General features: G+C 38.4%; 1 long non-coding RNA gene across 1 annotated transcript; it reads left to right on the top strand.

Moving 5' to 3' along the window:
- Positions 1–45,658: 45,658 nt before the first annotated feature.
- On the top strand, positions 45,659–62,758 carry LOC309625359. The gene is made up of 2 exons (XR_014242479.1): positions 45,659–61,377; positions 61,741–62,758. It is a non-coding gene; the product is annotated as an uncharacterized lncRNA (long non-coding RNA).
- Positions 62,759–72,089: the final 9,331 nt, after the last annotated feature.

The raw sequence follows: 72,089 nt of genomic DNA, 5'->3' as shown, positions 1-72,089 counted from the left end.
GTCCGAGTGGTTAGTAGTAATAGAAGAGGTAGAAGATGCATTTACTTATAGGCAACAATTTGTAAAAGGCATAAAGATGGGAAAATGCACATCCAAGAATAACAAGTTGGCTGGATCCTGGTTGACACATGGAGAAATGGGAGATACATAAGTGGAAATTTGGGATCAAAGCATGTCAAGCCTTGGATGCAAAATCATTTGGTAGGGGGGTAATTTACTTCATTCATTTCTTCCCATTTACTAATTCATATTCACTAACTCACTACTGTGAACCAGCCCTTGTGCTGGGTGCTAGAGAGAGACCTGAAAGAGACATGGTTCCTTCTCTCAAGCAATTAACTACCACATGTGATAGTATCTTGTGTTGTCCTTGTGTTTGTACCTAAGTTCTGCAAATGAAGTATGAATGAGATGTGTTAGGATCACAGAGAAAGGAGTATCCAGATTGCCTGGGATGTTCATGAAAGGTCAAAAAGAGACGATGGTACCAAGAAGGAATGAAATGAGCTATAGCAGTTACCAGAGGTATAGGCAGAGCATTCCAGACAAAGAAAGTATACAATCAAAGGCACAGAGATGAGAAAGAACATGGCCTATGTATTCATTTATTCACTTATACTGCAGTTTTTTATTGAGTACTGACTATGTAGTAGCCACAGTACTAGCCATGTTGGGGGAACTACCGACCTTTCAATACAGAGCATGGTGTCCCTTCAGACTTAGCTTCATGATAGCAAGAATTATGTCTGTCTTATTCATTGTTGCATCAAATACTTAATATTTATTAAATAAATATATGTGGAAGCATGGTAATGGATATCCACAGAAAAGAGGACAACTACAAGATGATAAAGAAGTTCATGAGAGAGATGTTTTGAGAATTATTAATATATTATGTTAATTAAAGCTGGGAATATGGACAAAATTCACTGGAGATATATATATGGAAGATTAGAGGGTAGGGACTTCCCCTGGTGGTCCAGTGGTTAAGACTCCACCTTCCAATGCAGGGGGTGAGGGTTCGATCCCTGGTTGCGGAGCTAAGATCCCATATGCCTAGCAGCCAAAAAACCAAAAGATAAAACAGAAGCAATATTGAAACAAATTCAATAAAGACTTTAAAAGTGGTCCACATCAAAAAAAAAAAAAAAAAGAAAAGAAACAAGTAAACCACATTAGAACATTATCACCAAAGCTTTAGGGATGTGTGAAGCTTCAAGGAGGGAGAAGATTCTTCCATCAAATGCAGCATAGCAGTTCAGAGAAGACCTGAAAAGTATTGTAGAATTCTAGGATAAAACAAAGTTCTCACCCTCAAGAGACTCGCAGCCTGGTAAGGAACACCACTCTCAACAGAGACATACTTAGAATTCCCCCGACATGCCTAGCTCTTGGTGCATGGTGGGTACCCGGTATAAAATAAATAAGTGTAAATGTAAAATACATAAATGTAAATGCACGTGCCATGCATTCTTTCACTTCTGTTTCTTTGAGTTGGGTTTGACAGCTAGAAGGTCATTGTTGGCCCAGATAAGAAAAGCTCTCTGTAGTAATAGAGGCAGAAGTCCAATACCAGGAACTGAGGACTAAATGGGAGGTGAGGAAGTAAAGAAAATGAGCAAAGACAACTTATACTATTGTGGAAGGATCATGTTTTTAAGAGATATAATTGATTTTCCTGATGGCACTTACTCGAAAATTAAAATCGGAATGTCCCATGATTTTGCAATGAGGGAAGATTCTCCATATTTCTCCTACCACAAAAGGACATAAAAGATAAGTAGTCAGTTTGCTAGAACTCAGTAGCCTGAAACTCCTCAAGGACAAGAACCAAGTTTTATTTATTGTTGCATTTCTGGCAGTTCTCAGCTCAGAGCGTAGTGAATATAAGGTGATCAGTTAATATTTATTGAATAAATTAATGTATAAAAAACACATAAAGGATGTGTTGGCTAATTCTGCTTATCCAGAGGATAACCAAGGGGAGAGGAATACATAACAGTATAGTAACAGTAAAAGATGGAAAGTGGAGAAAATGTATCATTGTGCCACATTTCATACTTAGCCCTTATGAAGATATATAAATCGATGGTGACAAGTGACTAAATGAATGAGCAAAGAAATGAATTAAGCACTAGGTAGAAAAGAAAATATTCAACATATGTACACCCATCTGATTTATTAAGCTATTTTAATGGTCAAAGGATCTTGCTGGTGGTTGGTGTGCTTATTTAGTCCACGTGTGTTTATTAGCATGTGGCCAACATCCATTTGCCAAGCATATCGGGGTAAATTTAGCAGAATTGACTCTAAGCCATCTTTGAAGATAAAACACACAAATGTGCCTGGAAGGAGAAGAAACAGGTCACTTTTCCTACCTTACATTCCCTTACCCAAAGGAAATTGACTGCCAAAGAGTGCCGTCTCTCTACTTATTTTCATTATTCAAAAGAGAGTGGGAAACATGGTGCCCTCCCCTTGTCACCATTCGGCAGACACAATCAATAACTGCAGTCATTGCTCTGTGGAGGTGGGAACAGATTGCCATGATTCCTTAACTTAGGTGGAAAGCAGTGCATGCATCGTGTAATTTGCTTTGTACGTTGTTAAAGTGATTGACACTGTGGGTTACATCATGTCATTTTCCCTTTTTTTGTGTGTAAGCGTGCATAATTCTAGACCTTTTTGTTTGCCAGCTTTCAAGCATGGGGCATTGTCACTCACCTTGAATTCTCTTTTCTAAGCTCCTCCTCCTAAAAAAATGGCAACACCTGTCTCCCCATGGCTGCATCAGCATTTTGGCTTTGCAGATGAGAATGCACTGAAATCAGTATCAAAAGAAAGGAATTAACCTTATTTTTTTTTAAATGGCAAAATCTGTCATATGGACTATAGCCAGTGATAGAAACTTCTTCTATACTGTCCTTTTTATTCATCATAGCAGCCAACACTCTACCCTGAGACCAGAACACGAGCAACAAACAGCTAATCCTGTAAAGAATCAAAATCATTTGGGGAGTAGAAAAGCATTTTTTTCCCATACAAATATCCATTTTATGGTCTAAAATATCATTAAAATTTTAGGTTGCTGTATTCAGAAGGTCAGGAAATACATTCTCAGTTGAAGTTAATTATTATTAATTGGTAACTGGCTGAAGCTGGGTCTACAGTCACTGGTGATACATATCAAAGCCTGTGGAACTCTTCTTACTGACGATCACTCTGCACCTTGTGCCACCTTGGTGCAAAATGTACAAATCTAGGCATTTGTATCTCCAATGGGCTACTTTCCCAGAAGAGGCAGGATAGCTATTACTATTACCTGATATGTTTCCTGTCTGACTGAAATACCCAGTTATGGCTGTCCCAGTAGATACAGAAATTCTAGGAAATACCTGTTTTCAGAACAGGGTTAGTTATTCCGTCAATAGCTTGACAAGGGCAGAGTAACTGATTATTAAGAGAGAGACTTCCAGAGAAATGACCAAAGAATTCCAAGCTGGGACACTGGGTCACTTTCTTTATTTTAGAGTGCTGGGAAAAAGAAAAAAATAGAACAAAAATAAATGTATGTAAGGATACTTTAGTAAGTGTAAAACAGAAAGGACACCTCTTTGTATCCGGAGTAGCTTCCTTTGAACTCTTGGGCATTTCCAGGGGATTTTAAAAACAAAGTCTACTTGAAGAAAATTATAGCACATAATTTTATTTTCCCTTTATTTGTATAAAAATCTATTTTATGTCTCCCTTTTTATTACTCAGTATATCCAGTGGTTTCAGGAAGATGGGATATTATTTTCCCACAAATATTTACCTGTTTCCATTTTCACACATAATTTAAATTCTTTGCTCCAGTAGCTAAAGCTGGTCACCATGCAGATTAGGGCAAGAGGGGAGGAAATAAGACAGAACTATTAACAGGGAACTTTGGTTTTCTGAGAGTAGAGAGTCATGAGCTCTGACTGTCTTTCAAGGTGAGCAAAAGTTGTCCTGCCTTAAATGAGGCATGATGCCAAGCACACAATTACATTCTTTGTCCCCTGTTATGGGAACACCCCTTATTTTTTATTTTTTTATATTATTCATCTTTATGTCCACAGAGCTTAAGACAGGACCTCGCAGGGTTTTCATCTGCACACCTCTGGAAGCCACTCTTTATTTAATTAATTTATTTTTTTGGCTGCGTTGGGTCTTTGCTGCTGCACGCGGGCTCTCTAGTTGTGGCGAGCGGAGGCTACTCTTCCTTGCGGCTTGCGGGCTTCTCATTGCGGTGGCTTCTCTTGTTGCGGAGCACGGGCTCAGTTGCTCCGCGGCATGTGGGATCTTCCCAGCCCAGGGCTTGAACCCGTGTCCCCTGCATTGGCAGGTGGATTCTTAACCACTGCGCCACCAGGGAAGTCCCTACATTCCTTATTTTTAAGGTAGATTGTGTAGAATGCTCCAATAGGAATTCCAATGCTTTTCTCTATTTTAGTTCAACCTACTTTTTGGATTAAAAGTTGATTCCAGACCCCTAAATGTTTCTGAAGTCCAAGGAACCATTTGTTTCTTTGATTCTTACTGTTTCCAGCCTTCCTCCCTGAAAGAGCCTTAGTGAGTTCCCATGTTTTGCCTTGGTTAACTTTTCCTCTTACCTCCCATTTGCCCTCTCCAATCCAACTTCTTTAAAAAATAAATGTGCTGTCAGAAACTATAGCTTTGCATCACTGGGGCCTCATTGCATTCAAGAGGCAATGACTGATTGCTACATTCTAATCCCAATTTAGGGCAACTCATTCTACAATTTTATGACTTGGTGACAGTATCTCATGAATAACAATGAAAGAATAACCTATCACTGCAGACTCCCTTACAAAGTGGTGATATGTAAATGCAAAGATAATTGCCATTTAAAAATAAAGGCTTTTTTTTTTTTAAACACAGCCTGTTGAAAATAAAAACTAGTCAAAATATATGCATTCTACTGCTGGCATTTTAAAAAGTTGGCTTCAGTTTTATTAATGCAAATAGGATTTGACCTTAGCATACGATTACTTAGAGAGTTTCATTGATCTATGGAGAAAAATAAAAGTAGCAGGATTCCTACTTAAAAATTGACAATATGCATTAGATGTAAAAAGATATCTAATAAAGGAGATTGGTACATATGCAATTAGAGATTCTAGGATCAATTGTGCTTTTAATTACTCAGCAAATCAAGAACCTGATCTCAATTATCCAAACCATGTAGGCAAGTCTTAATTCTTATGGCAAAAACGATCTGGGTAGTTGGAATAATTACGAATCACAGATGATCCCAAACCCTTATGGCAACAATTCATTAACATCTCCTTCCTTAGAGAAATGGTTTTATAAGAGCTACAAATCATTACTAAACTGTCTGGCTTATGTCTCCTCTCCTTTGATTATCCCACTACAATCTCTGGGGAAGGCCATGCAAAGCATTGAAAAAGCCCAGAGCAAGGAAAGAAGAAAGGGACGGAATCTCAAGGAGAAGCCATAGATCTCCAAACAGACTCAGTTTACAGTACAGGACTACCAGTGGTGAACCTGTCCTGCAGAAGAGCTCAAAGTAGGATTGGCATCATTCCATGTCAAAGAGCAGTGAGCAGTTAACCTATAGGAGAAGGTGTGTGCAGAGCCAGGTGGCGAGGCCCCAAACTACAAACATGAATAATTTCTAGTTTGGTAACCATGAAGAGGGAATATGTTTTAAACATTCTTTTTTCCTTATTTTCTGCCCTCTGTCGATTAGCCTCAGTAATACCAGCATCTAGGATTCTTTGTTATACTCAAGTTAGGGAAAATTGCAACACTTTTACTTTACCATTCTCCTCATTGTTGTTTTTTACCAGTATAGCTGATGCCTTATCAGTCACAACCTGGGCTGAGCTATAACCTATTACAGACCAGGTTTCCAACTCGAGTCACTTCTAACTTCAGATTCACTGAGTTTCTTTGATTAATCATTCCTATTATCTTCAAAATTTCATTTTACAAGATCTAGATAAACGTCTTCCAGGTCGTGTGTTCATGCTCTTCATTCAATAAGAATCTAGAAGACTCAAAGCAGGTTTCATCATTCCCTCTCTCTCCCTCTCCCTCTCTCTCTTTTTCAGCAGTCTGTTAAAATCTATATTGTTTATGCACTTGGCAGTCATTTTCATCAGGATGTTACAAATACATTTCCCAAAATGGAGAAATGAGATCGTGCTTAGGGATGCCAAGGAGGACACCGACTCATAGACAACTGACCAGGAGGGGCTTTCCTCTCTCGGAGGCACTCTCTTCAGCCAAGCACGCAGCTTGTAGGAGAGGCAGGTGTAGAGAGTACACGTGGAAAAGCAAGGGAGGAAGGAGTATAGACCCAACTACTGAGACAACCAGCTAGTCGATCTGGGCAACCAATATGTAACAAATACAACAATCTCATTGTCGATGCATTCTGAAATTTTACAAAACATAGTGCCTTCTTTCCCTTCTTCCTTCCTACCTCCTTTCATTCCTTCTGTCCTTCACTCCTTTCTTCCACAAGTACTTCCTTTTTTTTATATATAAATTTATTTAATTTATTTTTGGCTGCATTGGGACTTTGTTGCTGCATGTGGGCTTTCTCTAGTTGCAGTGAGCGGGGGCCATTCTTCCTTGCGGTGCACGGGCTTCTCATTGTGGTGGCTTCTCTTGTTGCTGAGCACAGGCTCTAGGTGCACAGGCCTCAGTAGTTGTGGCTCACGGGCTCTAGAATGCAGGCTCAGTAGTTGTGGCACACGGGCTTAGTTGCTCCACAGCATGTGGGATCTTCCCGGACCAGGGTTCAAACCCATGCCCCCTGCATTGGCAGGTGGATTCTTAACCACTGCGCCACCAGGAAAGCCCCACAGGTAATTTTTGAGTACTATCCTAAACACTATGAGCAGTGCTGATAAAATAGTAGGTAAGATTGACTTAGGCGTTGATCCAGTGCTTTCAGTCCAATAGGAAAGTCACGCAATTACAAAAGTTGAAACAAGAAAAACAAAGTAAAACTGGTACATCCAGACATCAGATGTAACTCATTTAGTCTAGGGTCTGGGTGGTCTAAAGTCTTCTTTAGTCAAGGAAGCCTTCCCTATGGAAGTGACTTTCAGAGTGTGACCTAAAGGATGCATAAGAGTTAACTGGATGAATGGCACAACAGGAAGGCCGTGAGGAAGTAGGAAATGGTCTTACAGGTAAAGAAAAATGGATGCAGAGAGGAATTAGCACGACTCCTTTGAGGAACAGAAATGAGCTTTGTTGAACTGTGGCAGAGAGTGCAAAGGAAGGAAATGAGGAGTGATAAGACTATAGATGAAGGTAGGAACCAGGTCATGAATATACTTGTCCTCTGTGTGTTGATGGTACAAAACCTCAGGCCATAAAATTCAGACATGAAAGGTATCTAACTCTATTTTACTTTAACTCAGCCTACTTTTTTTTTTTTTAACATCTTGAGCACTACAGTAAAGATTGACTAGCTGTTTACCAAGTCTATTTCTCCTTCCTCCTAGACATGTGACTAGACAATGTTTTCCAATCTTCTTTGCAATTAGCTGTGGCCATGTGTCTGAGTTCTGGCCCACAGAATGAGAGAAGGTTCTTCCAGTCTCACCCAATTGAAACCTCTCATGTGGTCCTCTACTCACTCTTCCACTGTCAAACTGCTGGTATTGATGCCCAAGGTGACCTTGGAAGTTACGTAGAAAGAACATCACTCCCCCACCACGCACAATACACTCTCACATTGAGTGGATGTTATAAAGAATGTTTCTATTGTACTAAGCCTTTGTGATGTTGGGTGTTTATCTATTATACCAATGAGTCTCAAAATGTGGTTCTGAGAGCAGCAGCATTAGTTCCACCTAGTTTATTTTACATAAATTTATTTATATAAAAAATATAGAAATGAAAGAAATGCAAAGAAATGCAAATTATTGAGCCCCATCCCAGATTTACCTACATACTGAATTAGACACTCTAGAGAGGGGGGCAAGCAATCTGTGGGGTATGTGTGTGTATATATGTATTTGGACACACTGCGTGGCTTGTGGAATTTTAGTTCCCCAACCAGAGATCGAACCTGGGCTCTCAGCAGTGAGTGTGGAGTCTTAACCACTGGACCCCCAGAGAATTCCCCAATCTGTGGTTTATGTATAAGCCCACCAGGTGATTCTGATATGAGCTAAAGTTTGAGAACACTCTTTATATGATTTTCCATTACCCTAACCCATCCCACCTGGTGACAGAAATGAAGCTCATTTAATTCAGGGAGGTCACAACCGATTCAGCATTTCCTTAAGCAGTTCAACCTACATACATTGCCAAGGGATAAGATTGGTCCATCTGGACCTTAGTTGTTATCTTTTATTAACCTGTGGTATCCTTTGCAATTTCTATTTTTTCTTTCCTCCCTCCCTCCCCCTTCCTCCCTCCCTCCCCCTTCCTTCCTTCCTCCCTCCCTCCCTCCCTCCCTCTCTCTCTCGCTCTTTCTTTCTTTCTTTCCTTGATTGGCTCTGGTTGTTTTCCCATGATGACTGGTACTTTGTCTTCCTTATGCCAACCCATTCAGGTCAGGTCTCCAGCCACTTTTGAATCAGCCTTTACACATAAGAAGGCCTTCATGCTAACCTCAGGGAAACCCAAATTCCCATGTAGCTGTCTCTACTCCACGTTTCCCCCACTATGCCAGATAGGAGATCTCTTTAAGGTTTTCAGATTCCTCAGGCTGTCCCCAGGGTGTTAAATCCAGGTGTTCTGTTACTCTAAGTTTTGTTCTCCTCCAGCCAGATTTATCTAGTAGAGGGGCCGTAGTAGGACCTTGTCTTAGGGGCAAATAACATAATCTAAATACATGGCTTCCTTTTTAAATGTCTCAGCAAATTTTCCTTCTCTGGCCTGTTATGGGGCTAGGAAAACAGACTCTTAAATATGGTGATGGTTTCATGCATTTTGCTAAATCTATTCTTTACAATATAAAATTTGTGTCTTAGGTGTTTCGCTTTTTTTAATATTTGTAGTTTTTTATATTTTTAAATATTCATTGTTTTTTATATTTGTTGTTTTTTTATATTTGTTCTTGTTTCTATCTGACACACCCATGATTCTCTCAACTTTCTCCTAAGAAAGTTATTCTCATGAATTTTCAATCAGATTTCATAGTTTAAAAAGCTTAGACACATTTGTGAATGTGCCTTATTTCAATAATCTTTTTAATTTCTCCATGATTTCTACTGAGTTTTCTACAAGTAAAATAATTTTTTTTTCCTGCATATACATCTATTAATGGACACTTACCTGGGAACTTTTCTATTTTTCTGTTGTCATTTTCTTGAGGTAAGAACACAACATGAGAGCTATACCTTTAATGAATTTTTAAAGCTACAATTCATTACTGGTAACAATAGGTACAACATCCAGAACTTATTCATCTTCCTTAACTGAAATTTTATGCCCATTGATTACTAATTCCCTATTTCCCCCCTTAGCCCTGACTCTTTGAGTCTATGAATTTGACTATTTTTAATACCTCTTATAAGTGGAATCATATAGTATTTGTCATTCTGTCATTATTTCACTTAGCATAAAGTCTTCAAGTTTCATCCATGTTGTTGCTGTTTCAGAGTTTCCTTCTTTTCTAAGGCTCAATAATATTCCGTCTTATGTGTACACTAACTTTTTACCCATTCACTCACTAGTGGACAGTTAGGTAGTTTCCACATCTTGGCTATTATGAGTAGTGTTGCAATGAACTTGGGAGTACAGTTATCTCTTTAAGATACTTATTTGATTTCCTTTGAGAAAACACCCAGAAGTGGAATTGGTAGCATATGGTAGTTCTATTTTTAATTTTTAAAGGAAACTCCATACTGTTTTCCATAAAGGCTATACCAATTTGTAGTCCCATCAACAGTGTGCAAGATTTTTAATCGCTCCACATCCTTACCGACAACTGTCTTTTTAATAACAGCCTTTTAACAGATATGAGGTGATACCTCACTGTTGTTTTGATTTGCATTTCCCTGATGATTAGTGATGTTTAACACCTTTTCATATACCTGTTGGCCATTTGTGTGTCTTCTTCTGAGAAATAGCTCCTCCCAGGTCCCGTGGCAGGTGGGGCTGATTTGGGGAGCATAGCCAGGCTGCTGGAGCTGAGTCCATAGAAGTGGGGATGCTTTTGGTCTGTAGCTGGGACTGTGTTCAGCAAACCTGCCACCAGGATGTAGCCCTGCTTTCTCAAAGCAGCTCTTCTCAATCTTGGACTTAATTGGGATTTCACAACCTCCCACCTGGATCCCAAAGCTCCCACAAAGGCACTTTTGTTCATGGATGGCTGCCAGATAGTTGTTCGAAGGGAGAATGTAAGCTGGGAACCTCTTATTTCACCATCTTTGCTGACATCACCCTCTCCCAATGTCATTTTTTATAGAAATAGGGAAAAAAAATTCTACAATTCATATGGAAACAAAAAGGCCACGTATAGCCAAATTAATCCTGTGTCTTAGTCTTAATGAAGTAAAGACAAGCAATAAACTAGAACATATTTGAAATATATACAACCCAGATTATTTTCTATCTATCTATCTGCCTATCTATATACCTTACTAACCAGTAGAAAAAAATTTAAATGTATTTATTTATTTTTATATATGTGTATCAGTATATATCTTACTAATCAGTAGGAAGAACAAACATACCAATAGAAAAGTGAAGGGAAAAGCAGAAACAGCCATGTACAGAGAAGAAAACACATACGGCTAATCAATGTGCTCAGCCACATTAGTACTTTGTAGAAGGAAACCAAGACCATAAAGATAAGCAAATCACACACAAGATATGATTTGATTCCATTTAATTGTTAAAAACAAAAAAAGTCAAGCAATTCCAGAACAGAGATCAACAGGATTTCTTCTACAGAGCTCATTGAAGGGTAAATTGGTACAACCATGCTTCAAATACTTTAGCATTATCTATTACCATTGGATGTCTCACAAAGTTGCTGCGTCCCAGCAATTCCCCTCCTACTTACCCAAGAGTGTTCAAGAGCCAAATTACAAGGGAATGATAAACACAAAATCTGGGAGAGGGTTACCTCTGGGGAGAAGGTAAGACAATAAGCTAGAGGAGGAGCATATAAGCAGATGCAAGTTATTGGTAAGGTTCTTGTTCTTGGAGAGTATACTAGGTTATGGGTGCTCTTTACACTATTAAAAGTAAAACAAAACAAATGAGAGTCTTGTATGAACCAATGGCAGTGTGTTTCATAAACCAAGGTTTATATAAGGTCCATAAGAAGAAAGAAATAATCTTTAAGTTTTTGCAATCAAAAGCTTTGGTTTCTGAAACAGTTAAGATTTGTTGTTGTTGTTATTGTTGTTATTATTATTATTAGCTTCTCATCACAGTTTTACTCTCCTGAGACATTAGATAAATTCCATGGAGTAAAAGAAATCATTACTGGGAGCAAAACAAGGCTTTGGCTAATATATGAAAATATTATTAATGACAAGATGTTTAGATTTACACTGTCAAGGGTTTTTCATTTAAGCAAAATTATAGGGGTTTTGTGAACCATCTTGAATGTTAATAAATTAATGTATCCCATATTTTTCAAAAAGTCTGAGATAGAAAGATGAATTTGCACGATTAGTTACTTTCTAGTCACTTATCTTGAGACAAAGCAATTATTCCCATTTATTTGTGAAACACAAATATGTATCATCTATTCAACTTCCTCATGGACATGCAAGGAAGAAAGGAATTTTCATTCCTTCAAAGAAAGCTGATGCATTAGTGAAAAGTATCAGTGAAAGAAAATCCTGATACTAAACTATTTACCCAAGAATAAAAGTCCTTTGTAACACAGTACCTGGGTTAAAAAAAAAATTTCCCCAATCCAAAGCATCATTGGTAATAGCTCTTATCCAACAACAGGGATAACATCCAGCGTTCTTAGACTGTAAGTTATTACTTTTAATAAAGGTTATTTTCTTTTTACATGCTTTTGAAGCATTAAAACATAATATTACTTCTTCAACTTGGAAAATAGAGGAAACGTTACAGAAATAGAAATAGAAAATAGAAGAAACAGAACTAGAGGAAAAAGTATGACCTCATAAGCCCCTGACAATCATTATGTGATGAACATAGTTTTGAGATATACTAATTGTATATCCTCATTGATAAATGCCTGACTATATTAATTCAAATTATAAAAGCTGAGTAGAGATAATCTTCCCTTAAGCAAAATTAATAGACAAAAGGAAACAATATGAAGTCCTAAACAGATTTTTAAAGGGAATGGTTATTTAGGTAATAAATATATATTACATTTATTATATCTTAAATAAAGGCCCAATTTGTGCTTTGTGGGATTTGATTTTTTTTTTTAAACATCTATATTTACAATTTTAAAAACCACTCTAGTTATGAATAACTATAGTTAACAAAGTAAGCATTCAATTGTTTGTATCATTATTTATATATTAAACAAAATAGAAAAAATATTCAACAACAGGAAATTATTTAATTTATGCAGCATCATTAAAATAATGCAATTAAAATAATGTTTAGCCTTTGCAATACTTCTTTAAGTCATTTTAAAGACATTAAAATTCATGTATATAACAACTTATCAGTATGAGCAAAAGCTTGACATGATATTAAATTTAAAAAGACATAATAAACAATTAATGACAATTAGGTACAGCCATGATTAATAAAAAATGACTATAAGGCAAGTGCATTATGTTTCATTATTGCCATGTCTTTGTGTTGGAATAGCAAGCAGTACTTATCTGTAATATCAAAATTTTAATAGAAATTACAACTACCATGGCAAGCATCCTTGTGGGAAAATCTCTGTTCACATCATCCATCATTGCCTTATAATAAATTCATGTAACTACATGTATTAGATCAAAGAACGTTTTCAAAACTTACCTAGTACCAATTGCTGTCCAGAAAAATTTGTACAGTTCAACAAGCAGTAAATAAGGATGCCCCCCATTCTAATTTTTAAAAAGAATGGTGATGCAAACCATCAATATTTGAGCCTCATTTTTCCCAAAAGTGGTTCTAAGATACCATTGTGTTTTATGATTGCTGTGGAAAATATGTGAAAAAATTGAGAAGAAAGAATTAATTCCCATGCCCCTGCTTCTAAGCATGGTAACAAGTGCTTTTGAAAATTGCCCAACATTTTCTCTGATTAGGAAGCTTTGTAGAGATCCCCAGGAAATATAATTCCAACTAGTTTATGTAGTCAAGGTAAAGAAAGTCCTGACAGCTCTGAGTGAGACCACTCTGCAACTATTAGCCTTTGAAGACCACTTCTAGTCTCTGTGGGCTACGTAAAATAATTTGTCTTATTTTTCTCACTGTTGAGAAGAGTTTTTATTTTTATTCAGTTTTATTTGTCTGGTTTTCTCATGCTAATGTTTAAATATTTTATAAAATTTTAGCCAGGATTTTAGTTAAATCTTTCAATTAAACTATAAAATTTTAAATATGTAATAACAATACAACCGTTTCTCATCTAGTTATTCTACTAGCTATTCCTAGGAAAATGGCAGAATACTTTCTTATTCAAAATGAAAGATTCAGCTTTCTTTTTATTTTATTTAATTTTTGTTTCATTGTAAATTGCAACGCTTATCTTTGCTTTGGACATTGCTGCCTGAAATTTTCTATAATTGAAACACACATATAATATAGAGGTTAAGGAGGCACAATAAAGTCTGGAACCAGAATACCTAGATTTGATTCTTTCTCTTTATGCAGCTGCAGTTCCTTCACTAATGTGAGTATAAAAATAGTAACTGCCTCATAGGTTTTTATGAGTTTAATCAAGATAAATGAAAATAAAAATTTTAATAAATTTATATCACTAAGTAGGTGCCAAGAACTGTTCCGTTTATCATCATTATCACCATCACCATCAAACTTATGGTGGAAAACCTTCTTAATCGGTAGATCTTAAACCCTTAAATGAAGATTCTTGGGTCCCACTCCCAAGGATTCTGACTCAATATGTGAGGGGTGGGACCCAGGTGATTCTAACACAAGTGGTCAATGGACAGCATTTTGAGAAATTCTGAACTTCTGACTTATTTGGGGGTCACGGAAGGAATTTAGCTCTCCTAATTTTGTTTTTTTTTTTTTTTTTACGTTCAATCACACAGAAGTGAAAACAACCCGGAAACCTGTTTCAACAAGACAACTCATTTCCAAATTGATTGTCCCATGTTAAATGTAAACAACAGTTGGGAATTCCCTGGTAGGCCAGTAGTTAGGACTCTGCGCTTTCACTGTCGAGGGCCCAGGTTCAATCCCTGGTTGGGGAACTAAGATCCTACAAGCTGCGCAGTATGGCCAAAAAAATGAATCGATGTAAACAACAATTGATACTCTACCAAATAGTACATGTATTTGGGGATATATTGCTTTCCCTCCTGATGTTTTCCTTCTGGGGAATTTCATTGCTCTGTGATGCTACAAGTGGGTGGTGGATTGCAACAGAAAGAGGAGTGAACCCAAAGCTGTGAACCCATCAGGAAGCACGAGAACAGTGGTCAGGACAGGAATACCGATGCTGCATGGCCTAGGCGCGTATGCTGGCTTAGTCGTTTAAGTTCGCTGTGCATACTTCCTTGTCTGTAAAATAGGGAACTAATAATATCTAATTTATAGCCTTGTTGTAAAAATTAATAATGGGACTTTGAAATAGTATGACTCAAATTCAAGTGCATTTTAATTAATCATCTTCGTCCAGCTGCCTTCCTCCCAAAGGGTTGGCAGTCATTGATCAAATAATGTATCCTATCTCTTCCTCTCCCCAGGCAAAGATGCTGAACACGATATAGAATACAAATTATAAAAGGAAACATGGAACACTGGTCAAGCAAAATGTATTGCTCTGCCTGCAATTTCCCTTTCTCTACTCCAGATATTAAAAACTAATTCTCTCAGTTATTCATTGCTGGCAGAGATGATTAATTTAATCTTTATAGATAAAGTAAAATGTTTGGACGAAAGGAGCAAATACTCTGCTGAGGCTAATTGTAAGGCACATTCGGGTGAATAATTCATTGTGTGCAGTATAATGATATCATAGATGGTTAGCCAAGAACAAACATCAATTCTATAAAGAGAATTAAACTAAAACCAAGTCCATTTGGCAGCAGAAAATGAATATAGTCCTTACAGCCAATATGGATCTTGTTTTCATAAATCCTACCAGGGCCCGGGAAGATTCCATTATTACCAATTTATGATAACCTATCATGTGTGCCTTTATTTCTCAGTACAAATTCTGCACATTAAGTAAAATATTTAGAGTTATCCCCTGGTGTTTAGAAATGTATTAGAGTTAGACAGACACTGGAAAAATCCCATGCTGCTACTAAGTTTGGTGGCTACAGGCATGTGATTTAACCTCTGTGAGCTTTCAGTTTCTCACCAGAAGAATGGGGAAAACAAACATCAGGTTGTTGTGAGGATAATATGAGACTTATTTAAAGCATCATTTAATATAATGCTGGTCTTATAGTAAATACTTCAAGGGAGAAATATGGAGACATGCAATCTGTGTACATGTGCATATGTATATATAAGTATATATACATATTACAAACAATATTTCTATCTATTTATCTTCCTATCATCCAGCTAGCTTCACATTTACCACTCAGCCCTGTTCATTTCTGTCTTTTTTAAGGTGTTTTCCTCTCCTCTACATATCTTATAATCTTCATCAATGAATACAAAAAGAAAATGGAAAAATTCTTTTTCTCATTAGTAGTTAAAAATGCAAATTATAGCACCTTGGAAACGAGGATTCAAAAAACAAAGATAACGTGAGCTGATGTGGCTAAGATAAATCAGTTCCTTACTAACAATACTGTATAATCATTTTGTAAAGCAATATTTCAAAAGGAAGAGCCACAAATGTACTAATAGCGCAGCATCTCCTCTCTAAAAGCATATACAAAAGAAACAATCTGCCAGAAACAAAAATTTAGTGACACAATTAATATCTTCATGGATAAATCTAAAATAGCAAAATTAAAGAAAACAAACAGCCCAAATTAAAGGTTGCATAGTTTGCGGCACAAACAATGGAATGCTACAAGCTGTTAAAATGGTAATAATATAACATGTAAAATATGTCAAACATGAAGAATATTTATGACAATGTAAACAAATAATATAATAAATTGTATATTGTGATTATGACTATTTAAACTGTGTATGTGTGAAAGGTAAAACAAAAAATTTGAGCTTTCAGGGAGGTAGAATTATGAGTAATTTTGCAACCACAATTTTTCAAAAATTTTTAATCTTGGCTTTTTCTTTATTGAAAAGTGAAGATTACAGTGTGGACTACTCTGAAAAATCTTCCCAAAGTGCTGACATTATATGCATTTTCTTCTCTTTTTAAAAATAATACAGTACCATTTAGTTTTAGTGCTTATTCTGGACCTTACATTATATTGTTTTTCTCACTCCTGCTTACTTAATCTCTTTCCAGAAAGCCTCTAAACCCTTTGAGGACAAAGCTTGGGTATTTCCATTTAAAAACTATCTCACAACATCTAGCCCAGACCAGGAATTCAGTAAAGATAAGTTGAAGAGAATTGCCAACAAATATAAATGAATCACAAAAGTATTACCAATGCACATAGATAAAATTGATTTATCAATTTGGGAACTGGTTAACCACACCAAAATGTTTATTGGGCGACTTCATACGGTTCCTAAGATAGAATATGGGATGGGAATACCTTTGGGACTTGGTTCTCTAGCTCCCTCCAAGGTCCACCCTCCTATCTCTGTGGAAGTCTGGTGTCACTAGTGCCTTGCCTCCTACAGCTGTACCTTCTGTCCTACACTCTTCCAGACGTGCTCATTTCCAAATACCATTCATACAAGCCATTTGTGTATCAGACTTAGCAAAGATGTGGCAAAATAGATATACACACACACAACGGAAACTTTTGAAAATTGAATATTAGACACTCCTGTATCAGTCAGGGTCAAGTTAGGAAAACAGAAAGCACACTAGGCATTTTAACAGAGAGAACAGAATATAGGGAATTAACAGGAGTCGGAGGTGAGCAACTGAATGTACAAATGAACAATGGGCTGTCCATATATGACAATAGAACTCTGACCGTCAACCTCTGTCAGCGGTCAGCCCAGAATGACCAGGACTTGACCGATGACTGCCAGCTTCCCCACTTTTCTTACTGTGCCCATTGGGGAGCGTAACCCAAGCCAAATATGCTCCCCCAAACAGTCATGTAAGACAGCCTTCCTCTAGCTTCCCCTTTCCAGCAGCCTCCAATCAGAGCATGCCTAAAACCTTCCTTTTTTCTTCCACTATGAAGATTTCTCACTCTTAATGCTGGCTTTGAGTCTCTGCCAAGTGCAAGTGATGGTGATTGACTTGCTATGTAGAAAGCTCTGAATAAATAGCCTCTGTGTGTTCTTTATTTTGGGTGTTCTTTATTTCCACAGTGAAATAAAAAGAAAAGAGTTTACACTGAGGTGATACAAAGATTATAAACACTGCAAGCAGCCACTACCCCTAAGGGTGGAGAAAAAAAAGGGTGATATCAGAACCTAGAAACTCAGGACCCCACAGAGTTGGTAGAGACCGCGTGGCTGGTGCTAGCAAATCAGGATCTCGCAGAGGGTAGGGCTTACCTCGGGGTCGAGCCCCCTGAGGAAAGGACGCTGCCCCTCCAGTGCTGGCACATCTGAGAGTGTCCATGAGGCAGGTTCTGGAAGCACCAAAGGATGGAGACTGAAGGAGTGCCTCTACTAGAGTGAAGGTCTTTGTCAAGGGGATGGATAGTTACAGAAACGGCAAACGGGCTCCGATGACAGGAACAGCAAGCAAAGAGGAAGGAGCAAGCCCCCAGACTCATTCTGGCAAAACCTAACAAAGGCAGCTGACAAAGGAAGATGTACTTTGCAGTATCCAGGTATCAGCATAGCAAAGCAGAGTATAGAAGGGCAACAAAGGAGACAGTCACTTAATAATTAACATACTTGGGCTTCCCTGGTGGCGCAGCGGTTGAGAATCTGCCTGCTAATGCGGGGGACGCGGGTTCGAGCCCTGGTCTGGGAAGATCCCACATGCCGCGGAGCAACTAGGCCCGTGAGCCACAACTGCTGAGCCTGCGCGTCTGGAGCCTGTGCCCCGCAACGGGAGGGGCCGCGATAGTGAAAGGCCCGCGCACCGCGATGAAGAGTGGCCCCCGCTTGCCGCAACTGGAGAAAGCCCTCGCACGAACCGAAGACCCAACACAGCCAAAAATAAATAAATAAATAAATAAAAGTAGCTATAGAATGGAGGTGCCAAATAGTTAGTTAAAATGTTAAAAAATAATAATAATAATAATTAACATACTTCTGTCTAAAAGAATTTTAACCACCCAAAAGCCACTGTTTTGCTTTTTCTCCATTGTTTTTTTTTTTCTCATCCCTTCCTGGATCATCTTTATTTTCCCATCCTCACAAGAAACTTGACTTTTTCTTACACTGTATCCTTCTAAACTATGTCCTGGGAGGTATTTTGCTTTACAAAAAGCCTTTGGCTCTAGAGGGAAGTTAACCACTCCCTTGGGGGGACAGAAGCAGCTGCCACCAATTGGGATTTCTAAAAGGCTTTTTGTCCTTGTTTATTTTGTTATGCATGTTTCCATGATATCTGTGCATATGTGCCAGCAGATGCTAGGGTGACTGCAGAGGTGAGGATTCTAGAAGGAGATGGGTATTTTGCAGCGTCTCACTGTGGGAAACGGCATGTTTTGACAAAGGTAAGGGCATGAAGATTCAGTGGCTGGGGAGGGTAAATGTATGCAGATGCAGGGAAATGAAGTCAAGGTCGGGAAAACTCTCAGAGATTCCTTAGCTGCCGAAGAATGTTTTCTTCTGTTTACTTTTTAAAATAATGTAATTTGCAGAAGTAATATATGGTCATCGTAAACAGCAACAAAAGAAACAGTATGTTAGTATGTAAGGAAGTAAAAAATCCTTCTTCATCCTCCATTATTTCCATCTCCCCGGTATACCCACTTTTCACTGCTTGGTGTGTAATCTTTTTGGCTGTTTTTCTTAATGGATGGTCCCCCCTATACTGACTCTGGGTTTGGCCACATGACTTGCTTGCCAATGAGATGATAGCATATCTGACACAAGTAGGAGCTTGAAAAAGGCTTGTGCACTTAGGTTTGCCTCTCTTCCTGGGTACTCTCAACATCACTGCCATTCCAGAAGGTGCCCAGACATGTGAGTAAGCTCATTCTAGACCACCCATCTTCAGCTGAGTGAGAACTACTTCCAAACTAATTCACCAAATCATGAGAGCTAACGAATGTTTTAAGTAAGTGAGTTGGGAAATGGCTTGTTGCATAGTAAAAGTTAGCTCACAGAGATAGGTAGATTTTGATGGAAAAGTATAAATATGTGGACAGAAATAGATTTGTATATATATATATATATATATATATACACACACACACACACACATATACACACACACAAAATACAGGTTTTTAAAATATTTGTATTCATAATCACCTGAGTGATTTATGACTACATTCTTTAAAAATCCCAAAGACTACAAATAATAAGGTAAAAGAATTCTTTAATCAGTGGCCACCATCCTAGTCCCATAGGTACTGCCTTTCATCAGTAGCTATATATTCTTCTGGATCTATTCCTGCTTTGTGAATTAGAGAACAGAAAATTTTACTTCCTTTACTTTTACTTTATTCACTCAATAGTATGTCTTGGAAATATCCCCATCCCAGGAAGCATAAATCTATTCCTCCAAACATACACCATACTGTTTTACTACCTAAATCTTTATAATTTGAAATCTGTTAGATCACGTTACTCTCAATTTATTCTTTTTCGAAACTGCCTTTACCTTTTTTCATATTTATCCTTTCACTTGAATTTTAGACTCAGCTGGTCAAGGTAGGTGGAAAATCTTGTGGGGAATTTGGGGGGATTACATTGAATTTTTATGTTTGAAACAATTAATAACTTTATTGTATTGCTTAGATTTCTCTTTTACTTAGGTCTTTTAATCAACTTCAGCAAATTTTATAATTTTCTACATATTATTGTACATTTATTTCTAGACTACTTATTTTATATATTGTGTTGCCATTAGAAGAAGGATCTTTAAATCTACTATGTTTTGCAGGTACATAGGAAAGCTTTGGATTTTTTTTTTTAATCATTTATCTTTTATCAGGCCACAACACTGAACTCTCTTATTCATCCTGATAAGAAAACTAAGATAATCAACTGACAAACTATATAGGTAATTTTATCACTTATAAATAATAATTTTACTTCTTTTTGCAATATGTATAGTTCATATTTTTTCTGATTAATTTGGAACTCCACTGCAATACTGAGTATTAAAGACATTAGCAGGTGGCATTACCTAGTTCCTGACTTTGATGAGAATGTTTCTAGTGATTCATCATTGACCATGATACTTGCTACAGTTTACTGGTAGAAATCTCATATCAGGGCTTCCCTGATACAGGGGACACGGGTTCGAGCCCTGGTCCGGGAAGATCCCACATGCCATGGAGCAACTAAGCCAGTGCGCCACAGCTACTGAGCCTGCGCTCTAGAGCCTGCGAGCCACAACTACTAAGCCCGCGTGCTGCAACTACTGAAGCATGCGCGCCTAGAGCCCGTGCTCTGCAATAAGAGAAGCCACTGCAATGAGAAGCCCGCGCACCAAAACGAAGAGTAGCCCCACCCCGATCGCCGCAACTAGAGAAAAGCCCACGTGTAGCAATGAAGATCCAACGCAGCCAAAAATAAAATTAAAAAAAAAAAAAGAAATCTCATATCAAATTAGAGTTGCATCTTAGTTCTCAATTGCTTAGAGTGGTTTTTTTTTTTTTTTTTAATTTATTTATTTATTTTTGGCTGTGTTGGGTCTTCGTTTCTGTGCGAGGGCTTTCTCTAGTTGTGGCAAGCGGGGGCCACTCTTCATCGCGGTGCGCGGGCCTCTCACTATCATGGCCTCTTTTGTTGTGGAGCACAGGCTCCAGACACGCAGGCTCAGTAGTTGTGGCTCATGGGCCTAGTTGCTCCGCGGCATGTGGGATCTTCCCAGACCAGGGCTCGAACCCATGTCCCCTGCATTAGCAGGCAGATTCTCAACCACTGCGCCACCAGGGAAGCCCTTGTTTTGTTTTTTTAAATAAAAATGCATCAAGTGCTTTCTCATTATCTGTTGAGATCATCATATAGTTTTCTTCTTATGTACTGAATTATTTTAATCAATTCTAACATTAAACTACTCTTGCATTCCTGAGATAAATGCTACTTAATCATGTTGTATTATTTTCTAATACACTGCTATGATCTATTAGTGGTATTTTATTTGAGATATTGCACCTCTGTTCACAAATTAAATTGTCCAATAGTATTATTTTCTTATTCTCTCCTTATATAGATTTGATAACAGATTAATACTAACTCCTTTATCCTTGATAGTCTAAAATTTAAAAATGATATCTCTAGGTATAAGGTATTGTGTTTATATGTGTGTTTTGTTCTGTCAATGACATATCTATATCAAACTCAGCCAAATTCTTCTCATCTATCATCTATATCTATCTACCTATCTATCTATCAATCATATATTTATCTATATATCTGCCATTGCCTCCTCTGAGTAATTTCTATTCTCACCTTCTAAAGCAGTTGCTGAAATTTCTAGTTCTATCTTCAATGCTTCTCATTTTTTCTTATATTTTTCTCAGCTTTTTGAGGTAACATTTGATAATGATAGTGAATACTTACATAGCTCTTTATATATAGGCACTATTCTTAGTGCTTTACATGTGTTAACTCAATTTACTCTTTATAACCACCCACTTCTGGTTAGAAAACTTGCACAGGGAATTGGTTAAGCAAGTATTGGAATACTGAAAAAGCAAAATGAGAATGCTGAGGTATCTAGAGGCACATGGAAGTAATAGCTGCAGAAAGTGGCTGCCATCCCTATATCTGGGGGAATGTAGGAAGATTATCAGAACTTAGGAACCCCACAGAATTGGAGTGCAGAACTCTGTGCAAGGGGTGCCATCTAGGTCACAAAGGAGAGGAGGGGTCTTGGAGATGAGATAGTGCCCACTGTACAATACAGTGAGAGAAGGTGAGAAGCCTGTTCTGGGATGCCAAAAGAAGATAGAGACTAGCACCAACTGCTACTGCCAGGATTACCTCCTGCTGTTAGGACCCTGGTGTCAGGAACTACAAGCAAACAGAGAATTCCTACCCTTGCCTCCTGCCTCTTAGTTGTGCTTTTGTGCCCTCTATTGGCATGACTTTACAGGAAACAAATAGACAAAGGGAAAAGAAAGTTTACAACCTCCTAGTCCTAGCTAGGATATATTTAGAGTTTAAAGGAAAAAAGCTTAATAATGAGCACGCATACACAAAAAATTTAAATATCTTTTCCAATGTCACACAGCTAGTAAGTACAGACCTAGTATTCAGACCTAGGCTGTCTGTTTCCAGAGTCTGTGCTCTTAACCACCACACAATGCTGCCTCTCTGACTATTTGAATTCTGGAAAATTCCTTGATTCTATATCCCAGCTCACTAGTTTCTCTTGAATTATGTCCTTTCTTCTGTTCAGCCCAACTACTGAGTTTTATTTTAAACAGTTGATGATGACAGTTTTGTTTATTTTTAAATTTTTAATATTTTATTATGTTAAGAACACTTAACATGAGATTTACCCTCTTAAAATTTTAAGTGTACAACACAGCGATGTTAGCTATGGGCACAATGCTGTACTGTAGATCTCTAGAAATTATTTATCTTGTATAACTGAAACTTTATACCCATGAAATGGCAACTCCCCATTTCCTCCTCCCCCAGCCCCTGGCAATCACCATTCTATTCTCTCCTTCTCTGAGTTCAATTATTTTAGATACCTCATATAAGTAGAATCATGAAATACTTGTCCTTCTGTGACTGGCTGATTTTACTTCGCATAATGTCCTCAAGGTTCATCCGTGTTGTTGCATATGGCAGAATTTCCTTCTTTTTAAAGGCTAAACAATATTCCTTTTTATGTATAAACCACCTTTTCTTTTCCCATTCATCTATCAATGGGCATTTAAGTTGTTTCCACATCTTAGCTATTTGTCAATAGTGCTACAATGGACATGGGAGTGCTAATATGTCTTTGAGATCCTGCTTTCAATTATTTTGAATAAATACCCAGAAGGGATATCACTGGATCATATGATAATTCTATTTTTAATTTTTTAAGGAACCCCCATACTGTTTCCCACAGCAGCTGCATCAATTTACATTCCCATCAATAGTGTGTGGGGGTTCCAATCTTTCCATATCCTCACCAACAGTGATGACAAGTTTTAATTTCCATTACATATTAGGCTAATTTTATATGGGTCAAATAGTGTTTTACATTTCTGAGGATATAAATTATACTTACTCTAAACTTTCTGTTATGCTTATTGTTCTGTCCTCAAGATTGAGTTAATTTTTTTTTATTGAGGCACAACAAAGCATTGGCATTCCTCAAATGATTGGTGACTCTTGATGTGCTGTCATCTTTGTAGCTGAAGTGACTGATATGTCCCACTTATGGGGAGAGGTGGGATGAACAGCTGTGACTTGTGCACTGAGCAGCTTTCATTCAGAATAGACAGGCTTGGGCTATGCCCCTGGTGCAATATTGTAGCCTTCAGCGCTATCCCATTTCTTTGAACCCAGGTTCTCATAGTACAACTCCCCCCATCCCACCTGAGTCTGACATCCCTGTGGCTGCTCTCTGGACTAAGAAGGTGGGATACACAGATCCTGACCTGCTTGGTTCTCCCTTCTGATTAACCATTTTGTTACTCTTAGTGTCTCTCGAGATCCTAGTATCCACTACACTTGGGTATGAAGCTCCCTTTGTCTTGCTCCCAACTTCTCTAGAAGAAAAACATGTTCTGTGTTTGGGAATTTATTTTATTCTCATTTCATTTCTCTCATTACCCATCTTTCAAGAATTTCTCATAAGTTCTGGTCCGTTAATACTTCTTCTTGATTTACATACAGGTTGTGAATTTTAAAAATTAAATACGTTATCATTTCTAGAGATTTTGTGTGAAATGGGAAAGCTATAGTAGTGCTAAGCCTGCCATTTAGAATATAAATGTTCTATCTTTTTAAAAGTAAAAATGAGATTCTGCTACTCATAATGTTTTGCAAATTGTTTTTTTTTAAATGTGTCAGTAAAACATAGGCACATTTCCATGAAAGTAGATACATGTTATTCGAAGGCTGAAATAGTGTTCTAGACATGAATATGCCACATAGACATTCCGCTATTGATGGCTATTTTAGTTTGTTTCAATTTTTACTATAATAAACAATACTACAATAAGCATCCTCATACACTTTTGAAATTATTTCTATAGAATAGATGTTTGAATATAGATTTGTAATGTCAAAAGGAATGTTCATGGGATGTGGTTTTCAAAGAAGTATGTAATTCTTTCTTCTCCGTGTTTTTGTTAACCCCCAATTGCATTAGCTCAAGGTTCTCCTCGTTCTGTCTATTTCAGTCCAGGGAATGAAGTGCCCAGGCCCATCAGCCGTAAGTGTCATAACTGAGTCAGGGAAATAGCACCAGGACAGAGGAGGCTATTCAAGAGCATCACTCATTTATTCCCAGAACGTTAAAAATGGCACTATGATATCTATTGATAAATAAGTGAAGATGTTTTTCTTCACTAAAATGTTTACTTGGCAGTATGCAGAAACATAAAATGTCCTAAAGTCAAAGTCAAAATGTCCCAAAGTCATGTGCCAAGAAACATTTAATCCTTTTCAGCAAAGAGTTCTTTCCTTCTCATCCTAAATCCATTTCAAGAGACTCAAATCCCAACATCTGTCTGCATTGCACTTTTAAATATTTTCTTGCCCCTATTCTGGACTTCTTTCCAACAATTAGCACTTCCAAATTCTGTTCCTTTCATTTATCCTCAGGTTTAAACTTCAAAATGCCTGTGTCAGAACAAACATTTGGTAGACCTATCAGAATAAACCTAAGTACAAAAGTTATTGATATACAATAAGCTGATTCATAGCAGATGACCAAAATATCACTAGAATTTACTAGAAGTGTGCTTTCTGCGTGTAACTTGCTATTTTCCTCAGAAACTGTAAGAAAGCAAAAGTGAAACATAAAAAAAGGAATGAAAAGAGAAGGAAAAAAAAAAATCACCGTGGCCAACTTTATTTTCCAAAAATGTCCACAGCCATGTTTCCAGTCCCACAATCTCAGAATCTTGACATTTCTCTTCCATCAAAACGTGGAGTCTAATTTTCACCCCTTGAATGTAGGTCAGCCTCTGTGACTACCCAGTAAATAGAATGCAAAAGAAGAGACACTGTGTGACTTCTGAGGCTAGGACACAAAAGGTGATACAGCTTCCATCTGGCACTTTCTCTCTAGGGACACTCATGTTTGGCTCCCAGCCACCATATTTTGAGGAATATCAGGCCACGTGGAGAGGCCACCTTCAGTGATCTGGCTAACCAGCCTAGCTCAAGTCCCAGCTGATAGCCATTAGTATCAATCGTCAGGCATGCAAGTGACCAGCCTTCAGATGATGCCAGTCCCAGCCTTCATAGTATCTTCCAGATGAGGCTTCAAACGATATGGGTCAGAAACAATCCATCCCTCCTGCGCCCTGTTCAAATTCCTTACAGGTAGTGTTACTGAGTTGAGTCCTATGGACCCTGCTCTGGCCCTAGGCCCGTCGAGGCTCTCTGCCTTGGTGGGGGAGGGTTTTTTCCCATTCAGGTTCAAGTAGGTGAATAATGAAACCAAAGCTGAAACCAAAGCTGAGATCGACACAGCACAAGCTTTATTCAGTAACCAAAGAATGAAGAAGCGGGAACAAAGTTCACAAATCAAATTCTTGCCCACCTGGTGAGAGTGATTTAATTTTAAAGAGTAAAGACAAAGGGAGGAGGAGTGAAGCTATGATGGGGAGGCATAAGTTTTAGTCTATGGGGAAAGGGCAGGGCTTTTTCTGAGGGACTGTGAGATGCCACCCCCTTTTTTATCCTTGTTTGGTCCTTAATGTCTGGTCTTAGCCACCAGTGGGTGTGTCATTTAATATGCTAATGTAGTCAAATCAACATATAATAAGACTCAGAGTCCATTGGAGGTCAGATTCATTGCCATCTTGGTCCCAGCTGGTTCCATCTGTTTTTTGTTTGTTGTTTGTTTGTTTGTAGCTTCCTTTCTTATCTCTGGACCCTTTAACTTAAAGATTTATGTTAATTCCTGCTGAAGATGGGAGGTTGGCAGGTTTTGAGCAAGGGCACTTTTGCTAAAGGTGAGGGTTGATGGGTTTTGAGCAGAGACTGGCAGCAACTGGCAACAATATGGGAATCTTTAATAAATGGCTGCTTATGTCACTAAGTTTGGGGGAAGTCTTTTATGCAGTAATAGTAGAAAAACCACCCTCACCTTTAGAAAAATGGGAAACTTGCCTTGTGCTATTGAAATAAATAAATATTAGAGAGTATATGTATAAAATATTAGGTGTGAAAAGGGCTGGACATGCTCACACCCTCTCATCACTGATGCTAGTTCTAGTGTACAATTTATTCTCTTACTAGAGGTGAGGATCAGTAGCAATGAATCTTAAGAAGTTTCAGGTGGGCATCTTTTTCTGTCCTTGAGCATTTTCTCTGGTCTGTTGTTGGAAATGTTTAAAATTGCAATACATTCTCCTAATGTTTAATTGAACACTGCCTTCCTATGTTTTAAGGCATTATCGCCAAGGTTCCTATCTAATAACTTGTCAGTCTTGACCCTCCCATTGCAGGTGATACACTGTTCGTTGAGATTCATTTCTCTTCCTTGGCACCTGCATTTCCTCACTGTTAGGCTTGGTAGAGTTGGATGAGAATTAATAATTTATTCATTTGGAAGGAATTGATAAGTTTATTATTTAGCAAGTGTATTTCAGAATGCCTTAGGCTCATCTATTAACGATTCTTTCTCCTTTAGCTTATGAGAAAAGCAGTAAGGGCTCTACCCAAGCCACTTACTAGAGGTCAATCCTGCAAAGAGAAATCAATTTGGTTAAGATATGGTTTTGTTTTTAGTTTTACTGGGCAAGACTCTTTCCTTGAACTAAAAGCTTGATGCAGCAGCTAATGAGAAGTTCTCTCTCTTTCTGATGTGCAAAATAGTCAACACAGTTGAGTGTGAGGTTTATATTCAGTCAGAGATTAAAGCCCACATTCATTTAAGGTGTCTCCAAATGTGTTTCGGTAATGAAATTTAGTACTTAAAAAAAAATTTACACTGCAGCTAGTCCTAACACAATTGCTATCTGACTCCATTTATAACCCCTGCCATACCATTTATGAATAAAATAATGAAATTTCACAAAGGATTAATTTAATGTCCTCAGAGGAATTTTCTATATCTGTTTTTTTCTTTAATTATCCAATGTGGCTGTGTGAAGGAGGAAGGAAAAAGACTTGGGAAACTAGATTCTATTCCACTGCTGGGATCGGATCTAAAACAGCTAAGAGACATTCCTTTTCTAGGTTCCTCTGATGGAAAACTTTCTGCCGCTATTGGTCCTTTATTTCCATAGGTGAGACATAGTTAATGGGCTGCTGCTGCTGATTTTGAAGATGAATATGTTAGAGAGGTGTTAGGATCAAATAATAATTTAAATTTTGTTGGATTAAATAGTCTAGTGTTACTTTTAAATCACTACCCTATAAATAAAAATTGCCAAAAGTGATTAAAAATGAGAAAAATGTAGCATTGATACTCTACTCATTGTGTCTTGCAAACCAGACATGTTTACTACTACCAGCTACTTTGTTTATGGTCTGGGTGTATATGTATGTATACATATGCAGTTTACAAATGAAACAAAGGCCGGAGAAGTATGTTGTCTGAAAGAAATTCATAAAAATAGGGAAGGCTTTTACCCGGGGTTATTGATAACCTTCTTTCTAGTCCACTTCAGGATGTTTCCCTCAGAGAGCTGTCGAGCTGAACGGGTGGGACAGAGCCCACCCACAAGAAGATGTCACACTGCTTCTTCCGCCCCTTTAGAAGTAGACCATTATAAGCTTTTCATCTTAACCAATCTTCCTTTTTGGCTGTTTCCAACCTCTCCCCTGCAGTCCTGACACAACCATGTACGTAAGAGACCTCTGGACATAGTGGGTGTTGCTAGAACATCTTCATTTACTGTGAGCTAAAATAGAAGTGGCTGGAAGCACATGCATGTGCTCATGTGAAATGCATTTTTGGTTTAAACTAGGTTTCTCTGGTTCTGAGCTGCACTTCATGGTCTAGCCATGGAAGGAATTTTCCAGGTGTATTTATTAGGCAGTTAATCTAGTGCTTTCTAGTCATTGTTATAGAATTTTTGAAGTGCCTATAATTTTTTTTCTTTCTCTTTATGCACCACTGCAAAATACCCTCCACCCAGTCAACACTTAATTGTGATCTATGATGTGTGACCAAATCTAAGGGTGAAGTTATCTGTTCTTGCAAGAAATATATGCATGCAGATCTTTGAGATAATTAGTTTATATTCCACAGTCACAGATCTTTTTCTTTTAAAGAACGCAGGGTATTATTCTTAGACCATTCAGGGGGCAAGTCTTTCTGGTACTTTTTCCTTTAATATAAGTAAACACCATCAGTACTACTACTATCATCACATTTTCGTGGATACCTACCAGATGTCAGACACTGCTCTAGAAGGTGAACATATGTTATCTTCTTAATCTTTGTGAAGCAGGTATTAGCCCTGTTTTACAGGTGAGAAAATCGTAGTCACATGCATAGTAGAAATAGCAAAATTATTGGTGTCAGATTTGAACTCATTCTCTGCCACTTCAGAGCTATATTATGATTGGGTACATCTTTGGAATTTCTTGAGTCTCAGTTTAATACAAGATAAATATGTTTGATTTGAGGCAACCATGAAGCAAAAAGCAAATGAAAAGAGAAAAAAGAAAAACAGCAAGAAATAAAAACAAGCAAATGAAACAGATAACTAAACTTTAAAGACTTTTTTCCCCTCCAGGTGCCTAAACTATTGTAAAAAAATGACCAACGATTAAGTCAACCAGGTGAACTTTAACTTCTGATTTTTTCCCTTGAATTTAACAGAGTGGTCATTCGCATGGACATGCTGAAGCTTTTAGTTAACCAAGAAGTGAATTTCGTGTGTGTTTTTATATTTGCATTTAAATTCTAAGCTGTCTAAAAATGTGATTTTTATCCTCACTTTAAGCTTTCTAGAAATTATGACTAAATCTGTGGTTAATCGAGAATTTTGCTCATTTCACTTGAAATCATTCTCTGAAGAAAACCTAAGTATTAACTGGATTGAGGTTGATTTTAAGTCATTGTATCCTTGGCACCTTTCCTTTTCAAATGAAGTGCTGTTAGCTTTTTCACTGATACTTTTAAGCCAAGACATTTAACTGACACTGATCCAGAAAGAGAGAGAGAGAGACTTAAGGGGTATGCATGGGAACTTTTAAATCTTACCAATCAATGAAAAGACAATATGCACATCCAGTCTCCTCGGTTGAAAGCATATTTTGGAAGACATCAGCCTAGATATGTAATGCTTCTTGGTTAGATTTTTAAAGCTCTCATGAGGCCCAGGATATGAGGAACCTTTGAAGCTTCCTCTGGGCAGAGGTGTATGCAATAATCTATCACTTCTGTTTGCCCACAAGAACTTCCTAACCTTCAAATTTGGCAGGTCTCTGATATCCTGTGTCCAGAAAGAATGAGCTGTGTGTTGATATGTCATAAATAGCTTACACTACCAAAGAGTTTTCCCTTTTCATCTTCTGTTCTCAGATGATCCTAGTAATTCACAGAGACCATCATTATGTGCTCAGGGTGTCTATTCTTCTGAACACTTCAAGGTGAAATTATCATTAAACCTTAGTGGCAGTCATTATTTGCCTCCAAAACCCAAGTGAGCCGAGGAGTGGTGACTGTCTAAATGGCAAAGGGCTTGGCCACTGGCAGAATTCTAAACTCGGATCCCAAACCTATCCCTTGTCATGAGGACGATGACTTGGGGCTAGATTTTGTATTAGAGAGATTCAGTAGGAGAGAGATGTTCTCTGATTGTGAGGTTGGGGTCTGTTCATTCAAGAACTCTCAGCAGAAACTTGCTGAATGCCCATTGTGTGCAATGCTGGCCCTGAGCCCGTCATTCTCTGGGAACTGTCCTTCTGAGGAGACAATAGCCCACAGTCATGAGCAACTTCTTAACAGCTATGACTTTAAAGGAAAGAAGTGTGGTTTCACACTAAAGTTTTCCAATTGGAATTAAATTCTGAAAAGGCTTGGGAGTCAAGGGCATAGCTAATTCCACACTCTACAGACAGATACAGAAGACTTAATTAGAAAAGACTTTACTAGAAACATGATTCACCCTAGTTTGAAGTGTCTCAGAGGGAAATGTTTACAATTTCTCACGGAGTCCCAAACCCACAGTCTGTTAGAAGTTGCTATCCTCCTGTTTTCTTGAATTTTAAACAAAATATTTTTCCTTCCCTTTTGGAACTTTTCTCCTCCTGTTATTTCCTCCTAATGTAATGCTTACTCTGTTCCATTGTCATTTCCATGTAACTGTGGTTTGGAAGTTGATACCTAAACAATTTCTGAAGAGATGGCCAAATCCCTCCCATTTCTTGAAAGGTACCTTGATAATTGTCTCAGACCCACTAGAATGTCTGCAATTTATATCACATACAAATTAAGAATAAGTACGTTTTTGAGGTAAAATATAAGGCTGATAAAGCCATATTTAAATAACTCTGGGTGAGTCTCTTTCTTTTGTAATCGATTCTCTTTTCCCCTATTAAAATTTGAGGTACATGAAGGCACCAAGGTCCTCTGCCACTTGGATCATTAATTATCTGCTTTCCTTTACCATATAATAAAAGACAGGCTTTTGCCTTGGTTTCCTTTCCTTTGTCTGTTTAAAGAATGCCTTGCCTCCATGACGTTAACACATTGCATTTCACATCTTGCTCAGCCTTTCCTGATCAAGAGAGCTTGGGTTTTCTTTCTTAGAAGGACCATTTACTTAGAGACAAATTACATGAAATAATCAGCAAAGTGGCCTTGGGTGATGAACATGTGCCTGTGCTGCTCATGTGCATGCCCTTCAACCCAGTAAAATTAATTTTTAATCCATTAATTAAAGCATTAGCCCCTTAAGGGCAGACAGCTCACCTCTCTCTCTCTCTCTCTGTACTTTTCTCTCTCTCTTGCTCTTCCATGGTGCATAGTACGGTGCTATCTATATACTTTGTGACTGCACTGAGGAAAGGGTGCCGGCATCCTTTGAAGACATAGTAATATAATAATAATAAAACCTTCCATTCTCTTTTCTAGTTTCCTGACCCAAACTCTGTATCTTTCTATCAATCACTCTTACAGTTCCCCTTAGCTCCCTTCATTTCAGTTATATTCTTCTGGTAAGAAAATGAACAAACCAATGTCAATTTTCAGGTGGCAATCTCATGCATTTCCATGGTTTTATTTACTGTGTATGCAGGTGACAGTCAGCTCATTCCCTCAATCATGGAGGTAAATTCCCATGAGTCCCCAAGATGCCTCGATTTATTATCCCTGGACTATTCCCTTTGAGAGATTTATCACAGAAAGGATGTTTCAGAGAAACCTAACAATCCTTGCACTGAGGTACACTCAATCATTCAGACAGTCTAAGGAATCACATTTGTGAAGCTTCTTGATGCATAAAATAATGCAAAGAGGAATAAAGCTCATACTGAACTTGCATTAGTGGGAAAGCCATGAATTGTAGTGATTAAAAATACAGACTTTGGATTCAATCAGTCTGGGTTCAAACCACAGCCCACCAATTACTGGCTGTGTGATGGGGGCCAGTTCCTGACTCCCAGTTTCCTCATATGTAAAAAGAAGGAAGAATATCTGCCTCATAGGACTGCTGAGAAAAATCAAAGGAGACAATGGTTGTAAAATATGAAATCTAGCAAGGTGTCTAGAATATGCTGAATTTTCCTAAGACTGTGACTATAGTTGTTCTTAGAGGCTGCAAAATGCTTAATCTCATTGTGAGAAGGTTTGTCATTTCACTTCCAGAGATTCTTTTAGTTAAATCACATCTTCTAAAATATCTCTATCGAACATGGTTCAGGAGTACATATTATCAAACATGAGCTGTTCTATGTTGCCACCTGTATAGCATGATCAATGGGCAGGGGACCATCTCCTCACAGTATGAATTTGGCAAAAAGACATTTTTAAATGTATAGTTTGAATTATAGGCTATGTGTTAATTAGTATGAAAGCCAAAAGAGTACTTGATTTTAAGTTCAACTTGAAATTTTCAGTTTATTTCTCATTTCTGTGGAATATTAATGTTAATAGCTAATATTAATGGAGTGAGTACTCTGTGCCAGGCACTTGATTTCCTAGCACAAATATTTCTCAATTTAGAAGACAGTTCTGTAGTGTCTCTGGGCCAATAATCCTTGGGTAGGCAATAATTACCATGTTTTTTCCTTAAATGAATCAAAATTCAAATCAAGTTCTCCTTTGACTTTGGATATGTGAACCTCTGGTAGCTACTTGGACGTCCATGTCTCACAAGGACATTTTAAACTCCCTGGTTTTCTCTTTGCTCTGAAGGATGCTTTTTCAATGATTCCTCCCCAATGTATTAAGGCTTTAAAGCTCAGTGGATTGTCGTAGTTAAATGAAGATTTCCAGGGACCAGCTATGCTGTCTTGATGGTCATTGCACCATCACTAGAATATTCCTTACTGTCCATTCTTAATTTATGTGATAAAAAAGCATAGGGACTATTATTTAAAACTGTTAACAATGAATTCAATCTGAAAAACTTATAAATAAGGTGTCTAAGGGACTATACTGGACTGAAAGCCATAATTTCCTCATGGCAAGAATGCCTAAAGGTCTTATTTCAAATTTTGATGATGCAGCCGATCTGGACACCAGCATTTTATAGTAATGCCTGAACTGCCAAACATTAACCAGAAATCGTTGCCCATGATACAGGTGGCAATCTATCATGGTAAATGTCACCACAGGGAAAACCTGAAAAGCCAAAAAAACCAAAAAGATTAGACACAAAGCTTATCCAATTGGACTTTCCTCTCGAGAGGAATTGTAAATTCAGACATAATTGTGTGACCTCTGCTCTTTACAAGTTTTCAAAAAGTTCTCTTGGTCTGGGTGGTATTGTTTATAGCTCTGCATGATTACATATCAAATCCCCTTACAACAGAGGCAGTCTTTGCATGACAATAAGATTTCCAGGTTCTAAGTGATAGCCATGTATTTCAAGCTAACATTCAAGTTGATAAAATCACAAAGGAGCACCGATGATGGAGTTGGATCTGTCATTAACAAAATTTAGCTCTCAAGTTATTTTTGGCAAATAACAATAATTTTTAAAACCAGAAACCAATCAAAAGATAAGCTGAATATATCAGCTTCCCCTTTTAGATTTAATATCCTTATTTCTATCTATGATATCATAGAAATCTCCTATTAATACGTTTTTAAAACATAGAACTTAAATATAACACAGCTGCTTGAAAAGCTTCTAGGATCCTTGTTCCAGAAATAAAACCTAACCATTGGCAGAATAGGAAATCTTTCTGAGTGACCCCAATTTAACTTTCCAAACTTTTCCTCTCTCATTTCCGTTCACCTCCAAAATTTTTACCTAAACCATAGCCACATGTACCTGTGACAGTTTCTCCAATGGGCTGTTTCTTCTGCTCGGAATGACTCACTTCCCTTTTCTGCATGAATCATGACAAACTGGCCTTCAAACTCCAGCTCAGCTCCAACGAACAGAGCTGGTTGCCTCCTCCTCTCTCTGTGCACAGTAACTCTATCACAGCATCTGCCACGTGGTACTGGCCTCCGACCACATCACAGATAGTGAGCAACTCTACTTTGCCTTTGTAGTTCCATGACTCAGAATGTCATTAGGGAATCAGGGGACAGTAAATGATTTTTTTTTTTTTCCTGAATGAATCATTCCCGAGGCTGCTCTGTATATCCAGGCAGGTTTCATGCACCGCATAGCTCCAGGGACCACAATTCAGGGAGACTGAATGGGACGCCCTGCATCTATTTTAAGTATCAACAGTAAAGAGAGCACGGTCCGTGGCGTGATCTGGCAATATATGCAGTCTATCACCATTGGATACTTTTAATCAAATGCTACAAGAGGCAAGAATCTGAGTGACCAGGTACATGATACTTCTGAACATTTTTTGCCAAACTCACCATCTTAAGTTTAGCATTTGACAAGTCAGGAAACAGTCCAAGAAATGTTAATTGACTTGCCCAAGGCAGCAAAACCGAAAGTGGAAGAGGTGTATTTTAAACTCACACTTGCTGGGGCTGTATGATTTGGATTGATTTTGTTCAGGAATTTACATTTGAATTACAACTTGCGGTTCTCTAGAAATAGTTCAGTACTTTTCAGAAAGATCATAATGCAGATGCTGACTAATGATGTACAAATAGTGGAGGTGGCCATAATCCAATGGGATTAATCAGACGTAGGTCATGTTGTCTCATAAGAAAATTCCATAGACTAAACAGGACATAATTATGTAAATAACTTGAGAGATCCCTAAATGACCTTCTTGATAAGAAGTAACCAGCAGTAATGAATGGAAAGAAAGAAATTTGAAAACTGGATCATTTCCTCAAATCAATCCAGAATTGACTATGACATTACTTAAATTTGAGTGCTGTAGCTGCTGATTGGTCCAAACTCCCTGAATTGGCTGATGTATAGATTCACTAGGAAGTAAGCTAAAAAGAGAGCTGTTTCTGTATGGCCTAGCTTTATATTTTTTAAAACTTGAAATGTTTCTCAAAGCGTTGGTAAATAAACTTCTTCAACTGGCAAGGAGAAAAAGGGCACTCTGTATTTTCTAGTCAAGGAGGATTAAAAGGCTGTGAAACTATATCCAATGCACAAATGCTGTAATTATGATAAATATTTGTCTTTTCTGTTTTCACTACAAACTCAGAAATCCTAGAGTCTGTGTTTGGCACATGCAGGAGATTACAGCCATCTGCTGGAGACAAAGCTGTCAATTATAAAACAATCTGGTTTCCCATTCCATTTCCAGGTTAAATGTGGCCCGATTGAAGTAGGATCTTTTTCTTATTATCATTAAAATTGGAAAGTTCTTGACGCCCTCTGCCCTGTGCCCTTATTTTCAGGATCCCAAGAGATTTGCACATCTCTGAACTTGGAGTTTCAAACTCAAGGTCAACATGCCTTGTACAGGCCATTTAATAAGGTGAACCACCCTAAGGTAAGGCTCTGAGCTCTTTTACCAACTTGAACACAAAATGATGGTTTCGTTCAATTAAAACACACGTTAGGCTAAGGAGAGAAATTATGGCAAACAGAAACAACTAAATGGAGAGAGGGGTGTCTTCTGCCAGTTGGAGTGATGAACATTTAAAAAAGAGGTTTTGAGGTTAAAAAAAAAAAGCCAATGAAACATGGAAAGCAAAATGGCCAATTTAACAACAGGATTCAGCAACATTGAAGAGGAGGAGTTCAAAACCATAGTAGAGACATTTTAATGGAAGAGGCAGTGACCCTAAAGTTGTGCCCATTAACGACCTGATGGAAGTGAGTTAGGCTTTGTTTTGGCCCAATTCCATATTAGAAAATTCACTCTGCTTTCTTGAATTCTTCCCACAATTTTACTGGAAATGGTTTCTTGGGTTTTGTCTTAAGACAGTTAAGTTGCCTATTAACAGACTGTTCAGAAACTCTTCTATTCCTTAGCAGCAGTGGAGGAAGAATTGGCTTTTCAACAGACACCTAGTAATAGAGAATAAAAATTTTCCCACCTAGATCTGTGCCTGGGTCAGGCCTTGAGGACACCTCCCAGGGGCCATTGAGAACCTAGATAAAGGCTCTGTTTATGTAATGCTAATTATAGTGTTTTCTGAAAGAGTTCTTCCTCAAGGCCATTAGTGACCAGAGGAGCGTGCAAATGAGTTTGAAGTTTCCCAAGTACATCTGATTCCTCACCTCAATTCAATTCAACAACCATAGTTTATATTTCATAGTGGTGACCCAATTTTAGTCAATAATTTCACCTACTGACTCTTGAAATCAAGGCAAAAAAACAAACAAAAACTACAAACAAACAAAAACTCTGTTTTATAGATAAAGAGTCTACTGAAACCTAATTCATAAATTTGCTAATGTGTCTCAGTTGAATATAGCCTAAAAGGATTCAGTTTAAAGCAAACTGGGTAATAATTAGGGCATCTGGCTCTAGCCATGGAAGCAGATTTGGCCTCCTGGTTCAGGGAGAAGGGTAAGTTGGATTTCAAAGTTACCTCCTACTTTCCAGCTGGCTATGTTCTCCCCTATGGTGACCACTTACCATGGCAGCATCCGCAATGCTACCATTTTGTTTTCTCTTCTCTCTGCCTCTCTTACCCAGCCATCAACATTTATGCATCCCGGGTCTCACTTTGTCTACCAGATTGAATGGTAACCCTCTGGTAAAGAACAGTTGACTCATCTTACTGCCTAGTGCAGCAGTCCTCAGCTGCAGTGTCATAATATATTTCTGGGCCATAATCAACTGTGAGGTTTATCGTAATTAATTTAACACCTATACAGAGACTTCCCTTCTTAAGGACTTTCAACTTCAGACATTTTATAGACTCAAATAAAACTTCAGCATAAAACTGTCAACTTTCCTCTCCTCAATAAATGGCAGTATGTGGGGAACTTGCAGATAGGTGTTGATGGGGATCAGGATATGTCACCCCAAATTATGCCATTGTGACCTAAGGATTGTTTAAGCTGAAGGCAATTGAGAATCAACAGACGCAGGAAGAGTTCTCTGCCCTCCCCTTATCTGCCTAAAAGCAAAGCATAAATTTCCTTTTGTGAAGGTGACCCCATTGTCACAAGAAGAAAAGAGTGACTCTTTATCACCTGAAATGGAGAGTCAACACCAGGATGAGTTTATATAAAGGATCCTTTTACTAAAATAACCCTTATCTCCCATTAGTTCCCCCAGATATTTCCTAGTCACAATTTGTCCCCACAATTTGTGATCCCTTGAAGCCCAAACCCCCTTTCCTATGGTAAAATGATATAAAAATCCCTGAGTCTAACCACTTCTTTAAGTGTCATTTCTTTTCTATGAACTTCCGTACATATAACTATTAATAAAAATTCTGGGCTTTTTCTCCTCTTATTCTATCTTTTGTTAGTTTAATTCACAGACCTCCAAGACTGAATGTAAGAAGGCAGAGGGAGAGCTTTTCCTCCCCAACAGTGTCCTGAAGTTAAGTTTCAACACTGTATGCCTAAGGTCAATAGAGGAGAGGGACAAGAGTAGGTTTGAGACTGTAAATCCTACACGTAGTAAATTTACTGCCGATGGAAATTTTCTGGGGACCATGTATGTTGATTCATACTCAAGGCAATAGGCACCTGCACATCATCAAGGTCAATGGCAAGAAGGAAAATGAGGATACCCAAAGGAGTTTGTGGAATTCATTAATGACATGTGTGGCACCCATGGCTTGTTAACACATAATATCTATTTTCCCCTTCTTCCTTATTCATAACTTGAATGTCTTATTCACAACCCTTAATTCCTTATCAGCTCAGATTTCATTCAGGGTGTCAGTGGTTAACTATTTAGGCCATTTGAAAGAACTTACCGCCTCAGGCTCCCTTGCAGCAAGGGGATTATTTAGCCCCTTTGTGGTGAATGGAGGGAAGTTCCCAAGTGGAGAGTTTGAAAATACTATTACTTTCCTGCCCAAAGGTTCATAGAGCTTGTATGAACCTTTTGCTGTTTAATTTTTTCTTTTATTCTTGCTGGAATAAAGATGCAACGTCTGGAGTATAGCAGCCATCTTACAATCATGAAGTTAAAAGACACAAGCTAAGAATGAGGGACCAGGAGGTAGAAGGAGCCTAGCTCTTTAATATAAGCTTCCTAGAGCAACTGTGCCAATTTTGAACCACCCACCTCTGGAGTTCTGGTTATGTGATAAAACTCTCTTTGAGCCATAGTTAAGCTTTCTATTGCATGAAGCCATCACAATTCTAAGTGACACAAACTGCTTTGGCAGAATTTAATATTGATTAAAGTGGTTTATTTTGGGGAAAAATGCTTGAAATGTCTTACTTTAAGACTTTGAAGGACTAGCTCACACGTTTATACAGAAAAGTGTACTGGATGAGCACGTTAAATTTCTCTCTGTAACTATGGACTTACAAAGAGAGAAGAATAAGGAAAAGGACTTACAGACACTTTGGCTATTCACAGTGTTTTCCATTGTCAAGAATGGAAAACAGAAATATAGATCAATGGAACAGGATAGAAAACCCAGAGATAAACCCACACACATATGGTCACCTTATCTTTGATAAAGGAGGCAAGAATATACAATGGAGGGCTTCCCTGATGGCGCAGTGGTTGAGAATCTGCCTGCCAATACAGGGGACACGGGTTCGAGCCCTGGTCTGGGAAGATCCCACATGCCGCTGAGCAACTGGGCCCGTGAGCCAAAATTACTGAGCCTGCGCGTCTGGAGCCTGTGCTCCGCAACAAGAGAGGCCGCAATAGTGAGAGGCCCGCGCACCGCAATGAAGAGTGGCCCCCGCTTGCCACAACTAGAGAAAGCCCTCACACAGAAACAAAGACCCAACACAGCCATAAATAAATAAATAAATAAATAAAATTAAAAAAAAAAAAAAAAAGAATATACAATGGAGAAAAGACAGCCTCTTCAATAAGTGGTGCTGGGAAAACTGGGCAGCTACATGTAAAAGAATGAAATTAGAACACTTCCTAACACCATACACAAAAATAAACTCAAAATGGATTAAAGACCTAAATGTAAAGCCAGACACTATAAAACTCTTAGAGGAAAACATAGGCAGAACACTCTATGACATAAATCACAGCAAGACCCTTTTTGACCCACCTCCTAGAGAAATGGAAATAAAAACAAAAATAAACAAAAGGGATCTAATGAAACTTTAAAGCTTTTGCACAGCAAAGGAAACCATAAACAAGATGAAAAGACAACCCTCAGAATGGGAGAAAATATTTGCAAACGAAGCAACTGATAAGGGGATCAGTCTCCAAAATATACAAGCCGCTCATGCAGCTCAATATCAAAAAAAAAACAACCCAATCCAAAAATGGGCAGAAGACCTAAATAGACATTTCTCCAAAGAAGATATACAGATTGCCAACAAACACATGAAAGGATGCTCAACATCACTAATCATTAGAGAAATGCAAATCAAAACTATAGTGAGGTATCACCTCACACCAGTCAGAATGGCCATCATTAAAAAATCTATAAACAGTAAATGCTGGAGAGGGTGTGGAGAAAAGGGAACCCTCTTGCACTGTTGGTGGGAATGTAAATTGATACAGCCACTATGGAGAACAGTATGGAGGTTTCTTAAAAATCTAAAACTAGAACTACCATACGACCCAGCAATCCCACTACTGGGCTTATACCCTGAGAAAACCATAATTCAAAAGGACACATGTACCCCAATGTTCATTGCAGCTCTATTTACAACAGCCAAGGCATGGAAGCAACATAAGTGTCCATCGACAGTGGAATGGATAAAGAAGATGTGGCACATATATACAATGGAATATTACTCAGCCATTAAAAGAAACAAAATTGAGTTATTTGTAGTGAGGTGGATGGACCTAGAGAGTGTCATACAGAGTGAGGTAATTCAGAAAGAGAAAAACAAATACCATATGCTAACACATATATATGGAATCTAAAAAAGAAAAAAAAAAGTTTCTGAAGAACTTAGGGGCAGGACAGGAATAAAGTTGCAGATGTAGAGAACGGACTTGAGTACATGGGGAGGGGGAAGGGTAAGCTGGGACAAAGTGAGGGAGTGGCATGGACATATATACACTACCAAATGTAGAATAGAAAGCTATTGGGAAGCAGCTGCATAGCACAGGGAGATCAGCTCGGTGCTTTGTGTCCACCTAGAGGGGTGGGATAGGGAGGGTGGGAGGGAGATGCAAGAGGGAGGAGATATGGGGATATATGTATAGGTATAGCTGATTCACTTTGTTATAAAGCAGAAACTAACACACCATTTTAAAACAATTATACTCCAATAAAGATGTTAAAAAAATAACTGCTGGAATAGTAAAGGTAGCTGTGAATAGATTTCTGAATTAACACACTCTTATTAACAAGTCCTTCTGAAAATGCAGTCTTAACCCAACAAAGTGCTGTGAGAGAATGAGAAGGTGGGTGTTTTTGGGAATTGCGACCTCTCAGCCTTCTTCCAAATTGGTTCTACCTCCATGGGAAGCCTCTTCTAGAACATGAATGCTGGATGGAGTGTAGTTGATGGAAATGCTGAAGGGAGAGAAGACAAGGCCTCCTTCATAGTACTTTGAATATGGCTCCTTGAGCTTTTCTTGGTGGGTCTATTTGCACAGTAATCATCCCTAGGTTTCCTTCCACCAGGTAGAGATTCCATCATCAGGTTTGTGACTTGTAAAACTCCCTTGCTGCCTCAAGGTCACTGGAAGGGACCAAATACATCAATCAGCATCACTTTCCCCAGACTCTGCTTGCATTCAAAAGGGCCAGAGGTTTCCTTGTTCATAATTACACCAGCGAAACGTCCTGCCAGAACTAGATTCGCATGGAGGCTTGCCAACATCCCACATCCTCACACCAACATCCAACTCATAAAGAATACACACTCTTTTGTGTTGGGTAGAGTGGAGCTCAGCAGCTGTTTAATAGCTGCACGGCAACCCTACACAGGACTGAAAAGCAAAGGCAAAGACCAGGTCTGATTGAACCCGCGGGGCAAATTTCATGTGGCAGAGTGTAATCACCCGAGTTAGGATACTGAGGTTAAATAACACCTATGCTCTCTTATCTAAAAGGTATCCAGGATCTTTATCAGCTGTAAATGACTTGGATCTTAGTTTTATAACCCGGTAGTGAAAAGGGGGGCATTCTCCCTGCAGCGCGGCAGTCTCTTGCTTGGAAACACTGTTTCTCATCCGGCACCACCTGCATGTCCCCTTGGCTGCCCCCCAGCTGGGCACTGATGCAGCCAAACCCAGTGAGCCTGTGAGAGTGGCCAGAAACACAGCAGAAGGTGTTGGCTTCCTGGACTCTCGGTGAGGCCATCTGGACTCTAATACACCTGTTTGGGAGAGTTGCCATGGCTTGGTATACAAATGTAAGTGCAGCTCAAAACGTTCCAGTGCAGGGCTGATCATTTGCCTTGACTTTTTGCAGGAGTTAATTATGCAACAAGATCATTTCTGTGCCCATTTTTCTCCTCCTGTTATAAACTTTAGATGGCAAAAACTGTGTTTCTCAGTATTTTTTTAGTGCAATGAACAGATGTAAAAGTGCTTTCAATTTCTTAATAAAGGTGACACTAGGCCAGATTTGATATTACACTAAGTCCCACATAACATTTAAAAATGAGTTTTTTCAACCATAAAATTACTAATTGATCTGTCTTGTAAAAAGATAAAGGAAATGAATGCCTATTTGAGTTTCATTTCTGTCAGGCTCCCGATTCCTTATTTTATGTAGCGCAAAATGAATTTTAATGAAGCAGCCTCCACATTTCAAAATATGCCATTACTCTTTGGAAGTAATTGGCGTATTTGACTGCCTTTTCCTTTCTTAGAGTCTGTCTGACTTTCTAATCTTGAAGTCAGTGCTCCATTCAACATGTTCTTCCACATACTACCCGAAAGAAGTAAATTAAAACAAGGGGAGGGACCATACCAGAAAGAGTTCATTCATTAGCCATTCAGCAAATATTTATGGAATTCCTGCTGTATGTCAGGCACTGTTCCCGGTGCTGCAAAGACAGTAGGGCACAAAATAGTGAAAAATCCCAGCTCTTGTGGGATTTTGTGTTTGTTGAGTGAGACAATATAATAAACACGTAAATATAGAATATTCAGGTGATGATCAAAGCTATGAAGAAAAGTCATGAATATTAACAGTAGAAAGGGACAAATTGGAGAGTATTGTATATTTTATATAGAGGGGCCCAGAGGAACCTCTCTAGGAAGACGGTATTTGAGCAGAGACTTGAATCCTGAGAGAAAGTAAACTATTTGGGGGATGAGAATCAATAGATAGAATAACCTTCCTTCTCCCTAACATCTTTTTTATCTACTTGTATACACAGCAGAAGGGAATAATTTTCTTAAAAAAACACTTCTGAGCTGATTCACTTTGTTATAAAGCAGAAACTAACACACCATTGTAAAGCAATTATACTCCAATAAAGATGTTAAAAAAAAAACAAACACACTTCTGGCTGCTTTGTCTAATCTGGGAGGCTATAGGGGGCATGAGGAGGGAAGCCAACTTTGATTGAGTACCTATGTATGCCAGAATATGCATATTTCCACATATCATGAATATGTATGACAGCCCTCTGGTCTGACGGTCTGATCCTCATTTTACAGCTGGGGAAGCAAAAGCTCAGGGATATCAGGTAGCTTGGTGGTTCAATTTTCCAGTTATTTATTGCGGCATTACAAGCTCCTAAATTTTGTAGCTTAAAATAACGATTATTTATTTTTCTCATAAATATGAGATTTGGGCAAGACTCAAAAGGGAAGGCTTGTGTCTGCTCCACGTGTTATCAGTTGGGGAGCACAATTTAGTTTAAATCCAAGACGGCTTACTCCCATGACTGGAAAGCTGGTGCCATTTATCCAATGATAGATCAGCTGAGTCTCAGGGCCTGTGGGCCTCCATTTCTCTCCAGGCAGACTGGGCTTCCTTACAGCATGGCGCCTGGGTTTCTAGGACTAGTGTTCTAAGAGCACGAGAGAGAAGAACATGGCATTATGGTGATGCAGTCTTGGAAGTCTCATAAACTCAGGTCTGCATCTCAGCAAACTGACATCACCTTAACCCCCAGCAAGGACGTTTTCCCAAATACCAGATTCCTCTGAATCCATCCATTAGTCAGCAAGCATTCTGGAGTGCCTCTCACACCATAGTTAAAACTCCCTGCTCTGGAGTCCAATTGCTTGAACTTGCATCCTAGCTCCTCCATTTGCATGCTGATGAAACTTCAATCTCCCGTGCCTCAGTTTTATTAAATGTAAAATATCAGGATTTAAGGAAGGTCCAGAGAACGTCTCATGCACCTAATAAGACCATTAATCTTTTCCTGTATAATACTACCACCTCAGCCCCATTGCCTTAAAAAATCAATTTCAAGAAGGAAGGTAGAATTAGAATTAATGGCCCACCTTCTCCAAAAAGACTGCCATGCCTTATGTCTCAAGAGGTCCAAGGTCTATATGATATTCTTCTTTACAAGGACTCCTATTCTACTATGGTTCTATATAACCCTGAGTCTAACTCAAGCTCTCATTCCTCCCCAAAGCACCAAATTCTTCCACTTTTCTCTTTGGAATTTATGGTCTATCATCGGGGTGGGGTGGGGGGGGGAACTATTTTCTAAAGGATTCTCTCACCTTTCTTTAAGGGAAAATGAATAGTTCCCTAAAGTTCTCTCCTGTGATAGCTGTTTCTTTACTACTACTACCCCATATAGCATGAGGCTTTTCTTATAGGATAATAGTCTTCTTGTTCTTTGTTACCATTTCTAAATCATTTCTTCTCTGATCATCCCCAAACCCAATGTCCTTTGAAACAAATGCCATCAAACTATACTGTCTATCATCCCTTCATAATACAATCATCCATCAGTACCCCTGGTCTTTCTTCACCCTTCATTTGAGACCTTAGCACCTGGCTCATTCTCTAGGTTTTTCTCTACTATCCTTCCTGTCACCATGTTGTGTGGCTACACCACACATGTAGATAATCCATCCACTATCCTGGCTTTTAACAATAATTTTTCCTTTGCTCTTCCAACAATCTTGTCTTTTATCCCATCTCCACCATGTACTCTTATAACTATATTCTGAATCCAGCACTTGGATTCCAATAATTATTCAATCCATCAAGAGTTTTAATTCACTTTTTCTCATCATCCTTCTCATGTTACTTCATCCTCCCTTCCCTCCTAGGAAGGATTCTATAGTCCATTACTAGTGATCACCCCTTTGCATATTCTATCAACAATTTGGCCTTTGCCACCTACCTGTTAGTTTTCTACTGGTGCCATGACAAATTACTACCAAACTTAGTGGTTTGAAACAACTTTTTTTTTTTTTTACACACACACACTGTATTTTATTTTTACAAGAGATAAATAAACTGACACCATGCGTTGTAAATGGATGGCCACAACAAAAGCAACAATGATGGAAATTACCAAACACGAAACACACTCATGCTATGTCATAATATTGACATTCAGTCCAGTAATCCTCCACTGTAACAGCTCCTTTACTTTGCAGTGAAAATTGATTTGTATATTTTTTGCCTCTGAGTCCTTGTGGGATTTTTTTTTTTATTCAAACAGAAAGTCACAAAAATTATAATCATCCTCTTCAGTACACTCAGTCCCTTGTAATTAATTTTTTTTTATCTTGATCTTTCGTTAGCACTTTTATGAGTTCATCAGCTTTCCATTAGAGTTCTGAAAATGCTTATTCATTCAGTTCAGCAGTATAGTCAGTTACCAGAAACCTGTACTTGTCAGAGTCTTTTCCATGAATTCCTTGAAGATGAAACCCTTTTATAGGAACATTTTTGCAAAAGCATCAGAGTACACCCAGAACTGTCTGTAAATGACAAAAGACTTAAAAATGACCACAGTTAAAGATTTGATGAAAGTTCATAATAATGCAATTGACAAGGAAATTTAGTTATTTCTGAGATATACATTTTAAAGTAATAACTAGAATTATGACTTATAACATTATACCAGAACATATAAGATTTTTAGAAATTTCATGTAATGTCTGAAACATTTATATTAACATATTTCCATACAAATAACCCAAAGAAAGTTTAGTATTAGTTGTTTTTTGTTTGTTTTATTTGTTTGTTTGTTTATACTGCAGGTTCTTATTAGTCATCAATTTTATACACATCAGTGTATACATGTCAATCCCAATCACCCAATTCAGCACACCACCATCCCCACCCCACCGCGGTTTTCCCCCCTTGGTGTCCATACATTTGTTCTCTACATCTGTGTCTCAACTTCTGCCCTGTAAACTGGTTCAACTGTACCATTTTTCTAGGTTCCACATACATGTGTTAATATACGATATTTGTTTTTTTCTTTCTGACTTACTTCACTCTGTATGACAGTCTCTAGATCCACCCAGGTCTCAACAAATGACTCAATTTGGTTCCTTTTTATGGCTGAGTAATATTCCATTGTATACACATACCACATCTTCTTTATCCATTCGTCTGTCGATGGGCATTTAGGTTGCTTCCATGACCTGGCTATTGTAAATAGTGCTGCAATGAACATTGTGGTACATGTCTCTTTTTGAATTATGGTTTTCTCTGGGTATATGCCCAGTAGTGGGATTTCTGGGTTGTATGGTAATTCTATTTTTAGTTTTTTAAGGAACCTCCATACTGTTCTCCACAGTGGCTGTATCAATTTACATTCCTACCAACAGTGCAAGAGGATTCCCTTTTCTCCATACCCTCTCCAGCATTTGTTGTTTGTAGATTTTCTGATGATGCCCATTCTAACTGGTGTGAGGTGATACCTCATTGTAGTTTTGATTTGCATTTCTCTAATAATTAGTGATGTTGAGCAGCTTTTCATGTGCTTTTTGGCCATCTGTGTGTCTTCTTTGGAGAAATGTCTATTTAGGTCTTCTGCCCATTTTTGGATTGGGTGAAACAACACTCATTTACTATCTCATAATTCTATAGTCAGAAGTCTAGTGGGCTCTTATCTGGAGGCTCTGAGGGAGAATCCACTTCCAAGTTCATTCAACTTGTTGGCCCAACCTAGTTCCTTGCAATTATGGGACTGAGGTCCCTATTTCTTTGCTGGCTATTGGCTGGGGGCCACCCTTAGCTCCCAGAGGCCACTCTCTGGTCCTTGCATGTGGACCACTACATTTCAGAGTCAACAAGGCCCGTCAGATCCTCCTCACACCTTGAATTTCTCTGGCCTCCTCTTCTACCTTTCTGCTTTTAAATGGCTCATGTGATTACATTGGGCCACCTGGATAATACAGGATAATCTCCTTTATCTTAAACTCAACTGATTAATAACCTTAATTACATCTGCAAAGTCTCTTTACAGTAGGACATAGATTAGTGTCTGAAAGAATAACCAGGGGATGGGAATCTTGGAGGAACATCTTTAAAATTTTGCTTAGCACCACCCGTGTAACTTTTACATGACAAACTCCAACTCTACTTAAACCTGACTCTTGATACCTCTGCCATAGCACCATTGTATCTCAGTGTGGTTGAAGAGAAACAATGTTCTAACAGGGCCTATTCTGAATTTGTGATGGCAAATCTTACAAGTAGGGCTCAGCAGATCCCAACAATCTTTGTACACTTCCCTAGACAATTCCTGCTTCCACTCTCCCAAATGACATTTCACACACTTTTCTATTCCTCAAAACTCTAAACCACTTCCTAATATTCTACATCCACATGATGACTTCATCTCATTTCACTGTGGGGGGAAGATTCAAAGCAGTCAGAAAAAAACTACACTGTTTCCCCATCACTCAACTGTCTGCATTTTTATGCATATACCCATCCTCCCTGCTTTTATTTAACTCTCCCTGCTCTAATTTAATATCAACCTCCCATGACTGCATTCAACCCCAACCCCTCTTGCCTGTTCTATAACTTTCCTATTGCAATTGTTTTTTCTCTCCTGCGTCCCTTTCTCTCTCTACTGCATTGCTAACATCACCATACAAAAGTGCAGAAAGATCTTTTATATTAAAAAAAAAAAAAAAAACCCTCCCGGGACTTTGCTGTGGTGAGGATATATGGTTCCAGGTGCTATGTAATGTATTACAGCCCTCTTTCCTTACACAGTGCTAGCACTTGCCTGGTAATGCATAAAAACCTAAGGAAGTATCCGTGCATTCAATGTTCAATAATTTGAAAGTATTAATGATGAAAAGCTGAAATTAAAAGTTTTCTAAGTGGCTTCTTTTGGCCTCCTTCTGCAGCCTCAACCAGTCTGACTCTGCTCTTAAATCCCATGAAGTCCTGCAGCACTGCCCCATTTCTCTGCTCATCTTCATAGTGAAACTACCTAGAAAGTTGTCTATACTTGCTATCTTTACTTCCTTAACAGCTATTTTCTCTTTAACCCATCCCAGTCACGCTTTGTCCCTGCCATTTACTGATATTCCACTTCTCAAGGTCACTGTGTTCCTCCAATATGCCAAATACAATGAACAATTCCCAGTTCTCAGCAACATCTGACACAGTTGATGAATCCCCTGTTTTTAAGACTCCTTCTTTATTTATCTTCTGGATCACTCTACTCTCCTGGGTCTTCTTATACTTGTGTCTGTCCTTGTTCCGTTTCCTTTGCTTGATTCCCCTTCTTCCTGGCCTCTAAATATTGGACTCCCTCAGGTCTCGGTCCTCAGCCATCTTCTGCTCTTTATCAACATTCTGTCTATAGTTGAGCTAATTAGTTCCAATGTTTTAAACATCTTCTATATGCTGATGACTCCTAGTTTTAGATAGATTCTAGTTCTGACCTATCCCCTGAGCATTACACTCATTTACCAATTGCTTACTCAACATCTCCGCCTGGTTGTCTAATAAGGTTCTCAAAATTAGCATGTCTAATATAAAACTCATGCTTTTCTCCATTTCCTCTCCCCTCCTCACCACAATTCACTTCTCTGTCTGTCCCATCTTGGTCAGTGTTACAACCATTCACCTAGTTGCTCAGAACAAAATTGTATTAGTCAGGCTTCTCCAGAAAGCAGAACCAATAGGATATGTATACCTATAGAAAGAGAGATGTATTTTTAAATCTGCTCATGCAGTTGTAAGGGCTGATGAGACTGAAATCTGCAGGGAAGGCCAACAGGCTGGAGACTCAGAGAACAGCAGATGTTGCAGCTTGGTACAAACACAGTCCAGAGGCAGAATTCCTTCTTCTTTCAGGAACCTTAGCCTTTTGTCTTAAGACTTTCAACTGATTGGATGAGGCCCATCCACACTATGGAGGGTAATTTGCTTTACTCAAAGCCTACTGATTTGAATGTTAATCACATGTGGGAATGTAAATTGATACAGCCAATATGGAGAACAGTATGGAGGTTCCTTAAAAAACTAAAAGCAGAATTAGCATATGATCCAGCAATCCCACTACTGGGCATATACCCAGAGAAAACCATAATTCAAAAAGACACATGTACCCCAGTGTTCATTGCAGCACTATTTATAATAGCCAGGTCATGGAAGCAACCTAAATGCCCATCGACAGATGAATGGATAAAGAAGATGTGGTATGTGTATACAATGGAATGTTACTCAGCCATAAAAAGGAACGAAATTGGGTCATTTGTTGAGATGTGGATGGATCTAGAGACTGTCATACAGAGTGAAATAAGTCAGAAAGAGAAAAACAAATATCGTATATTAACGCATGTATGTGGAACCTAGAAAAATGGTACAGATGAACTGGTTCGCAGGGCAGAAATTGAGACACAGATGTACAGAACAAACGTATGGACACCAAGGGGGGAAAGCGGCAGGGGGTGGTGATGGTGGTGTGATGAATTGGGCGATTGAGATTGACATGTATACACTGATGTGGATAAAATTAATGACTAATAAGAACCTGCTGTATAAAAAAATAAATAAAATAAAGTTCAAAAATTAAAAAAAAAAAAGTAGTATCCAATGGTGATATTTTGTGAACCTCTATTGCCACATTACACCATGGACTATCCACGCTCTTATTGTCAATGGAAATAACCATTAGTGCCTTTAAATCTAATCAGATTAAAGAACCAATTCCAAAAACTGGGTACCATGGCCTAGCCAAGTTGACACATAAAATCAACCATCATAAAAACCTACAAGACATCCTTGATGTCTTTCACTCTCACTGCATATCAGCTCCACTTTCAAAATATATCCTGCCTCTGATCACTTCTCACCTTCATCATTATAACCATCCTTGTCCAAGCTACCATCATTTCTCACCTAAACTCTCTAAATGATCCCCTTTTGCTTTATTTGTTTTCACTCTGCCTCCTTTTCCACTAGCCTCTTACTTTTTGAGCCATTATTTATGCAACAACAAAAATGGCTTATTTAAGGCCTAAATCTAATCATTCCACTCACCAGCTCAAAAACTCCAGCGGCCCCCATCAAACTCAGAATAAAACCCAAACTTTCTATCACTGTCTACAACCCTATGTAGTCTGGTTCTGCCTCTCTTTCTCTGATTTCATTTCCACATTCACCAGTATTTTTACTAACTCCCTAATGTCCAACTGAAGGTGTTTTTGTTCCTTTTGCCTGGAAACCTCGTCTCCCAGATGTTCTTATGATTCCAACCAGATCATAGCTAAGAAGCTACCCCTTCAAAGTCCTTTCAGGATCATCCTATTTAAATTAACTGCATTATACACTATTCTCTTACACTGATTAACTTTCTTCATGAACCTTATTACTGTCTAACATTATATTACTATGTATTTGTTTAATGTCTGCCTTCCTAACCAGAATAAAGCCTCCAAGAGGGCAGGGGCTTAAATGCCTTGTTTCCTGCCAAATACCAAGGTCCTAGAACTAGATCTAATATACAGTAATGCACAGATATGGCAAATGAATTAATGGCAATAATAATAGTACCCTAAGGTTAGTACTCATAAAGTTGTTGAGATGGTTAAATTTGACAATGCACTTATGCCAGAGACTGCTAATTATCTCCTAATGTCAATTCTTCCTTCCTTCTTAATATAATCTTCAGTTTTTATTTGGGCACATGGCTACCCAGAGTAAAGACTTCATTTCCCACCATGCCTTTCAACTAAGAATAATCACATGACTAGTTCCAGCCAATAATGCACAAGCAAAAGTACTACTTGCAACTTCTGAGAAGAGATAGGAAAGGAAGTAGGTGGGCTGGGGGGAGAAGTTTGCCCTCTTTCTCTCCCCCTGCTGACTGAATTTGGGCATGATGGCTGGAGCTCCAGAAGCTCTCTGGCATCCAGCTTGAAGCATGATATGATCTTAAGAGTAGAAGTCAACCATGGAGGATCACAAGATATAAGAAGCCTAGGTTCTTGCTACCATAAAGCGACATATCATGCCCAGACCTACTACCTCTGGACTTCTTGAGTGTGAGGGAAAAATAAACTTCTATCATTTTTAACTCATTTTTAATTTGGGGTTTTCTGTTCCTTGCAACCGTATCTACTTCTAACAATTTTAACATGTAAATTGACCAAGACAAACTTTGGACCATAGTAAGCCTCAGTAAATATTATCTTTTGCTTTGTGTTATTCTCATTGCTTTAGTTTTTTTCAATTTCTGTATCTCCTTGTCAGCAATGTTGTTGGTATATGCCATGTACTATGTCAAGTGCTGGGGATATAAGGACAACAATAAGACAGAGCTTTGATTTAAAGGGCATTATGATTTGGGAAGAGTAAAAGTAAAATTACAATACAATGTGAAATATGCTTTAATATTTTAATAAAAACATGCCATGTGAATGCCAAGGAAGAACAGCATGTCTTCCAGGAGGTTGCAGAGGCAGATTCATTGCAGAAGGCATAAATCTTGAATGAAGATTTAAACATATATAGAAGACTATCATGAGAACAAAGCGTTGGGGAGGGCAGAGAGAAAAGCAAGAGGAATGATTGCATATAGTCTCCCCTGTTAGGTGAGCAGGAATGATTTGGATCTTACAAAAAAATAAAAATAAATAAGCATTATTGCCCCTAAGAAGCCAAGGATCTTATCTTACCCAATACTTCATTGCAAAAATGAGGTCACTACATTAAAAAAAAATCACTAGCACCAGACAGTTTGATGAAAAGATGAGTTGATATCTTAGAAAGGAAGGAGGTGATTTCCTCATGGGATGTATATAATCAGGATTGTCAAAAGCAGACATGATGGCATATCTTGGGTGTGGGCTTATTGTGGGGAGGGAGAGAAGAGGTGGCAGGAAAGAGTATATAAAATTAGGAAGATCTTCCCAGGGAAAGATAGCCACTTAAGGCTATCAAAAAATAGTTTCTAAAAATTAAACTGTAAGTACTACTTCTTCTATCCCTTACATTGACAGGCAATAAGTTTTAAGGTAGTATTCACTTGACAATTTTCAGAGCAATGTTTTTGTATAAATTTCAAAATCCTTACCATACCTCAAATATATGTGTTTTGTAGTGCAAATCAGAGGGCAAGGGAAGGAGCACTAAGACAGCAAAATAAGGATGGGTAGTTTTGGATTTCCTCCTTAAGACGTCTCTAATGCTGCAACTTCAGTGCTTTTGCTGATTCCTAATTTGGACCCTCAGGACTCTTTGACATTTTCCATTTAACCTCCTGAAACTAGACTGACCTTAAATTTGCTCCTGAGCTTTTTCTTAACCTCTAACACTGGGTTTAGCATCTACACACAGCTTCTCTAATACTGATTCTTGATGTATATCTTGATACTGTCTCACATTAGCAATTGTTTAGAATGTAATTTTTAACATCTTAACATGTACTTGTCCATGCAAATTCATCTCTGAAAATATCAATATACTGGAAATCTACTGGAAAATATTATTTGACCTATAAAAATCTGATTTACAGATTTAAAATTTCAAGAATGACTGTAATAAAAACAAAACGAACAAAAATACACCACAAAGCTACCCCTGTAGGAACTGATTGCTGGGATTGAAAAGGAAAGGGAAAAATAACATTTGCTTAGTATTAATCCATTATAATGTATCCCTCACCTTAGCTTCTCTTTGCCACATTCTAAAGCAGCAACCCTTCTCATTAACCATATAATTCCAATCTTTCTTTGGAGAAATATGCAATAATTGTAATCGTATGCATTCTAAAGCATCTCATTTTATGCCCCCCAAATGCATGATTTACTTTGAATGATAATTATGGCTATGAAATGGAGTGTTTCCGGCATTCACAGATCAAATGTAACTCGGGAGGAATAACTCAGATGCATCCTGATGCTTTATATTTCCATGCACCAATATTTGCTTCACACCATATGTCACAGTAACACAAGAATGTGATAAAGTAGAACAGCCCAGTGGTTTTCTCTGCCAACATCTGGTCTTCTGAGGAAGTCTTGCACTTTAGAGATTCATGTTTGAATCCCAAGATAGGTAGGATAATAAAAAGCCTTGGTTAGAGGCAGCAAAGGGAGTGCTGGAAAGTCTTCTTCCTATCCTCAAACTGGCATCAGTGAAAACTGTGATAATCTCAATGGAATTAAACAAACAGACCCAGCAGTCCACTGGACCCTCCCTGAAAAGCCACGCACAATGTTCATTCCCAGAGCAGAAAAGAGAACCAGATGTCAGTCTTTTAAATGGTGGCCATTCTTCAAACCTTCCGACTCTTAGCTGTGTTCAAGGCAGCCAGCCTTGGCGACACCACAGCTACCTAAGGAACAAAGACAACATTCTCTTCCTAAAGCTGGGTTGGCCAGTCTCTAGAGAACAGACCAAGACCACATTAGCTGAATTGATGGGATTTACAACACATGCGCTCCAATCCTTTAACAAAAGGAGGGGGAGATACGCTTTCATATTACCTACTCCCCTGCAGGAATAGATTACCTATATTTATTCTCTTCATTTCTTCACATGCTCCTTATTCTTCAAATTGGTGCAATATGGCTAGTATCCCTGCCACTTCATGGAAGCTACCCACTGAGTTCCCAAATGGCCACCATATAAGCTAAACTTCACATACCCTTTTCTATCTTTATTTTGCTTCACCGCAGCATTTAACATTGTTTGCTGCTCTCTCCTTGGAACATTCTTTTTTGTGTGTGTGTTAGATGTGATACTCCTCTGCTTTTCTAATCATTTTTTATAAATCTCTTTTGTTTGTTTGTTTTTGGTGATTTCTCCACTTTTTCTAGACCCTCAAATTTTGATGTTTGGCAAACCTTTGATGTTTAGAAAGAGGATCTTATGCCTTCTTCTTTCCATCTATATTCTCTTCCCAGATGATCTAAGTCCCTATCAAATTTCCAGTTCCTCATCATCTGTATACGGCTTGTGTTGGTATCATCTTTGCCCCTCCCGGCAATTTGTCCACCCTTCTCCACCCTGTTCTGTGCCCTGGGAAGCTGATGTCTATTAAACTGCATCTTTGGTCCTTTGGTTGGTGGTTTGTTTTTGTCAAGAAGGATACCAGCAGGAAATTGGATCCTGGGAGGAGAGAGATGTAAGATATTATTTTTTTTCTGGCTCCTTCCATACCTGGTTCTGGGTTAGCAGTGGTTGCATTCTCTTACCAGAGACCCTGCCTGTTAGGCAACCCTCTCCTTTAGTGATAGGTCTTGGCAGATTCCAGTAACTCTTCCTTTCTCTTTACCCCTCAAGCCTCGGAGTGGTAACAGCTTTCAGTTGTGTTCATTCCAGAGTACTTCCCCAACTCTTGCTGTGTTCCCTGAACCCAGCCAATAACTTTGTAAATAGTTCATTCATCAAAGTCTTTTCAAGTGACTTCTTTCCAGGTTGCCATCTATTTGCTGCCAAAACTCTGACCCACATGCTGAGATGACCCTAATCTGTATCTCAAGTCCATCTCTCTCGCCTGAGATCAAGATCCATAAAACTAACTATTGTACCTCCTAACAGGTCCATTTGGATTTTCTGGAGATATTTAAATACTAACATGGCCGGCAATGAACATGTCAGCTTCTCCTCTTCTTTCTCTATATTTACCTTTTCAGCAAATGACAATGCTATTTGAAAAACTCAGTTTTTCAAGCCAGAAATATGAAGTCACCGTTACCTCCTCTCTTTCCTTCAATTTCCTCATCCAGTTGAATACTAAGCTTTACTGAATCTGTTATAAATATTTCTTGAACCCATCCATTTCTGCCATTCTCACTGCTTCTATGCTAGACCAGACTACCTTCAACTTTTATCCAGTCTCCCCTACAATACATTTTCCACTGGGAAGCCAGAGTGATCTTTCTAAGAAGCAAATTTCATTACATCAAAACTCTATTTAAAAACCTTTAAAATGGATTTCCATCACCTTAGGGCAAAACCAGGGCTCCTTAACCATGATTGTGTGCTCACCCACTACCTGACCCATGCTCCAGTATAACATTCATTATACTTTATTGTAATTTGTGACTTAAATGTCACCTGCTTCCATTAGAGTGAAGGTTCATAGGTCAGGTGTTATGAGTTGAATTGTATCGCTCCAAAATTTACATGTTGAGGTTCTAATTCCAAGTACCTTACTCAGAATATGACTCTTTGGAAATAGGGTCACTGCAGATCTAATTAGTTAAGATGAGGTTATATTGGAATAGCGTGGGTCTCTAATCCAATATGACTAGTGTCCTTATAAAAAGGAGACTTTGGACAGAAGCACAGCTACATGTAGAGGAAAGGTGATAAAAAGGGGTACAAGAAGAAGATGGCCATCTACAAGCCAAGAAAAGAGGCCTAGAACAGACCCTTCCCTCACAGCCCTTAGAAGGAATCAGTGCTGTCGACAGCTTCTTTTTCTAGCCTCTAGAAGTATAAGACATGCAATTTTTCTGTTGCTTAAGCCACCCAGTTTGTGATGCTTTGTTACAGCAGCCCTAGCAAACTAATACAGTGGGAAACATGTCTGTCTTGTAATTGTGGCATCCCAAGTCTGTGGCAGTGCCTCAAACATACACAGTAGGTTTTCTATAAATATTGATATTTGTTGCGTGATTGAACGAATTCCTATAATTACTGTGAAGTAAAATTACATATTTGGCAGGTAGGTTAGACCAATTTGATGAAGCTTTGTTATTGTAGTATCATTAAAACCTGATCCCAAGCAGAAAATTGAAGGACAGTGTTTTACAGTCCCCATCACATTCAGTATTAATTAATCAAGCAGGAAAATGGAGTAAATTTTTCATCAGAAAAAAAAAATACTGAGGATCATTACTCAGCTAGAATAACTTATTTTTAAAATACTATATCAGCTTTACCTTATTCTCTGCATGAGCCCTTTTACTTATCTAAACAATACAGAGTCCTTATTGTCAATAGGGACTTAAGCACATGGGGTGGAAAAGTTTGAATGGGTCCTTTTTCATTTTTACTTATACCAGAGGCACCAGGCAAGGGAGGTGATTGAGTTGCTCCTGTAGGAGTTTATCTCTTCATAAGTCAGAGAGTTATGAGTTGAGAGTTTCAACTTCCCCAACAGAGCACTTACAGGCTGAAGTTGGGAAACCCTGTTAAAATTTCATGAACCTGAATCAGATTTATTGGTTCATTCAGTTTTTTTTTAGTGCTCCTAAGGTTGAGGTGGTTCAGCTGAGGTATGACATGTGGATTTCTTAATGAATAGTGAATTCTGTAAGTTTGTGTGTACTCTAAAAAGCACATATCTCTTAACCCAATATCACATGTCAAAGTTAGATAATATCTTGGAAACAAGCACCTCCTTGTCGTTTGGGGCATCCGAAGTTGGCATTTCACAAATTAAATAGTTCTCTTTAATTAAATAAAGACTGGTCATGGTGATGAAGTGGTGAATATAATTTGAATTAAGCTATATTCTGAATGGTCATGTCTAGAAAAATCAGCAGGCTAATAAAATACATTAGTAGTGAACTTTGTACTTGGTGACATCAATGATCTCTTCCAATCCTGATTCTTCAGAGGTAAAATCACACCCATGACATTGTTGCATATCTTATGAGATGTTACCAAGCTGCTGCCTTCAAAGAGTAGAGAATACTTGAATTTAGGCACTGTTAATAGCATTTTTTTTTTTTTACAAATTGCTATTTCCCACATCCATAGCATAAATCAAGCATTTAAGCACATTTAATGTTTATCATGTTATACACTAACTATTTAACCCCAATAAAGTCCTCCACCAAGAGAAGCTAAATGATCAGAACTTTGCATTTTCTTTAAATAATGAATCTGACCACAGCAGGTGGCCAGCTCTCAAGCAGAGAGGTCCCCACACATATTCCTGGCCTGTATCCTGAACCCTATCATCTCATCTGAACTGGAATTCATTTTCCTAACATGTTATTGGAATCATCATTTTCTTGAGCACTCCAGGCCCTTATTCTGATAACTAACAGTGCCTTTCTGCCATGACATTTGGCTTCTACCCCATCTATGCCCTGCATGTGGCCCCTCATACTGTACCAGCCTTCCTCCAATCAGGCAGATTATACTCTTACCTTGAGCAATTCAGATCCTTATACTTTATCATGCTACTAGCCATGTGACAGAGATTTCCCCAGTCCCGGAAATGGAAAATCAGATAATAATGAAAGAAATAAAGTCTGAGTGGCTACTAGTCCTGGACTCACTTTTTTATATCCAGAGTCTCTTCGAATTCTGGTTTACAAAGTCTTGGAAATGTGATGGTTGCTCCGTGATTGCTACCTTAGGTCGCTATGTAAGTCGGAAGTGTATAATTTTACAAAAGCTTATAAATGTTATAGAATACTTCCTCCATCATCGAAATATTTTATAATCCTCTCTCTAGTTCATTCTCCCATCACCGCAGCAATTAGAGGACTGATCAGTACAACTGCTCCCTGGAACAAAAATTTAGAGATAATTGTCCTGGAAAAAAAATCTCCTGTAGTTCATTCCTTGCTTGAGCAATTAGAAATTTGTTGTTTTTGTTACTTTGCAAATAAATGATTCCTAGCAAGTCATCTAATTCAGTCATTCATCTCAGAGAACCTCTTACTCTAAGATTTTAAGAGGTAGGGGAAGGAGACAAAGGCAAGGGTAAGAGTGGAAAAAGAATTTGACTAATTTAAAACTTATTGTGTCTCTGAAACACCAGGGTCAGTTTAACAGACTTCACAACTTTGTCATGGTAACCTTCTCAGGTTCTCAATATTCAGCTGGTATTTTCAGGTCCAGGTATTCTCGAAGCAATCATCAAATCATTGTATCTAATCAGCATGAAATAAAATAATTGTGTCTAAAAGTCCTTAGATATTCTTAATTCTGAGCATTTGGAGCTTTTAAAATACATGCAAAAAAATTGTTGTGCTTGAGTTTTAATATGAACTAAGAGAAAAGAGACTCTGACACTGACACAAATTATTAACAAAAAGATTTAAATATCAGTGAATAAAAGTGGAGCGTAAAAGGATGTTTATTATAATTTTTCAAAAGATAAACCATCAGGTTATTAACCTTTCTAACCAAAAAATATAGATAATTATCTCTAAAAGAAAGGGCAAGATTATTAATAATCATGATATTTAGAAGAATTTGAAAGAGAAGGGAAACATTTTCTAGTGGACTGAATTCTTCAAAACACAGGTAAACTTGATCTAGCAAAAATGTTATGAACTCAGACTTTTTATAAATAAATATAATATAATGTTCACCTTTTAATAAAATATTGATGGTCAGGATTACAAAATGCACCATAAATAAGTTCGCCTTTAGGGGAAGAAAGATCATGCTTTCCATGTTCTTTTTTAGATTGACACTGGAATAATTATACAATAGTGCATAAATCAATAGCATGCTATATACATTTGCCTTAAGAGAACATCAAGCCCCAAAAGTCTGCTTATGATTTTGTAGGTCAATATTTCTCTCAGTTTTCAAGAAGAAAGCATAAGAAACATAAGCAATTTTCTCTCTTACATGTGGACTTCCAAAGTAATGTCTGCATGGAGCCTCCAGGGAAACTTGAGAATTGGAAATCTTTTTCAATTAGCAAAGGAAAATCGAAGAGAATTTCCAGTAGTGGCTCAATTAATCCAAGTACAGCGGGAAGCACATCTTCATAGTCAGAGTAAGAAATGGAGGGAGGATCCCTGAAATAACATTTCCGATCCCAAAGCTTGAAAACTGAGTGGCCTAGGGCGATTCTACTTGCCTAACCTGTCTTTCAGGTTTCCCCACTGTAAAAATAACATCAATACTCCATAATGGCCTATATGGGAGAAGAATCTAAAAAAGAAGATACATGGATACATGTATATGTATAACTGAGTCACTTTGCTGTACACCTGAAACTAACACAACATTGTCAATCAACTATACTCCAATAAAAATTTTTAAATAAATAAACACGTGCAATGTAATTTAGTTCCATCATGTGGCAAGTGTTTACAATACTTACATGCTCCACTAACACCATTCATGGATCAGAGCAAAGAGAGGGCCTGGAGACTGACAAGGCTATTAATTGCTAGTTATGTCCTACATTGCTTGTACTCCTCAGGTCTTCCATGATGATGTCAAGAAGATTTTCACATTTGTCTTCATTCTCAGATAGCTCTGCTCTTCTGGATGGGGAGATATTTATCCGCGTAGCTGAGGCAGCTTTGCTGGAATCAATTCCAGTTTTAAATCTCTCTTGAGAGGCACTCACTCACATCTTGAGGGTTCACCTAGGCTGATTCCAAGGACGTCTCTTGAGTAAGGATCCTTGGGCCATATGCATGCATTTTAGTTGCTAGCTGAGATTCCACTGGCTTAATAGTTTGTTAAAATTGTTTTAAGAGAAATGCTCCTGAATGGCGAAGCTCCAAATAACATCTAAATGATCCTTTGTGAGGCATGAAGGAGAGTGTTGCTGCCTCCACCGAACCCCTCACAGGTCAAGGTCAGCCCTGGCAAAGGCCAGGGTGAAGCTCTCATCTCAGAGGAAAGACACACAGCAGCGACACGGAAGCTGAGCTCCAGGGCAGACACAACTCATCGTGACACTGATTTTTTTCTTGCTTCCTCTTGACTGATGAAACAATACCTATCTTTTCTTTTTCCAATCAAAATGCAGATTAAATTTCATCATGCATCACAGGTGCTTTGAAAGCACAAACTAACTCAAAAAAAACCCACTAAGTAATATTATTAGTTTATGTTTATTTCTATGTAGAAAGAGTCATGCTGTGCTTTTGTTTTTGACTCTTTGCACATGCTCTTTCCTCTGTTTGGAATGCCTTTCTCCTTTTCCACTTGAATAAAGCCCAGTCCTAAAGAAGAAAAGCCCTCTTTTGAAACTTGCCACCTCCCAGATGGGCTGAGTGCCCACATATGGGGTACCCAGGCCTTGCTGTGACTCCTATTTCATAGCACTTCTTCCACATGAATATAATGGTTGTTCACTCTCTTGGCCACTAGACTGTGACCTCCCTGAAGCAGAGGACAGATGGCATCACCTTGGTGTCCATAAGGTCTTTAAGCTCAATGCTTAGCACAGAGATGTGCTAAAATGTTTGTTGAATTAATGTACCTAGTGCTGTCCAGTAATACGTGATCTCAATAAATAACATAATTTAAATTTTCATATCCTATGTAATTAGTTCAGCACTTTCAACACACACACCAGCCTGAAGATAATGGATTATCTTTAAACTCTTACTTTTCCTGGGTTGACCTCTGACTCAAATGTGCTTTCTTGTAGCCATACTTTGTTCACATTCGTCTTCTTTATTAGACATTGAAAAAAGAGACTGTGCCCTGCTTCCTGTGGCTAGCAGGCACAACAATAAATACTTTTTGAATAAATAAACAATCAAATATGAAATGATGACCGATGATGCCTGTGGCTAGGCTGAGGGCATGGCTATTGTGATTGACTCAATAGCTATGCGATTAATCAAATAGCAATGATAACTGGAGTTAAGAAGTGGGGAATAAGGTTGGAGCTGGGATAGAGAGAGTAGGAAACTAATAATAAAACATTTCCACAGACTAAGTAATACTAGCCACAGTCAGATAAAAAATTATCCCCTATGTAAAGATATTGTCTTAAAAATAGGGCATGTGACCCTACTGTATGGAAGGGTTAAAACTTTGTTTATTGCTAAAAAAGATTTTTGTTCAGCTGAGAATTAGAAAAACAATCTTGAGTTATCCTAATGAAGGGAATGGAAGAGAGCTGATCTAAAGTACAGATTTGCAATGGGAAGCTTTCCAAGGAAAAGGACGTGGTGATCGGACATAGAGCAAAAGGGAGTAAATGGAGATGTGATCAATTCCATCCATGGACAGCTTCCTGAGAATCACAGAGAAGTGAGGCTGGAAAATCCCTTTTCCATCAAACAGGTGTGTTCATTTCCAAGTAAGCTGGCTTCTTTTTCAATTCTGGCACATTACCTATCAGAATAGAGAATCTTTTCAGAGGCCCAAAGCACTCAGCCCAGATGCTTTGACAGTTCTGGCATACTTCTCCATTTCATCAAAGCACCCAGACATTAGAGCATTTATATTGCACCAACTGGAGACCAGCCCCTTTCTCGTGATGCTTATGTGGTCTTAGGTCACACAAACACTTGGAAACACTTAGGGGAATTACCAGCCAAGGTGCCACATAATGCAGCAAACCATGATTACCAACAGAGCCTTACTAACACCAGTACATGTTTTGTTGGGAAAAATGAAAAAGCTACTCAGCTGTGAAAGCCATTTCCCATGCGATTGTTGCCAGTCCCAAATTGCAGTTATGTAGACCCAAGTTAGCAGTAACACATACACACATACCTTTAACCCTTTAGTTAAAGCTCAGGAACCGGGGCTTCCCTGGTGGCGCAGTGGTTGAGAATCTGCCTGCCAATACAGGGGACACGGGTTCGAGCCCTGGTCTGGGAAGATCCCACATGCTGTGGAGCAACTGGGCCCGTGAGCCACAACTACTGAGCCTGCGCGTCTGGAGCCTGTGCTCCGCAACAAGAGAGGCCACGATAGTGAGAGGCCCGCGCACCGCGATGAAGAGTGGGCCCCGCTTGCCGCGACTAGAGAAAGCCCTCGCACAGAAACGAAGACCCAACACAGCCAAAAATAAATAAATAAATAAATTTTAAAAAAGCTCAGGAACCATATAATTTAGCATTGAGTCCCAGCAAATAACTAGAAATGTTTTTTCTTTCTTCTCCTTCTTCCAGTTGGCCAACAGGTATAAGAAGCTAACTGAGTCTGCAATCAGCTCCTTCAGAAAATGTGGATGAAAGAGAAAAAGGCAGAAAGATTTTTTGTGTCTAGCCAACAGAGCGTCCCCAGGGAAATCTGCAGAAGAGGAAAACATTGTTTAGAATTATTGCAATATACTACCTTTCATCAAAGGTGCTTACAGTGATTGAAACATATTAATTAAGATTCCCTCTCAAGCTTCAGGATTGGGATTGTAAAGTATCAATACCATTAGAACAGGTTTGTAGAAGATAACAAAGCACCTGTCATCCAGACATACTGACCCAATCATTCATGTGTAGGAACCTTGTATCACTATTTATATTTTTTCTACAGTCTGTATAGCCAGAGAGAAAATTCAGGACAGTATTATGTTCAGGCACCTCTGCTCTCTAAAATTTGAGGTATGCTGTAAAGCCTATTGTGGAGGGCACTCCAAAACATGCAGTGGAAAAAAAAGGAGCATGAAAATTGAGGAGTGATATAGTGGGAATTGCTCATGGCCATTTTTACCAATTGGATTTAACAATGATGGATTCAAGCAGTGTACTCTATTATCCCTAAGGAAAAGATTAATTAATATCATTCATGCTTAATAGGTATTTAAGAAAACTGCAAGATTTCAGGAAGTCAAAATCATTTGCTATTCTTTCTCCTGTCTTAAGAATCATCTCTAAATGGCTGATTTCCTTGTGTCTGCCTCAATTCAATCTCAATATTTTTATGTGGGCATTTCCTGTTGAAATATTATATTTCCTAAGCGCTCTGATGTTTGACAGAATAGACGGTCCTCTTCTCCATGAGCTCCTCTGGACTGCCTCTGAACATCCCTGCCCATTGCACACACCTTTGTCCTCTTCCAGGACCCTTTGTCCTACATCACTGCACTCCTGTCATGAGCCCCTACTGGGCACTTGCTCTTGCAAGCCCTGACCTGGCGTCACTTGAGCACTGACTCCTCATCTATCAAAAAGGATGTGAACATTTCCTGATGGAGAAAAGGGGTGAGGTTTGGTATTAACATCTCTTTCTTATTTCCTTTACTGTGGCCCAGATCATTTAACTCATTTCGATTATTTTCTGTTTCTACAACGTTCAGCTTGTCGACCTCCTGCTACTTGGTTTGCCAGACTATACCTCAGACTACCCAGAGCGTAGATTCTGGTGCCAGGCAGCCTGGATTGAATTTAGCTCTCATCTTAACTAGCTTTGTGACCTTGGGTAAGCTATTTATTCTCTCTCTGCCTCAGTCTTCCCATCTGTAAATGGGAGTTAATAAGCTATTTTTATTTCATAGGGTTTGTTGTAAGGATGAAACTTACTGGGTTTTCCATACACCCCACTTTCCTTTTGTCATAGGCTCAAATGCTTGCCTCATTACGTACCTGGTCCCTAAAGGTATTTGAATTTACATTTAAATGTTTTCAGTGTCCTTGTTTCCCACAATAAACCTAAGTCTATGAAATAGGTTCAGTGTCATAGAAGACCAAGATTAAACAGGTAACCAGTTGAAGTATTTCTTAAAACTAGAGATTCTTCTCTCCAAGCTTATCATGAGAGATTTAGAACCCAAACCACCAGGTAAAATTTTACTGCCCTCTGTACCCAACAGCCGAGGCAGCACAGAAAACAGAGCTGGCCCTGGTGGGGCTGGTAATTCAGTAACTCCAAGGAAGCCTGACATTACATGCTAATTTGAGAGCCATAAGGACTAGTTGTTTCAAAGCAAACTCTCTGTTAGACTGTATGAATATTCTGAGTTCAAGCTGGGGAGAGGCGGTATGAGCTGGAGTTGGCCAGTAAGTTTCATGGCCTCGCCCACGTTCCACAGGAAAGAAGGAAGAAGGAAAATAAAGCATTCCCATCTGGACAAGTATGGTGAGGTCAAGGACAGCATAAATATCCATGCAAAGTTTTGGTCTAGTTAAATAACTTTTTAAAAAGTTTATAATGTCTGCAAGTTCTAAATTTAAATTTGAAGAGCTGAAATACACACACACACACACACACACACGCACACACACACACACGCACCCATTTCAGTTCTCGCTGACATATCCATCACCTATTACTACAAGAAACAAACAGTAAAAGCCCCTAAAATTAAAACGTTTCACTTAATGACTGGAGACATCTATCTTCAGGACAGTAATAGAATAGAAACCCTCAAATTTTTAAACTGACTGATGCTTTACAGACTCATTTTTAAGTTAATGCTGCATGCAATGTGTCTCTTCAGTGTTTCTGCTTTTTTGGGTTTGAGTTTTACTACCCTTTATAGGTCTAGCATTAGATCTTTCTCCCCCTTTAATGTTTTCTATTTTGCAAGCCAAACACCTGTAAATTTTCTTGCAAGTCATCAAAAAAAAAAAATTAAATAATATGGTGTCTAATTGAATTCATCTTGATGGCCTCCTACTGAGCAGCCCCAGTTTCCTCTTTTAGCACCTTCCTGCCCCCTTGTCCATTTTCCATTCCATATTCTGCCATAGCTTGCTATTTATCAATGATTTTTACCTAGAAATCTGTCAACCTATGTTTGATGCATACACTCATATATTTAAAGAAAAGAAATTATTTTGAAATTGCCTCATAATTGAAGAGAGGAAGGAAACCAGGGAAATCCTTTTACTGCTAGATAAAATGAGGCTGGAAGAGTAATTCCTCAGAGTATAGACCAATATAAAAGACTACAGATTTGTGATCCCCCATTGAGCATTATTTTGTAAAAGAGGGCCCTGAAACAAGCAGGAAAAATACATTTTGCTGAATTACTTGTTACTTTCTCTCTTCCCTCTTTCCACTTCCTTTCCATTGTTCTTCTGGCTGAAACTTTCTAAACCTGGAAATCTCATTGGAAGAGACAGTCATTATTTATTTTGACAATTTATGAAGTGCCTATTCTTTGTGGCAACTACTCACTGAATTTTAAAATTAAACGTAAATTCCGTAAGTTCATCACAATGGGTAGCACTACACTAACTGCTTGTGCCACCACTGGGCATAGATTGCTCTGACAAGCTACTGGAAATGAGGAAAAAACACCATCCAGCCAAAATCTAAACCAAATAAATGTGTTTTGCGTTGGAACCCAGGAAAGGCAGGTTTCAAAAGGAACTGTGGAGGTAAAACTTTTTTTTTTGGTGTTGTCACAAGTTCCAGGACTCCTTTTAAGTAGCTGTGGCCAGTTAGTAACCTAGGATAACTTAAAATAAGATAAATATTGGTGTGTCTGTCAGAAATTTAAGGGATTGTAGCAATTACATGTCTTACACCATATAGGAGAGAGACAAACTATCTGGTTTGTCTGAGTGGAAGGCAAATTTTCAAAAGAATATATGTAGATTTTGGCTTCCCAGCCATGTGGAAGTAACTGTTACAAGATGTTTCTCTCTGATGTAAACAACAGGTAAATTAAGCAAAATATATAAAACAACTATTTTCAATCATTGGAAAACAGGCAGCACAGGACTATGGTTCCTGAGAGAAGAAAAACAGATCAGCCTTTCTGCTTGGAATCAGCTTCCAGATTTTCACGGAGAAAGAAGGAACTCAAACAGATAGATCATGGAGGTTTCACTGCATTGAGGAGATAGAGATCAGAGTTCAGAGAAGCTGAGACAGCCAGAACTGTGGACATAGTACCAGAGAGAAGACAGCTATGTGGAGACAAAGCTTCAGAAATCTGCATAGGGTACCTTTGAATCTGCTATTGAATACTAAACTATGTATGCTTAAAGTGAAAATCTATTAAGCCAAAGAATTCTCAGGGTGCTATAAGCAGAACCACACCGGAGCTCAAACAAGGCTGAGGGACATTTGAATTCCAATCAGCCAGAGTGGGGCATTCAGCAGTAGGGTAAAACTAGTCCTATAGTGAAAACCACAATAGATTATTAATAAAACAGCCTAAGAAATGATGGCACTAATCTGCAAATAACTTCGAAGCCTTTCAAAACATTTTCCAATGCTCTTTGTAGGAAGACACACACAAAAGACCTCAAATAACATAAAATTTACAGTGTCTAACATTCAAACACAAAATTATTAACCATAAAAAATGAAGGAAAATATGACCAAAAACCAAGTGAAAAATCAGTCAATAGAAACAGACCCGAAAATGACAGAAATGATAAAATTATCAGAAAAAGGCTGTAAAACTGCTATTATGAATATGCTCACTGTGTTCAAGAGTTAAAGAATATGAATATAATGTGAGGGGGAAAGGAAAGATATCAGAAAGTTCCAAGAGGAAATTCTAAAGATGAAAAATACAGTATCTGAAGTGAAAAATTCAGCGGGTGGGATTAAGCGCAGATTAGATAACTGCATTAGTAAAGATCAGTGAACTTGAAGATATTGCAACAGAAGCAATCCAAACTGAAATGCAGGAAGGACTAATAAACACAGCCTCAGTGACCAATAGGACAATATCTAGTGGTCTAGCATGTGTGTATATGGCATCCTAAAAGGATAGGAAAAGTGTGTGAGGGGTAGGAAGAAATAATGCCCCTCAATTTACTAAATCTACAGATCAAAGGAGTTCAATGAGCCCCAAGCAGGAAATACCCACATAAACACTAACACAGATGCACACACACACACACAAAACCAGACCAAAGCATATCATAAATAAATTCCTGAAAACCATGATAAGGAAATTTCGAATCTGCCAGAGGAAAAAAGACATGGCACATAGAGAGGAATGAAGAAAAGAATCACTACAGACACCTCAAAAAAAATGAGACAAGCCAAAAGAAAATGAAAAACCACCTTCAAAGTGGTGAAAAAAACCTATCAAATTGGCATTCTAAAAGCAGCAAAAACATCTTTAAACGTGAAGGCATACTAAAGACATATTCAGACAAACAAAAGCTGAGAGAACATGTCATCAGCAGACTTGGATGTTAAGAAATGATAAGAAAGTTTGTCAGGTTGAATGAAAATGATTCCAGATGGGATCGTGTATCTTAAAAAAGAAAAAAAAAGAAGAATAAAAGGTATTGTAGAGGACAGATATACAGCAAGTATGAAAAGCTTTTTAATCTCACATTTAACTTACTGATTTTTTTAAAGCAAAAATGATCAGGAAAGGTATCTATAACATGTAAAACTAAAATGTTTTATAACAATAGTACAAGTTGTAAAGGGAGAAGGAAATGGAAATATACTTCTGTAAGTTTCTTTTTTAAAAATTTTTATTGGAGTATATTGTTTTTAAATAAATTTATTTATTTATTTATTTTTGGCTGCAGTGGGTCTTCGTTGTTGCGCGCGGACGTTTCTCTGGCTGTAGCGAGCGGGGGCTACTCTTCGTTGCGGTGCGCAGGCTTCTCATTGCAGTGGCTTCTCTTGTTGTGGAGCACAGGCTCTAGGTGCACGGGCTTCAGTAGCTGTGGCTCGCTGCCTCTAGAGTGCAGGCTCAGTAGTTGTGGCGCATGGGCTTAGCTGCTCCGCGGCATGTGGGATCTTCCTGGACCAGGGCTCAAACTTGTGTCCCGTGCTTTGGCAGGCAGATTCTTAACCACTGTGCCACTAGGGAAGTCCAAGTATAGTTGATTTACAATGATGTGTTAGTTTCAGGTGTACAGTAAAGTGAATCAGTTATACATATACATATATCCACTCTTTTTTTTTTTTTCTTTTCCCATATAGGCCATTACAGAGTACTGATTAGAGTTCCCTGTGCTATACAGCAGGCTCTTATTAGTTATCTATTTTATATATAATAGTGTGTAATTGTCAATCCCAGTCTCCCAATTTATCCCTCCCACCTTTATCCCCTGGTAACCATAAGTTTGTTTTCTACATCCATGACTCTACTTCTGTTTTGTAAATAAGTTCATTTGTACCCTTTGTTTTTTTTAGGTTCCACATATAAGCGATATTATATGATACTTGTCTTTCTGTGTCTGACTTACTTCACTCAAGGTTCTTATGTTATAGTGAAGTAGTATTGTATTATTTGAAAGTCAAGTGTAGTAAATTAAAGATAAATATTGTAAATCCTGGAGCAATCGCCAAAAACAAGCACACAAATAAAAACAAAAAATGTGGTATATCTAATAAACCAACAAAGGACAAACACTCTTAGTTATTCTGTCTGTGGTATGACTTCTCCGTCTGCCATTGGCTTGCATAATACAAAATCCCCTGTGGGCTAGGTCCCAGAGTGATAAGATGTGAGACAGGTGATGGCTTTTAGATCAAAAATCTAAATGATGTTTTAGACACTAAAGCACTTGGAAATGGAAATTTCCATCGGGATCAGTCTAATGAGGCAAGTGAAATCTGTCTCTCACCTTCATTATTACTAGTATAGAGAAACTGTTTTAAAAAAATTAACTTCTCGTTGCACTCCCACCTACCCTCCAGAGCCCTCACATACCTCTTCTCATGGCCTTTCAGCTCCTTCAGCTGCACTTTACTCTGTGGTTAATGTAGTGGGCATCTATTCATTCAATCAAAGTTTTTGAATTCACACTATTTAGCATATAGGTTTATTATAGGGAGGCTCTTTTCCTTCTCTGTATATACATTTTCCATTGAGTCCCCAAGCTCAACTTCAAATGTTTTCCTCTGTAAGCCTTTGCCCTGGTCACAGAAATCCTCCCTTAAAAAAACTTCTTTCCCCTGAAGTCCACAATACATTGTCCCTTTCTTACAGCACCTCACTGTCTACCCTGTATTGTAACAACCTGTGTCCATGTCTCTGTCTTACTCACTGAGCTGTGTGTCGTCCAGGTTTGTACTTTCTCCCCTCTCCAGGGCAGAGGCCTGGATGTAAGGTGGAAGGAGACAGGCTTTTGAGGTTATTTGAGCCATCATTTTACCCTTTTATTTGGGAAGTAAAAGTGTCTGAGGATCACGAAAAAGAATTATTACAAGGTTACCTGTAAAGGTCAAGGTCTACTTTTACTTTTGATGATAAAACCTCACATAAATAAATGAAGTGCTATACATCCACTTACATAGAGCAAATGGAAGTCTAACTGAACCATTAGGGAAGTTCTTACCCTCTGTTAGAGAGATTACACACTCCCCAGTGAAATTGCTAGGGGAAGACACAGAGTGTGAGCTGGCACTGGGAAATCACGTGTGCTGCTTAGAGAGGTAGGGATCAGCCATCCAAGGAGCTCATGAGCAAACCAAGCTTCTATAGTCGGATAGACTATTGGTGCTGTTCAACAATTTTTTCCAGGTCTCCTCCTTCTGGCACTTCTCCTGTCCACTGAGAGCTAGACAGGGTCAAGTTACTTGCATTGCCCCCCACCTCCCCCCAAAAATAAAGTGAATAGAAACATTGTGTGTCATATCTGTAAGGAAGCCCTTAAGAACCAGTGTACAATATTCCATGTCCCCCTGCCCATTGCCCAGGGAGCAGCAAAGCTCCCCAAAGTGGAGGCTCACTCTGCCTAGGTCCTTCTGTGATAATGACACGGAACAGACATCAAGCCCCATCTCTGTGCTGTCAATTTGAGATTAAAGCCAATCCGACCTGGGTAAGAAATGAACATTTGTTGTTATAAGCCACCACGATAGAAGGATTGGTTGCTGTGACTATAACCCACCTACTCTGAATGATACACACAGAAGCCTTGCATAAGCACCCACTGAGCGTCTCCTCTGAGCTTAGCAAGATGATCACCAAGGCAAGAGAGCTGGTAACCTTAGGGAGTCAACACTATAGTGGGGTATCAGCTTCACAACTAAGAATTAACTGGAGAGGATTCGTATATATCACATTCAAGAACACCAACAAGAACAGTAAATAAAGAAAATGCAGTGGTAGATATTAGTCAGATGTAAGTGATCTAGTTCTTATACCTCAAAGCATATGCTTCACACAGGTGGTATAGCATTTTCTAAATTTTAATGCAGAAGAAAACTTTGGCCTCTACTCAATGCTTCTGACAACACATGCATGGGTCTTCCACATCTAGAAATTCTCTAATTCTCTGTGGACACCAAATGGGTGTCCTACAATTTAATTCAATTCTGACACCACCTAGAGTTAGTGCAGACCCTACAGGTTAAGGGCTCAGTCCCACAGGACTGTGCCCCACTTTGGATGCCAATCACAAGTAGTGGGCCCACAGGTTACCCATACTTCTGTCTGACTTGGCTGTAAATCATGGTTTTCCTAGACCTCTTCCTCAAGTTCAAAAACTTGCTATAACAGCTCACAGAATCCAGGCAAACCCTTTACTTACTATTACTGGTTTATTATAAAGGATATTATAAGGGATACAGATGAACAGCCAGATACAGAAGTAAATAGGGTGAAGTACAGAAGGATCCCCAGTGCAGGAATTTCTGTCCCTGTTGAGTTTGGGGTGTGCCACCCTCCCAGTACATGGATGTGTTCACCCACTGGAAGCTCTCCAGATTCTTTTGTTTAAGGTTTCTGTGGAGGTCTCATCTTGTAGGCACGATTGATTAAATCACTGGCCATTGACGATTAACTCAATCTCCAGCATCTCTAACCCCTCCAGAGGTTGGAAGGAGGGTGAAAGTCGGTTCCTCTGGAAACCAATCCCCATCTTCCAAAAGCCACCTTACTAGCCTAAACTCAGGTATTGTTGAAAGGGACTTAATTATAAATAACAAAAGATGCTCTTTTCAGCCTTACCACTCAGGAAATTCCAAGAATTATAAAGCTGTATGGCAGGAATTAGAAATGAAGACCAAATATATACTTTCAATAATATCACAATAACACGTAATATAATTGATTTGCTTGTGTATCTGTAGTACCACTTTTTGTTATGTCTACTTAGTCCCAAACCATTCTCCTTTCCCAGGAAAATGCACTTTGTTGGTACTGTGTAATTCAGTTTTCTGGCAATAACTGTTTGTACCAGGAGTAAGTGGATGACTTAGGCTGGGCCCAACACTTCCGTAGTATTTGGAGTTGAGATCATGAAATTCCAGTTTTACCTTGGACTAATAAATGGAGAGGATTTTAAAACCTAGGAACGGCAATTTTCCCACTTTCTGTTACATAGATGTAGACGTGAAAAAAAAAAAAAGTTGGTTTTGAAGAGATAGAATGAAGCAGCCATGACCAAGAGAAGCAGAAGTAAGATAAAGAATATCCCTTAAGATGGCTTTCCATCCCCTTGTTCCAATACTCCAAGAGAGTTGCTTGAATTTCTGCCCCCAAATCTCACAATCATACATGAATTTTTTTATTTTAAAACTTTTAATTTTAAAATAATTTAAGACTCACAAGAAGTTACAAAAATAGTATAGTTTCCCTTTGCCCTTACCCACCTGTACCTCCCCAAAGACAATATCTTACATAACTATTATACATAAGTAAAATCAGAAAATTGATGCTGGTACAATACTATTAACTACAGATTTTATTCTGTTTTAATATGCATTTACTTTCTATTTATTTATAGTAATATGACATTTTGTCTCATGTATAGATGTATCAATTCAGGTGACCACCACCACAATCAGGATAGAAAACTCTTCCATCACCACAAAGAAACTTGCTCTTGCTGCCTCTTGATCTACCCTCCCCCCAACCTTAACCCTGGCAACCACTGATTTGTTCTCCATCTCTACAGCTGTGCCATTCAATACAGTTATATAAATAGAATCATAAAGTGTGTAAGCTATTGAGATTGGCTTTTTTCCCACTCAGCATAATGCCCCTGAGATCCATTCGAGTTGTGCTGCATCAGCAGCCTGTTCCTTTTTTCTTGCTGTATAGTATTCCATTGTATTATTGTACCAGTCTGTTGATCCATTCACTCACTGAAGGACATTGGATCGTTCACCTTTGGCAACGCTGATATAAATGTTCATGTGGATGCTTTTGTGCGAACCAAAGCTTTCTTTTCTCTAGGATAAATGTCCAGCAGTGCTATTGCTGGATTGTCCGGCATAGGCAATATTCAAAAATGCATCTTTTCTTTAATTTTCTCACTCTCAAGTTATTTTCTTTCTTATAAACCAAGTTTTCTAAATAATGCCATGTCTGTATTCCCCATCAGAATATGAGTCATCCAAGGACGGGGCTCTGTCTTAATAATGATTGCAAACCCAGTGATATATCCACCACAGAGTAGACATGAAATGATGTTGCTTGTTTTTTCTCTCAAAGGATCCAAGGCTGCTTGGAGTCATTTCTGGATGGATCGATCACTCACATGTCAATCACTCACATTTACAAAGAACTTACACAGTGCAGGGAACATGTGTGGTACCATTCTGAGCAGCAATTATCTGGGACTTGAATTCATGCTTCAAAAACAGCCCCATCTACTCATCATCACCCCCATCCTGATTTTCTCTTCAATGTCTCTATGCATATGGAGTATGGCCACCAGGTACCCCAATTCTGAGGTGGCTAGTTGATTATGAACCTCTTTTATTGTAAAAGGTAAATCTTTAATCGAATCTCAAGTGAAGTGAAGAACACGATGTAATAGAGAAGAATAGGAAGGACATTTAAGACATGAAGAACACAGTAGAAACTAACACAACATTGTAAAACAACTATACCCCAATAAAAAAAATTATATAAAAAAAAAAAAAGACATGAAGAACAAGGTAAGCACAAATGAAAACAATCTCAACAGGAATAAAAAGATGCACAGAGAATTTGATTCCTAAAATGTACCAATTTAATGAATATTTCAATTATTAAAGGCAACTAATGATTTAGTCTTCCTCTTGATCTTCAACCGGCTGCATAAGTATTATTTTTCTTGAAATAGCAAGTGTATCTGTCACTTTTGCTACCTACAATATTCCTTTGATATCCTACCTCCTTTGTCAAATCAGAAATTATAACAGAGGGGCATCCCTA

This window comes from Balaenoptera borealis (assembly GCF_965194805.1).
Source record: "Balaenoptera borealis genome assembly, chromosome: 3".
Lineage (NCBI taxonomy): Eukaryota > Metazoa > Chordata > Mammalia > Artiodactyla > Balaenopteridae > Balaenoptera > Balaenoptera borealis.
This window is presented reverse-complemented; position numbering and strand designations above follow the sequence as displayed.